General features: G+C 32.7%; 5 protein-coding genes across 5 annotated transcripts; 4 read left to right on the top strand and 1 right to left on the bottom strand.

Moving 5' to 3' along the window:
- Window positions 1-19,179: 19,179 nt before the first annotated feature.
- LOC134248670 (G-protein coupled receptor dmsr-1-like) lies at window positions 19,180-20,332 on the top strand. Its single transcript, XM_062731068.1, has one exon. It carries the CDS (start codon window positions 19,183-19,185, stop codon window positions 20,266-20,268), a length of 1,086 nt encoding a protein of 361 aa, XP_062587052.1. The 5' UTR covers window positions 19,180-19,182; the 3' UTR covers window positions 20,269-20,332.
- A 24,173-nt stretch (window positions 20,333-44,505) lies between these two features.
- LOC134248658 (uncharacterized) lies at window positions 44,506-49,648 on the bottom strand. The gene is made up of 4 exons (XM_062731061.1): window positions 49,469-49,648; window positions 48,499-48,759; window positions 47,410-47,565; window positions 44,506-45,393 (listed from the first exon to the last, which is right to left on the bottom strand). The coding sequence occupies exons 1-4, from the start codon at window positions 49,524-49,526 to the stop codon at window positions 45,302-45,304; spliced, it is 567 nt and encodes a 188-aa protein (XP_062587045.1). The 5' UTR covers window positions 49,527-49,648; the 3' UTR covers window positions 44,506-45,301.
- A 4,126-nt stretch (window positions 49,649-53,774) lies between these two features.
- On the top strand, window positions 53,775-56,447 carry LOC134248715 (prostaglandin E2 receptor EP4 subtype-like). The gene is made up of 2 exons (XM_062731120.1): window positions 53,775-54,606; window positions 54,701-56,447. Exons 1-2 carry the CDS (start codon window positions 53,848-53,850, stop codon window positions 54,920-54,922), a joined length of 981 nt encoding a protein of 326 aa, XP_062587104.1. The 5' UTR covers window positions 53,775-53,847; the 3' UTR covers window positions 54,923-56,447.
- A 2,483-nt stretch (window positions 56,448-58,930) lies between these two features.
- On the top strand, window positions 58,931-60,252 carry LOC134248646 (thromboxane A2 receptor-like). The gene is made up of 2 exons (XM_062731053.1): window positions 58,931-59,768; window positions 59,861-60,252. Exons 1-2 carry the CDS (start codon window positions 59,475-59,477, stop codon window positions 60,062-60,064), a joined length of 498 nt encoding a protein of 165 aa, XP_062587037.1. The 5' UTR covers window positions 58,931-59,474; the 3' UTR covers window positions 60,065-60,252.
- Window positions 60,253-65,168: 4,916 nt separating this feature from the next.
- LOC134248637 (prostaglandin E2 receptor EP3 subtype-like) lies at window positions 65,169-69,207 on the top strand. Its single transcript, XM_062731046.1, has 2 exons — window positions 65,169-65,911; window positions 68,528-69,207. The coding sequence occupies exons 1-2, from the start codon at window positions 65,264-65,266 to the stop codon at window positions 68,732-68,734; spliced, it is 855 nt and encodes a 284-aa protein (XP_062587030.1). The 5' UTR covers window positions 65,169-65,263; the 3' UTR covers window positions 68,735-69,207.
- Window positions 69,208-72,089: the final 2,882 nt, after the last annotated feature.

Here is a 72,089-nt window from a genome sequence, read left to right as displayed (position 1 = left end):
AATTGTTTTATGATAATAATTCCGCTTTTCAAATATTTCAAAATTTCATTTAACAAAATATTCTAACATGCCGGTTACTGAAAAATGAATTTGCTTCTGAAAATTGTCTTTGTCTTAGAAAAAAAATTTCCAGCAAAATGATCAAAAAGCCTTCAAATGTATTCAACATTGAGTTAATTATCTGGTCTGAAAATACCAAAATAAATATACTGCTTTTATATAGACAAAAATAAATTACAACCTGATGTATTGGTGAATTGGATTTCTTTACACAGCTTCAGTCTCTATCTTGAGTGCCCCATTCTAACGAGGTCATACATGCAGTGAACAGTGGTGTATCTTACTGAGGTTATGATGCTATGCAAATTAAGATAATAATACGGTATAATCTGCCTGCAGTTGACGCTAACGAAACTCCGTCTTAGACATTCAATCGACAAAAACGGTTTCTCTTGTATGACTTCACACTCTCAAGAGAAAACATTGTTAAGACCCAATCTTGATGCGAGCTCAGCTATTCCCATTGGACCTTTTATTGGAAAAAATCATCCAAGAAAACAAATAAATATTAGACAAGCATTATCCAAACTATTTTATGGAATTAAAGCAATGTTTTAAAACATTTTTTCATGAGCTTTTGACAATTTTCAATTTTTCTTACCTTGCAAGTTTCACAACTATTCGGGAGATCAAAATATGTTCACAGATATATACACATGATGAAAAAAAAATAGTTGAGTGGACGATAAAATAATGTGTTTCTTTAAATATAAGTTGCACATATTCTAATAGAATAGGCATATCGAATTTTTTGAAAATATAAAAACCAGTTGCAACTTGCTGTCGCCTTCAACTCGACCTTCAGATATATGGATGACGTATTGTCAATTAACAATGGTAATTTCCATTCTTACGTCGATACGATATATCCAGGAGAGCTTGAGATAAAAGATATCACAGAGTCTGATACATCTGTTTCATACTTGGATATTTTACTTGAAAAAGACGTTTATGGTAACCTAACAACCAAGTTATATGATAAACGTGACGACTTTAACTTTTCTATTGTCAGCTTCCCTTTCTTATGCAGCAATATACCCTCATCACCTGCATACGGAGTGTATATATTTCAGTTGATTCGATACGCAAGAGCATGCTCTACGTATGAACAATTTCTAAAACGAGGTAAATTATTAGCAAGCAAGTTGATGAAACAAGAATATCAGGAGTCTAGTTTCAAGTCATCATTTCGTAAGTTCTATGGTCGATACAATGACCTTATCAGCAAATACGATTTATGATTAAGACAAATGCTGACTGACGTTTTTCATACCAATTGGTAGTCCATTATTTATACATTGAATTGACGACGGATTTTCACGTTATTTCACGATCATGACAATGAGCACACGGCGGGTGCGACCGGTCAGCAGGGGATGCTCACTCCTCCATGGCACCTTATCCCACCTCTGATGTTTCGGAGGTCCGTGTTTGCTCTGCTGCTATTTTGTATTGTTTTCTGGACTTTGATATTGAATACTGTTTGTTATCTCCATATCCTTCATTTAAAACACTGATCACCTTACAGAAGTTGCACAATTAATTATAGAAACACACTAAATAAAGACTTACATAACACCAAATCCTATAACTTCTTAATTTTGCAGCTAGCACTAAACACTATTTCTATATTTTTTCTTCTATATTTTTTAAAAACTTTTCCCACTTTTTCCACGTTTTTTCCCCTTATTCTTGGTAATAATCATGCATATATGCATCATTCTCAATTCAACATTAAACGGACATATCTTTATTTATTTATATTTTCCTCGTTATAAAAGTTGATTATTAATCCCGTCTTTACCATTATTGGACACTAACTCACTCCGATAATCCATGCAGATTCATTCCGTAATTTAAACCAGTCGCGGAAAATGAAGTACTTTCTGTAATTTCCGTTCAATCGTTGATGCTTGTCCTAATGACAAAATCACAAAGCAGTTGACAAGCCTTGACATTATCTAGAATCTGAAAACGTGTCTAAAACGAGGTCAGCTTTTAATAAATAACTTTATTAACGATCCTAAACTTCCAACATGGAATCAGGTGCCATGAAGGAGTGAGCATCCCTTGCTTACCGGTACAACCGTCGAGTGCTTTGTCGTATTTGCAAAAAGTTCATAATAACTACCTAAGAATTTAAGAAATGCTGATGTTAAATGATGTTGTTGAAATCCCTGTTGGAATTTAAAGCTTGATTACGTTCAATATCCCCTTATTTTAAAAATAAAAAAGATTGCGGGGTTCTGCAAGAACAAGATTTCTTTTTTTTCATTTCTTTTTAGATGAATGTTCCCTCCTTTAAAAAAAAAAATTAATTATTTGCATTCTTGGATGATTATACTTTTAACATATTTTTATCATTCTATTCTAAATAACGTACTGTCTTATTGAAGATCATCGTAAAAGTGTGTACGGGGATGCAGAAATATCTTGTCAGGGTCACATTCTCACATTCGGATTGATTCCTACTGTAAAAATATAGCTTAAAATCCAAAGAGATGGATATAAATAAACTGATTATTTTTTTTTATGTGATTGTTTTATTCACAATGATAAACAACGTATTGGTTTGTCCTTTATTCCTGAACATATTTGATATAACACGGAATATATATTTTCTGGAGATTTTCCTAATTAATCCAATATTTGGTCTTCTTTCTTCTTTCACGGAACAAAAATCACAAATCAAAGTTAAGGCTATCCTCTATCAAAGCCAGTAGATGTTGATTTCTATGGTCGTCAGCAATGTACAGGTTGACAACCATAAGGATCAAGGACAGACATTGGGCATTGTATCCTGATATCTGGTTCATTAACGAGTGCTGAGAATGTGAACAGATGATATTTCCTGCCTGTCTATCAAGAAAACTCCATTTATAATCTTGTGGGCATTTTAGAATCCTCATCATAATATATAATATGAGAGAGAGAGAGAGAGAGAGAGAGAGATGTTGCTTTTTGAGTAACATCCCATGTCCCTTTTGGAATTTTTCACTAAAATTGAGATGCCAACACCTGATTTTAGAGCCCTGTAATTTAGATCTGTACTCTCTACTACTTATTTTTGAACATAGACGGATCTTTTTGTGGCAGTATTTACTGTGACGATACAAAATCTCAAATAATTCAGTTTCATCAATTCTGCAGATTCGAGCTCCCGACGCTAGGATGAACTCCTTTTTTTTAGACTCTTGAACAAACGCTCCAACCGATAATACCGGTATATATTTGTGTATTTTCGTTTAATATGTGAGAGAGATAGTGAGGGTAACTGAAAATGAGTTAAGCTTTCACAAAAATTACAAATGTCAGATAGAACTTGGAACAATGATAATTTGGATCCGTCCTCATTGTTTCTGAGTGAAATCTCCCGATGCAGCCTCAGATGCAGCCCCGGAATGATTATTGAATTTCTTCCCATAAGATTCTCTATAAACCACCAGGAATTTATCACCGTCAACAGAAATATAGAGCAAAGGACTCAAATTGTTTCGAAGATTAGATTATCCAGGATATTTTTTCCATCAAATTTCCGTCCGGGAGAACCTAGAATCAAGTTTATAAGTTCCGTATTTACTGCAATTCCACAATAGAAGTTAATAAAAAATATTGCAGGTCAGCATATGGACCTTACTAATTGAATTTGCTGGAGAAGAAAGGATTTTATGAACAGTTGTTCATGTGTATATATGAAAAAGGTGATAGATCTCGGAAAATCTTAAACAATGTATTTTTTAACAGAACATAAAACACGGTTCCCCGGAATTTCAAGAGGTGAGGTTGGAATAAGCATTCCCTTGTCGAATGGTGACACTTGCATTGCAGTGAGTCCTATATGTACCGATCAGGAACACGAAACATCAAATTAATCATGTTAATCAAATCATCAAATTTAGTATAAAAAAACAAATGATTTGCAGTTTGATGAAGGTCATGATAAATGGCATGGATTCTACAAATGTAGTTGCAACGTCGTAAAAAAAATAATGGTCTCTCGCTTAGCGTAATGATAAGAGTGTTTGCTCTTGAATTGCAGAGAAAGGTGTTGATCCTTATGTCGCAGGTTTGAATTCCACTGCGGGACGTAGAAACCGGTCCTTTCGGTAAGACTGTACAAACTAATGTTTCGAGTTGCAGTACACTGCTACGAAAAAGATTCCCCACTGCATGCTGAAAACCTTAAGTACCGAGTACAGATCTTAATATGCAGCCCTGCACTGGATATGTGGCATCTTAATACGAGTGAAAAATTCAGAAAGGGGCATAAAAATGTTGACTTTAAACGATTTTTGAAACATTGCAAGCAAGCAGCTAAAGAAAATATTGTGCCGTTTTGAATGACCAAGATATATTAAAATAATATATAATATATAACAAAAACATCATTTTACTTTGCATTCATCATTTTTTGTTGACGACCAATGTTCAATGATTTTGTGTGTCACCCTTACTCCACGAATACACATCCCTACGCACAATATTTTGTGAATAACTTTATTCTTTGGACTTTATGAATATACGAGTTACCCACAAAATTACGTTCCCATGAACCGATTAAATTTTGCTTTTTACTCACGTACATTGACTCCTTCGAAATGATTCTGCAGTAATTGTTAGGAAATACAAAATACATAAAGATTAAGATACTTTAACAATTATTTACCATCTAGGCAGATCAACAGTAATACGATTTTTAAAAAACCTGCAGCAAAATGAACTTTAAATTTACAGAAAAAATAAAATATATAAATATATTTAGATAACTTAAACTGCAAAAATATAATATCACTTTAAGTTTGCAATAAAATAAAATTCATACTGTAAATGAATAAAATAGTAATATAAAACACGATACATCTGGTTTTACGCTAGATATCTTCTCATGAAAAGCTAGTTTGTACATGCTATAAAAATTTTACATATCTTTAATTGACTTTATGTTATTCTCAATTATAAATAATATCTGCATTAGCTTAAACTACAGGATGAAACATATGGAGATAACGAACAAATCAAAAGTCAATATAACAAATAAAAAAAGGAGCAGAGCAAACACGGACCTCCAAAACACCAGAGGTGGGATCAGGTGCAATGGAGGAGTGAGCATCCCCTGCCGACGGTCACACCCGCCGTGTGCTCCTTTTTATGATCGGGAAATCCGTCGTCAATTCAGTGTATATAATGGACTAACAATAAGTATGAAAAACGTCAGTCAGCATTTGACTCAATGATAAATTGTATTTGCTGTAAAGGTCATTGTATCGACCATAGAACTTACGAAATGATTACTTTAAATGAGATTGTTGATATTCTTGTTTCATCTACTTGTTTGTCAATAATTTACCTCTTTTTAGAAATCGTTCATAGAGCATGCTCTTGCGTATCGACTTAACTGAGATATATAAATTCCGTATGCAGGTGATGAACGTGTATTGCTGCATAAGTATAAGGGAAGCTGACGATTGTAAAGTTAAAGTCATTGCGTGGACCCTGAGGTCCACGCAATAAATATATAAGCGAGGTTAAACCGGATGCCATGGGAAAATGTCAGGCTACGCATGCGCGAGAATACTAGAGATTTCGCATTCGGCAAACCTCGGCTGATTCCGTCGCCCACATCCATTCGAATTAGAATAGTTCATTCATTCGTATATCTCGCTTTTAAATCTGCTTATCGTATTCATATATTCACTGACGGATCCTAATTTCTCTCTTCTACAAATACTTTTACATACAAATTAGACATTGATTTTATGGCAGAAATGTTTTTAAAAGAAGAAAGACTTTGCAGTATATTACTAGTAGATAAATTAACAACTTGAATTAAAAACTTTATTCAACGACTAGTTTAAGCTTTTATAAATAGAAAGAGCAAGTCTTCACCGGCATTAGTTATGAGCACCAAGGCTTGCAAATTAATTTGATATATATACAGCAATTATCCAAATACAGCTTGATATAGGCCTGTAGCACCGATTTTCCATAAGGGGGGGGGTCCGAAAAAATCTGAGTACTACAGAGCTGTGCTACACGTGTACCATCAGATCTATTTTCCAATGATAGATTTCCTCCCCTAAATCCAGAACAGATGTCAAGTGCTAGCCGTTATGGGTTACATGTATCAAAATAGCCCGATTTTTTTAAGTGACAAAACTAAAGGCTAATCGGAGATAAAATTTTACAATTTTGCTATGAAAATACTATCAGTCAAAGAAGGCAGATCATTGTAGAAAATGCGAACAAACCTACATGGATATTTAAACACCTTAAATTTTCTTCAGTTGAATTTCGGTTAGAAACACATGCTTATGTTCCACGTATTGTAGTCCTTTTTTTAAAGGACAACAACTTGTTACGTTTATCATTGAGCTTGGTTGTTAGATTACAATTAACGTCTTTTTCAAGTAAAATGTCTACATATGAAACAGATGTGTCAGACTCTGTGATATCTTTTATCTCAAGCTCACCAGGATATAACGTATCGACATATTAAAGAAATAACTAAAGTTAATTGCCAAGACGTTGTTTATATATCTAAATGTCGACTTGAAGGCCACAGCAAGTGTTTTCTTCTTTTTAAGCATATTTTATACATTACGCTCTGTTGCTGCTGACTATGTAGTACTTTTGTCTAACGAATATTCTATGGTTGTAAATCTATAATTTCAACATACAGGGGGGTATTTGTGAGGGAAAAACTTAAGAATGTGAAACAAAAAAATAAAGACCGTTTTTGGTAAAAGAGGAAGTGTGAAAATCCTGCCCCGTGTGAACATCATTTATGATATGTGTGAAATACGTCCCCTGTGCATTGATGCCTTAAAGACGGTCGTAAAATGTGATGGTGGTTATATGCAAACTTCCAGAAATTTTGCCTGAATCACGAACATACAAGATATCAGACATATTTATGCAGATTACATCGAAGACAGATTTATGTTGAAGAAATATAAAAGGTCTCGTTAATGACGAGATATCCGTATTGACATAGGCAGAAATATCCTTAAAAAGTTTTCATGATTTATCACATAGAAAAAATTTCATCAGTATTTCAAAGACGTTGATTACTTTTCTCTCCAGTTCAGCGATGTTAATTGCTCTGAATTAGTGCATAAAGGGTTAAACTACTAATCATACTATGAAAAATAATTAACCATAACACTAATAAACGATGCCATCAAAGTTTATTATAACGTTTATAACTCCCAGCAGGTAACTGTTACGAATTATGCCTGCCCCTTAAACAAACAACAAAAATATTATTTTCTGGCTTTCCACTAATGAATGTGATAAAAACAGTGATCAAACTAAAAATTCCAACACTTTAAAATTGCTCACATACCAGCCGCTATAAAAAGAATGATTTGTTTCTTGTATGAAATATATAGGAAAATTACTTTACGGTGACATAAATGATTTAAATTACATTTTTAAAAGATAGACAAAACAAAACAGCTGGATATTTCATGATGTTCATAAAATGAGTCTTTTAGTTTTACAAAGGCTTTTAGTAACAGTGGATTTGATTTTAAATTCACAATGTAATCGAATGTGTAAACATTTCCTTTTTAATTTTTGAAAAACAGTTTTTACATTTATTCTGCGTATACTTTTCATGCTCGCTCATTGTAGAAAGTTTTGTGTTGATTAAAAGCATGCTGTAACTTAAGATAAGGTATAAAATCTCACGAAAGAATTTTGATTGCAATAATTATATCGATATAATACATGAAACTAGAGATAGCGCATGCACCACGTGCTTTGAATCAGTGCAAGCAATCTTCACTACGCAGCGTTTTTCATCTTTCTAGTAAAGTATTGAGATATAGAATTCCAGCAAAATTATTTAATCAAACATCAAGTATTTCTATAATTGTGGGCAGCACGAAGAATTTTTAAAAATGTGTTGTTTGAGAAATCTAGATCCGTAAAACTTTTAAAAAGGGTAACAAATAGATTTTGCAACTAGAGCAAAGCTCGTTGCAAAGCAACGAGTAGGTCTTCCGTCCTGTTTGACCGGAAGTAACGTAACCAGAAGTGACTTTCATTAAAAAAATTACTAAATACATCCAAAAATTGTTTAAATCGTCCAAATCTATGTTAATTAATGCAATAATAAGCCATTTTGCGCTACTTCCGGTTTACCCGGAAGTGACGACGACGGACGGAAAATTATTTTGACGACGCATGTAGATTCACCTTGACATTTTGAACAACTTTGCTTCTTAGACGTATTACAAATTCTCAATACTTTTTGAGATATAAAGGAAAAACTTTCGGCCCCTCTAGGCCCTTAAATTTAGGGGCCAGCCCTTTTTTCGAGATATCATTTGAAAGATCTTTGAATTCTACACTTCTTTTGTTCTATATGTTTTGGCAAAATATTTCCAGGTAAAAAGATAACACAATTTTTGAAATTTGCGAGGTGACATTCGTCGGACCGTAACGAGTTCGCCGACGTACTGCACTTTTTTTAAAAAGAAATACGTTACGCGTATCTACAGACTTTCGTCTATCATACCTGAAAGTTTCATCTTTCTATCTAGAGCCATTACTAAGAAAGTCTGGAGACAATCAGACCCTTCAAAAATCATTAAAACGGCAATATTTACGAACCGGAAGTGACGTCATCAAATCGGAAAAAAATGCATAAGGTTCAAGTAATGTTACATAAGTCCTGAAAGTTTCGTTGAAATCCATCAAGCCGTTTTCGAGAAATCGCGTGCACAAAATCGGTAAGAAAAAAAAGAATAATAATAATAACTAGATACGATCTCGTTGCGATATATCTAATTCTTGATGAGATGAGGCCAAGATTTTGATTGCGATTTTTATTCTAAAATAATGATTTACCACAATATGTAAAAAACATTGAACATTAAAGACTTAAAAAATCGGCCTTTTGCCCCTAACGGCCCCTAATTTTAGGAATCGGCCCTTTTTATTCATATCATCTTAAAGCCCTTAAGATTTTGAACATTTTTTGTTCAACAACTATTCAGAAATTCTTTTTCGTTTTTGAGATATTAGCAAAAGAAATAATTAGGGGCCAACCCTTCAACTCCTTAATGGGGACATTTAACAAAAAATGAAAGGTTGCATATTGTTCAGAACATTATTTTGAACAACTTTTGTTCAATATTGCTTATCAAAATATTTCTCCCTTTCGAATATAAAAAAGATTTAGCATTCTGTGGCCCCTTTTGTACCATGCGACATGAAAATCATAATATATAGTTGTAGATGTGAAAACATCTTTGCTTCAGTAATGTATTACAAAATATTAACTGATAAAGAGTTATGTGTGAAATACGGCCCCTCTTGGCCCCTAATTCGAGTGCCCAGCCACTTGATGCCTTAAAGATCTAAAGATTTTGAACATTTTGTGTTCAACAATTGTGATGGAATTCTTTTTCGTTATATGAGCTATTAGCAAAAGAAATATTTAGGGGCCAACCCTTCAACTCCTTAATGGGGACGTTAACAAAAAATGAAAGGTTGCATACTGTTCAGAACATTATTTTGAACAACTTTTGTTCTAATTGCTTATCAAAATATTATCCCTTTCGAAGAAATATAGCATCAAAGATTTAGCCTTCGTTTGTGGCCCCTAATTATATACCATACGACATAAAAACCATAATATATAGTTGTAAAAGTTTTCATCTTTGCTATCAGTAATGTATTACAAAATATTAACTGATAAAGAGTTATCAAAAGATTTATTACCCCTCTTCTCTCCTATTTCGTTCAGTGATGTTAAAGATTGATTTTGAACATTTTTTGTTCAACAACTATTAAAATTCTTTTTCGTTTTTGAGATATTAGCAAAAGAAAATTAACCATAACACCTTAATGGGGACGATGCCAAAAATGAAAGGTTGCATATTGTTTAGAACATTATTTTGAACATCTTTTGTTAACTGTTATCAAAATATTTCTCCCTTTCGAATATAAAGCATAAAGATATTATTTTCTGGCTTTCCACTAATGAATGTAAAAACCATAATATATAGTTGTAGATAAAAACATCTTTGTGAATGTATTACAAAATATTAACTGATAAAATTATCAACACTTTAAAATTGCTCACATTTTTCAGATGCTCATCTTAAATGATTTGATTTTGAACATTTTTTGTTCAACAAAATCACTTTTTCGTTTTTGAGATATTAGCAAAAGATATTTAATTATATCCTTAATGGGGACAAAACAAAAAAATGAAAGGTTACATATTGTTTAGAAAAATTTGAACATCTTTTGTTCAATTTTTATCAAAATATTTTACTCTCGAGATATAAAGCATCAAAGATTTGATTTTAAATTCACAATGAAAATCATAATATATAGTTGTAGATGGTTGAGATAAACATCTTTGCCTAATGTATAACAAAATATTGACTTTTTGAAAAAAACTGTTTTTACAATTTGATGAGTGCACATTTTTCTTTATCATATTAAAGATCTTGATATTTTGCACAAATGTTGTTCAGTATGTTTAACAAAATATTTATATTTTAAAAGATATGATACAAAATGTCTCAAAAAATCACTCATAAAACGAATTTTGATTGCTTCCATAATTATTTCGAAAAACACCATGTTGCAATATGGCAACATGTCATCTATCATCCTTTGAAAAAATCAGCTTTCTAGCTTTAGCCGTTTTTGAGTTCCATCACAGACATGGAGGTTTCAAAATTTCTATAAAGGGCGATAACTCACGACCGGAAGTGAATTTCAAAAAAATGAAAAAAACGTATAAGGTTTAGATAAAATTATTTCTCCGAAATTTTCAAGAAAATCAATCTCCGTAAATCTTCTGCACAAAAATTGTAAGAAAAAAAAAGAATAATAATAATAATAAAAGTGAAAAAGAAACAATAGAATAATAGTTTCCGTTTGAGAAAACTTTAATAATAAAAGTGAAAAAGAAACCTAAGAATAACAAGAAGGTCTTCCGCTGAAGACGGAAGACCTTAATAAAAGCTGCATGGGGTTCTCGTACGATGTATTATTTAAACGTACACACTTTCAAAAGCTTAATTTTGAATATTTTAAAAAAAAAGTAAATACCAACCACTGATTCATCTACAGAAACTACGATTCAAGAAATTGATAATTAAAGTATCAGAGGGAGAAGAGAAAAATTTTAATAGAAGAACTAAAGAAATAATAAAAATAAGTAAAATGACGGGTAAATGTCTGCTTTAATCAACATATACATATCAAGTTTGATCCTTTTATAATTCACACTATAAATTTTCAATCATTTTAGTTTCATTATGTATACCCTTGCGCTTATTCAATTCTCATAAAACTCGCTCTTCCGCAAATGCAAATATCTTGTCTTATAATCTGGGGCACCATTACACTTTCTTGTCCTACACTTATTCAATAAGTGAGAGTGAAATTTCGTATAGCACCCTTTATTGCATTAATAAGGGAAATTTTGTCACGGGAGTAAATTGAGTCAATCTTTAGTTGGCAATTCGTACTCCTGAGAGAGTAAGAAGAGAAACTGAAAATTCACCACTTCCAACTGTGACTAGCTTTTGAATAAGTTGCCCCTATGACAAAGTGATAACAACGTTTATTATAGTGGTGCAGCGTAAGGTGTTAATACTTACGACTTTTATCCCAATACTGGAAGTGGAAACAGGTCCTTCGGATGAGACTGTATAAACCTGTGTGGAATTAGGTATTAGTACGAGAGAAGATCCTTTATTCTTCAAAGACCCATAGTGCACGATACTGGCTCTCTCACGGCAAATATTGGTATCGTTATAAATATGTATGAGTAAAAATTTCTGATAGGAACATTAAACAATCAATCAATTGTATTTTTCAATAGTTTATTTATTTCAAATCTATAATCCATAAGCCATAATTAATAATATACACAAATATCTTGGCCATCGCGTTTTCATACAATAGGCGTATTGTCTGTCGTAAAAGGGCGCGTAAGAAACTTTAAATGCCGCCCTAGTACATCGAATTCTACTGCGAGGCGTTCTGTTGATGAATCTATATACGCCGAGGTCCTTGTCGCTTTAGGTGCAAGGTTTCAAAAAGATATTTATTTTTCAAAAGTGACGATTAGAGGGTGATTGATTGTATATTGTTTAACGTCCCTCTCGAGAATTTTTCACTCATATGGAGACGCCATCACTTGCCGGTGGAGAGCTGCAAATTTTGTCCTATACTCGGCACTCAGAGCCATTGAGCAGAGTGGGATCTTTTTCGTGCCAGCACCTACTGCGACAGGGGGTCTCGGTTTATACGGTCTCATTCGAAGGACCGGTCTCCAGATCCCACAGTGGGATACGAACCCGCAACTCTAGAGCAGATGCTCTAACCACTGCGCCACACGGGCGACTTCGATTAGAGGGTGAAGAATAAAGATCGATAAAGAAAACATATCTATAAATACCACAAATCGGTAAAGAAGGTATATAGAATACGGACCCTGGAAAGTGCAGAAGTAGGATCTGGTGTCTTTGAGGGGTGTTGCTAAAACGCGGAACGGAAAACGGAACGGAAAGCGAAACGGAACGGAAAACGGAAAATTTATGTCAAACAAAAAAAAACAAGATTCGATATAAATCAGATTTTAAAAGAATTTTGATATAAAAGGATATCTAATAAATATTTATCGTAAACCATGATATATTCTTGAATCATATACACCCTCAGAACTAGCACGTGTTGTATGCGATGGTCTATAAAACATATGTGCATACTAACTAGACTCAAATCCAAGTATGTACGTGAATTTTTATACCCCACTAGAAAAGCGGTAGGGTATATAGTAATCGGGATGTCCGTCCGTCTGTTACGCTTGGGTACCCATTTATCCTCAACTCCTCTCATACCGCTGAGTGAAATTTGATGAGACTTTCACAGACTCTTTATTATGTCGCCTCGAACGAACGACATATTGCGATTGTAGGCATGTTTTTGCTCCAGGGGCTGTTTTTCGGAGATAGCTGGGACAATTTTTTTTTAAATAACTTTTTCTTGTTTGTCAACAAATTTATGGGTTGAATTTTTTTCCACTGAAGTGGACCCCTCCCCCTGGAAAAAATTCCTGGTTCCGCGCCTGGAGCTCATTGCTAGGAGTACCTTTAGTTTTTAAAACAAAGCTCATTCATGTCATAAAGAAAAGATATTGTCTTGAAATATAGGCAGAAGGGGAAAAGACTACTAGTACATGTATGTACGTACATACATATAAACTAGTACATGTATCTGTAAACTTTAAGACAAAAATAACTAGTTTTGACATTCAGATTATGTAAGCAGGAAATCTTGAAAGGGGCAGGTTAGGGTCGGGGACGGGTCACACAACACCACTTAAACATTGATTTATTGAATCTTATGTTACTCCAGCGTGCTAGAGATTTACAGCGAGATACTTTAGACTTGGCACCGAGGTATCTAAGGAGCGTAGGGAGTTAACCGAGGCTCTTACTTGTAGGAGTAAGTCTTAGGTATATTTTGGGAACAAGAGGGGGGCCTTTTACAACTTCTCAGACCTTTCCGATGATCAGGAAAAAAATCAAATGCTTTGCTTTTATATTAGATGTGTTAACTGAGCTTGTCGGAAAGGTGTGCTCTAATCTTAAGAATCTTTAAATTTTATATCGGGGTACATTGTATTTCTCTTGCCATGAATCATCTAGATATCAAATACCCCCCCCCCGTCTTCCAGACATAAGGTTTTTATTATAGATATATTCATTTAAACCCTCACACTCTTTGTTAATATAATAAATGTATTAAGTAAAGTTAGTGAAAAAAGTATTAAAAGATGTTGGAGTTGGAACTTACCCCCCCCCCCCTCTCTCGAATCAAACAATTCTCTTCTTTTTTTGCTTGTCAAATTCTGTTCAGGTAAGAAATCCCTCCTACACATTTTCAATTCTACGTCTTCTTGCACATTGCTTTAATTATGTATGTACATGTAAGCGATTTTCTTGAAAAAGAGACTGAACATGATTAAATCACCTTGTATTTAATAACTGGGGATTGGATATGTATAAGATATATTGATTATGATAAAATTTGTGTATTTTTAGTCAGCCCCCGGGCTGACTAGTTACGTTAGGATGAAACTGCAAGTGCGCTTGCGTTAATCGGAATTCTGGGAAAAAGATTTGCACAATTCGTGTGTGCGTGTAGAAGTCTTTGAGGGATAGACATTCCTTGTTGAAAGGTCACACCTGTCATGATTCCCAGTAGATGTAGCATTCCGTACTCAAATTAAGTACAAAACCAAAGACCAGTGATAAGCTTTATTTGCTAACAGGGTCATAATAATTACCAAAGAATTTACGACATCCGACTTTAAACAAGTTTCTTAAACCTCTGTAACATCAGTGTAACGTGAAGCGGTCACCCATTAAACAGGCTGCTATAACAGGGCATCACCAGAAAAGCTAGCTCATGGCGAGGCATTTCCCTATATACCTTCGATTAGCATGATGGGCCTCTTCAGCTACGGCAACCAATCCGTTCCCGGACTCCGTTTGGACACAAAGTCCTAAGAAGTAGGTTTTCAGATACGGCAACCACTGCCGTCCACAGACACGAAGTCTGTATATGGACACTAAGTCCTAGCTCTAAGACTTCCTAAAGCAGGACACCAGACACCCAGTCACTACGCTGCCACCGATTTTGTAACGTGAAGCGGTCACCCATCCAAAAATTTGCTTAACTTGTCTGAAATAGAGGGAGACTCTACCGCATCACCAGAAAAGCTAGTTCACTGGCGAGGCAGTATAAGTTCCCTATATACTGTCCGCTACATCAGCTTATCTGAAAGTACCTTCCATCTGTTTAAAAATTAAATGTACTTGGAATACATTCTTGAGTTTGGAAATTTAAACATCATTTGCAAGTGACTAGGTGTATTTGGCACGAAATTATCTCTCACTGATCAATGGCCCCGAGTGCCGAGAAAAGGTATAAATTTGTAGCACTGCATGGGCAAGTGTTGGCGTTTCCAAATGAGTGAAAAATTGTCAATAGGAATGTTCAGCAACAAACACAAAAACATATCTTAAAGTTGTGGTCTATTAAGTGCATCGAACTTCTACTTTTCTGCTCAAGTATTACCTCTACTCATATAGAAGGGAAAAGTTTCACTAAAACAACCTCTAGTTGGATAGAAAACGAATATTAAATAGATAAAATTATTTTAGATTAATTATATATACATATATACATATAGATACAGTGAAGGTGGAGATAATAAGTAGTAATCAAGTCCACTGAAACCGAACAGATTGAGAGCAGGGCAAACATGCACCTCTAAAACATGAGAGGGGGGATCAGGTGTCACGGAGTAGTTGGCATCTCCCGCGCCCCAGTTACGTCGTCTGCTTCTTTATATAATCAGAAAAAAAATCTGTGTGTAAAAAATGGCATACGAAAGAGTATGGTAAACGAGAGAGTTCGTCAACATTCGACATAACATCTTTGTTATCCAAGGGTTTCTGATCCTTCATTCTTCTCATAAAAGCTCATAAATATAACAGGAGTATTTCTTTTAAATAGCAATGCATCCGGTTTTTATTTCAGATTTATGAGTTAGTGCGTAATTCTCTCCATAGTTCCCATTTGCCTCTGCTTTTTTTTTTGTTTAATGAAAATAAAGCTGCACATTAATAAAGAGAAATCTAACGTAAACCTTTTAAGAGTAGAAAAGGTTTTACATGTTTCCTTAGAAACAACTAAGTTAATGGATGCATTCTTTACTAAAAAGCACATTTCTTTTTTATTTGTCATGCATTTGGTGTACATTAACACACATAAAAAAGAACAATTAGACTTTGTTTGAAAAAGGTACAAAAATGCATTTAATGGATGAAGGGGATCGATGGCTAGCATTTCAATACAGATAGACTCAGTGATTATCTCTCGTACAGTCTATGTCTTCTACTTATGATAGAGGTAATATTCATTTGCTCAGATCCCAACCAATATTCTTGCTGTCGTATTCGAATATAAAAAATAGAGAAAAAACAAATAATTGATCTCAAAAATCAATACAAATATGTCAATACAAATCATTCAATACAAATCTGTAACAAGGACATTAAACCGAACCCTTACATATTTCAGAGATTGAATCAAATACCTGGCTGAAAGGCATTCCTTGTCAACAAGACACATACACATACACTTTCATACCTATGATAAAAGAGAATATTCCGTGATCAAATTCAATATACCGTACAAACAGGCTTAACAATTGATATCAAACATGTCAAGCAAAGCATGCAGCTTACAATAACCATAGGATTAACAAAATACTGATTCTAAATGAGTTTATAGTATGACTGAATATGTAATAAATGTTTTTAGTAGTTTTCATTTTAAAAATTGATCGAAGTCAGGGCATGTCTTCAAATATATGAATTTAACCAACAAACATCTCCAAATGGAACAGTGTGGTAAACTGTGTGATGTCTGTTTTGTAGAGTTCGTTTGGAACTAAGCCTCAATATATGCTAAAAAAAAATTGAAATCATTTGAAAAATATCAAGCTCAGCTTAATTTGTTAACATCGTTTCAGATATGTACACTCTTAAAAAAGTTTTACATGTTTTTTACAAATCAATAAATGCTAAAAAAAATTTTAAATCAATTACTGAAATATATGTCAATTACTAAATTCAAATGTTTTACTTGATTTTTGTATTTTAACAATTGTTTTACACACACTAAAAAGTGTTGCTTAATAATTTATATTTACTTCAATTTGTGTATATAAGTAATAACATTACTTGATCTTTACTTAATTTTACCCTATTTAATATAACTTATATGTGCCTCGTAAAGCGTCCGTCGTGATTAGTAAAACTTTAATTTTACTTTTGATTAAGATATGACTGATATTTCACATGTCTATTCCTTTTGACAAGACCTTTCTTTGAGTATCACCAAATTTGACCTTTTGACCTTGACCTTGTGAAAGTTACTTTTCAAATTCCAAACATTAATTTACTAGCCATATCTTTTTAACAGTAAATAAATATACCATATATATTCTTTGTTGAAAGACCTTTTCATTGGATACCAACAACCATGATTTGTACTTTGGAGATTAAATTTACTAGTTTTAACCTTGGCCATTACTTTTGAACTAGTTTTCACTTTATATTTTCCTGTACCAGTCATTGGATACCAAGAACTTTGACCCTTTGACATTGACCTTGGACTGTTTTAAAAAGCAAACCTTGACTTTAACTTTAAAAGGATTAGGGTTAGTGCATTATTTAAAATTCTACAAGACCTAAAATCAGTGGCCCTTTGTGAATTGTCCTTGACCTTAGTTTGACAATAAAATTATAACCTTGACCATATATTTAAACTTCAGTTTAATTTCAGATGTATTTTTTTGTTATGTCTCATTAGATACCAATAACATTGACCATTTGACCTTGACCTTTGTGCTACCAATATATTGAATTTTATAAGAAAAGTTTAACCTTTTTATCTTGCCATAAGGATAGTTTTTCACAAACACATCTTGTTAAAATTGTATTTTGATTTCCTTAAAACAATCCTTTATTTTTTTCAAATAATTACTTAAAAATGGAAAACCTATGTGTATGTATATATAATTTTTATCTTAATTGTTTGTGAATCTTTTCTCCATACTAATTAAAATGTTGTATTAAGTACAAACTTTAAACCATTTTTAAAATGCCTGACAAATGTTCAATTTCTAAGGCTTTCAACACTGGAATTAAACGTTTTATTGTTAAATAAAAAAACAATTACAAAGAAACTGGCAAAACAATTAGAAAGTATTGTTACCATTCCATGTAGATCTCATCTAATTGATTATTCAAAAAGCTCAATTGGGAATCTGTGATCAAGAAAACTGTGATTAGTCTTACATTTTATACTTTCACAGTTACGTGTATCTCTTTCATCAGAGGCCTGAGAGGTTGACACCTTGCAGTTTTTCTAGCAAATAATGTCGATTTTAGTAAATATGATAAGTATTTCATTTACTACTCTTAAGTAATAATATTCATAATTTAATTAATTTCAGAATTACATTTACATATAATTCAGGTCTAGTAAATAGAAAGCATATTATCTTAAATTAAGTAATAATAATTTACTAAAAATGAGTAGTTCATTTACTAAGTAATATAATTCCTATTTTATATGGAAATCATTTTATAACACTGTTACTAATCATGTTTACAATTACTAACCATGATAGTCATTTACTTGCTATTCTGACTAAATGGATTACTAATAATTACTAGTTTTTCTTAATCTAATATCTTATTTTAAAAACAACAAGTAAAACTTTTTTTAGAGTGTAGAACTTAATAGTTCGATGGTATTTTGTGTCGGATCTTCAAGATCCGCTGAACTGTAGGAGAAATCTCTTGTGGATTGAGACTGTATTTAAACTATGAAATCAGTGGCGTGTAGTCATGTTATACCATAGAAAATCTCATATATTTAAAATTGAGTTTAAGTTGTGTATTTTGGTTATGTTCATGTTAAGAATTCTGCGGTTTTACTCAGTAGATCTTTGCTATCTTTTTACTCCTTATTTATTTTACGGATAGTGTTTGAAACACTGCTAAAATTGCTATATCCAAATCCTTCATTTCAGCCCCGTGGGGATCCTTTGACCTTTTGCTTGTCGTAAAAGGCAATAAATGGGGCGGTTCTTTGAGACCATAAACCGGAGTTCACAGCAGGTGTGGCATGCCCTAAATTTCATTGCAAAAGCCCTTCACCGGCAATGGCGTCTCCAAATCAGTGAAATATTCTGGAGAGGGACGTTAAACAGTATACAATCAATCAATCATTTCTTTCAATACTACCAATACTGTGGAAAATCCATGTGCATATTATTTTTATCATTAATCCTTTCTCCCTTTTGTTTTCTAAGACAATGCCTTATTCTGCCTGCCAAATGTTTATTTTCTGCAACAACTGAGCTCTGAAATAAAAAGAAACCGAAGATAACGCAAAGATAAGCGTCAACTGACCATGTGTATTGGTCTTGCAAGTCTTTCTCGTTGTACGTGTATTGTACTTTTTAAAAACTTGTTTTTACTTTTTACAGACAAAAAAATGGAAAGGAACTTAACAAACCAGACCAATAGTGGAGGACAATGCGACGATCCAGTGGGACTTTATGCTTATGCTTGTTTTTACTACGGGGTTCATGATTATCTTAGCGTGATTTTATGTTGTTTTGGAATACCTGCAAATTTTGTCAACATTTTCATTCTGACCCGAAAGACGATGAGAACACCTATCAACATAATATTGACCGGTATAGCGGTCTCTGACATGCTGACAATGTTATCCTACCTTCTGTGGGCTATTCACTTCCGGGTCATGTATGGACTTGATGATAACAGACCTGGTAAAAACACCTACGGTTGGACTTTGTTCTTAGCTTTCCATATCTGCCTCACAATAACAACATACACCATTTCTATTTGGCTCGGGGTGTGCATGTCAATTGTTAGGTATATTTACATCTCATCACTGGGGACTCGGCAACCTGGAGCAGATGAACGAAGATCGTGTATTCTTGTCACCATTGTGTTCACACTTTCAATTATTGCGTACATTCCAAAATATGTAACTACAAAGATTGAAAATATTAACTCAACGGAAGTTTATAGGTATCAAGGTTTTGAGATTCAGTCACCAAATCTTTCTCCACTGCAAACCGCTTTCGTTTGGATATTCCTCGTCATTGGAAAATGGATTCCTTGTTTCTTGATCATTGTATTCGGTATTTTATTAGTTTGTACCTTGCATAAAAGTAAGAAAAGGACAGAAAAGCTTAAAGGTGCTCAGACCAAAGCGAGGCTAAAGCAGCACACAAGAACGACCGCCATGTTGTTGGTTATAATTCTTATGTATATTGTATCTGAACTTCCCCAAACGATTGTTTTGGTCATAAGTTATGTCAGTAAAAACTTTTTGGACTACATTTTGTTGGGAGACACCATAGATATAATTTGTTTGATAAATAATTCAGTGAATATAGTACTTTACTGTGCGATGAGCAAACAGTTTCGAGATATGCTATGGTCCAGTTTGTGTAATGTTTTCAGGCTCTCAGACCCAAAGAGATATATGACAGTTCAGACAACCGTTACACATACATGTCCGACAAAGAATGTCTGCTACGAGCCCTAGTTTGTTGTTAAACATTAAAAGGTTATTATTTAATGGCTTTAATGTAAAATGGCGCCAGGACTCTCTCTCTCTCTCTCTCTCTCTTTCTTATTAATACACAACTGAAAGAATTTTTTGTTATTTTAAGATTTGTTCATCTTATTCTTTAAAAAATGTAGATCAAAAGAGATTTCATTACTTAGGATTTTGATTTTCTTACATAAATGAAGCATATGGAGATAACGAACAGTATTCAAGATTCAAAGTCCATAAACAATACAAAATAGGAGCAGAGCGCGCAACCCACGGACCTTCAAAACATCAGACGTGGGATCAGGTGCCATGGAGGATTGACCATGTTTTGGCTTTTGAAAACGCTCTCGATTGATCAGGTCAAAAGAAAACTCAGGGTGTGGCTGTTTGTTAAATATTGTATATTCCTTTTATTGAATTACAGTTTCAAATCATGCAAAATATTTATTAGAAAGTAGATTTCAAAAACTTTTCTCCTTCACTCATGGATTCCAACCAAACAATTTAAAAAAAAGAATATTTGGAATGGGAGAATAATAATTTATGTCATTGAATAAATATGAAAAGAAATCCTATGTTGTGCATTTATAGATCCAGTATTTCTGAAATTGTTAATTAAAATTGAATAGGGTTTTTGTGATATTGATTTTTCATTTTACTCCTTCTTGGTTATACTCTGTTATTTTCCACCAGCAATGTGAAAAGATATACATTTTTCATTGTCTCTATTTTAAAATAGAAAAAATAATTGACATTCCGAAAAATTTATTTGCGTTTTTCCCATGCATTGTATGTTTTCCTGTATTTTGAGATTTAAAACTTGTAAATCTCAATCATCATTCGTGTTTGTGACATGTATAGTGTATATGTAATAAAATTGTTTTCTCTTGTACATGATTTTGCATCTTAAATGAATATCATTATACTCTAGTCTTTTAAAAGATCTCTATATAATTTATACTGCATAAGCTGTTCTTTACACTACAAACATATATCTTTGAATTAATTAAACGGCAGACGAGACGTTCCTCAGTAACATATAATTTTTTCCAAGATTTTGTCAATAAAGAATCCATACTTTAACATGTTTATTCACAAAAAATTGAGGTACCTTATCAGGCATTTGCTCGAGATATCAGAGGATGGCATTCCTTATATAATCCTTTGGGACAAAAAACTAAGTTTGCCAAAATCACATTTTTGGTGTTTCTAATTTTTAAAAAACAATTAGAAACCGGTTTAGAAATCAGAAAGTAATTAAAATTTTGTATATTTTTCATACATTATGAAGATATAAAAACAGATATATGGGGAACGTATCGTCTGACCATAAAGGTCGTTTTCACTTACGTCTCTATATGAGTGAAATATTTTTAATTGAATGTTTAACAACATACGTATACAATGAATCCATCACTGGAGGGTCATTGCGCGTGCAGCAGACGACAACTCAACAAAGTTGGTAACAAAATTTTCATTGAAAGTTTTGTTGAGGATTAAAACTTGTTGACAAGTAATACTCACATAATTCAAGAAAATTACTCCATTATAAAAAAAAACCCAGTGATTACACAGAATTATGTTTTACACTTAGAAACCGGGACTTCTTTCCAATAATTTGGTCTCTCTCTTCTATGATAATTGTGTAAAAGGGAGACACACGCATCGAACTGAAAATTTTGTTTATTCAATGTAATTAAATATACTGTGCATTTGAAGACCCTGAATTATTTTATTATCAAATACATGTTAGACTTAATCATGCCCACTTTACGTGAAACCCATGAAATTTATGAACGGAAGGGAAAATAAACGCCAATAATAATCCATTACATGGGCTCTAATCATTTAATGGAAAATTGAACATCAAAGGCTGAATGTCGCACTATTTCCCAAAGTAAACCTAACAATAGCGATTCCTGAAAGTTGTCAACGATATTTCAGTAGACGGACGCCGTTATAACGCGACTGCACCAAGGGGCATATTCAATCGAATGCTGGCTCATTCCAAACTCGCTCTCAATTCTCTATGCCAAACAATCAAACAGCGCGCCACTTAACACGTTTAGGAGCATAATAAGTAAATGATTACAAAACTATCAATTTCAAGAGGTTCATTTTTAAATAAGAAAATACGAAAAAATAATTTTTTTTTTTAAAAAACAAATTACTGAGAATTTATAAAAACAATCCTTCTACTTCAAATATTGAACACCCTACAACTGAAAGTGGATTATAAACAAAATCAATGCCAGCATATCAGTATGCTGAATTGTAAATCACGTCTTACTTGATTGTTGCGTCAATGTTTTGAAACCAGTTGTTGTTGCAGCCAGACTTGAATATATTTACACATGTCTGTCAGCAGTACTGTGCATTGAAAGAAATAAGATGTGCATTTAAATAGCATAAATCAAGAGCGAATCACAACACAAACCTCCAAAAACATCAAGGTGAGATCAGGTTACACGGAGGACTACAATGTTAAAGAATTTTTTCACGAGAACACGTATCTAAACAATGTCAAGACAAAAACGATAAGTTTCATCAATATTCATAAAAAGTGCTCTTTGTATAGTTACGGTGGCCAAATGTACGCAGTCAATTTCATTTCTGAAGTAAAAATTTAAATCTGAAGTAAAAATTTAAACATGATGCAAGGGACAATCTTTTATAAGCATAAACTGACAAAATGCAGCATAAATTTCTCTGTTTACATGCAATAGTTAGCTCTTGGAATTTTACTTGAGGTATTGTGAGCCCTAAGCTCACTAAATGATACCCCTGCCTTCCATATGATTATAATCGCAAAGTCCATGTTTTACTCCGGGAGATCCGAAATAAGTGTCAAATCAAAAGGTAAAATAAGAGATGTACAATGGCATTATGTAAAGAAGAAACTGTGAAAGTATCATTGAATTTCATTCACTGGTATAGGAGGAGTTGCGGATAAGAGATGGTACTCTTCAATATTATAGAAAGAATGGTTGTGTATGTGTTTTATTGTGGGAAACCCAATGTATCCGATCAAAAAGTAAAATAAGAGATGCATTGTTGCTACCACTACTGAAATAACGACCACTATTGAAATAATTATATCAATAGTGGTTGAGAGTGCATTTCAATAGTAAACATAGTTAGTAACCACTATTGAAATACAACCACTATTAAAACTAGAGTAAAGCTCGTTGCAAAGCAACGAGTAGGTCTTCCGTCCTGTTTTGACCGGAAGTGACGTCAACAAAAGAAAGCAATGAGCTTAGTCGTCTCCAGTCACTTTATAATTTCAATTTTGCATCAAAACTTCAAAAAATAAACTATTTTTGGCTACTTCCGGTTTGACCGGAAGTGATGTCGATGGACGGAAAATTAAGTTTTATGCTTCCAGTGACATATGTTACCCAAAAACTTGTCAAGAACGGCAGAAATATGCATTTTCTGACTACTTCCGGTTTGACCGGAAGTGACGTCGCTGGACGCATTTTGACGACTTCAGTAGATTAAGCTTGACATTTTGAACAACTTTGTTTCTTGGATGTATTACAAATTCTCAATACTTTTTGAAATATCTGGAAAAAACTTTTGGCCCCTCTAGATCCCTTAATTTAGGGGTCAGCCCTTTTTTCGAGATATCACTTGAAAGATCTTGTAATTCTGCACAAATTTTGTTCTATATGTTTTAACAAAATATTTTTAGTTTAGAAGATAAAAAGCAAAATATGTGTAAATTTTCGCTCTTTTAGGCGTTCTAATTTTTGACCCCTATATAGCACCATTTTGAATAGAGAAATCGAAAAACAAAAACCGCCATGCACAACTTTAATCCTTGTATTATCTAAAATCAGTAAAATTTCTGCTCCAGCTTTAGCCGTCTCCGAGCCTTTGTCTGGAAACGAAAGCCTATTAATTTTTGTTGAAAGGGAAATAACTCAAAACCGGAAGTGACTTTTTTGAAATTTTAGATAGCATTCTGATAGAGTTTAGTAACGTTTATAAACTCTGAAAAATTGAGCAAAATCCATTGAGAAATGAGTGAAATATGAGGCCTCAAATTTGGCGTCTAGGAAAAGGGAAAAAAAAAGAATAATAAGAATAATCTTAATCATTAGAATCAGTAGAAGGTCTTCCGTTGGAAACGGAAGACCTTAATAATTATATCAATAGTGGTTGAGAATTCATTTCAATAACAAACGTAGGTAATAACCACTATTGAAATACGACCAATATTGAAATAATTATTTCATTAGTGGTTGAGAGTGCACTTTAATAAAAAACATAGGTAATATCCACTATTGAAATACGGCCACTATCGAAATAATTATTTCAATAGTGGGTGAGATTCATTTCAATAACAAACATAGGTTGCAACCACTGTAGAAATAATGTTCACTTTTGTAATATAGATTTCAATATGGATAAAATCATTGATTTCAATGATGCTTTGAAAAATGAATCCAATATATATAATTATTTCAAAAGTTGCTGACGCGGTGAAACTTTTCTCTGAATACTGGCAGTATTTCAATAGTGGTTGAAACCTATGGTTACCATCTTGAAATGCACTCTCACCCACTATTAAATAATTATATTATATAAGAGGATTATTTTCGTAGTTTTCATTGGATGAAAGGACGTCACGTGACATTCCTCATTTTTGCGATAGCGAAGCGAAAGCGCGTCCGCGGAAAATGATATCGCACGACACGCCGTTCGGTTGCACTGAAGTTACGTAGAACGTGACGTCATAATAAAAGAAACGTGAATTTAACTATTGTGACGTAATGACAGCCAAGTCCGTTGAATTAGGACTGTGTCGGTGCATTCACTTTGAGTGATTATATAATATAACTATTATAGACTTCAGTGAACGGTCAATATGTGGTTATATATGGCAATTGATATACCTCAGACACAGAAAATGACAGCTACCTCACAGGCTCGGTCACTATCACTTTCTGTGTCTTCGGTCAATATCAATTGCCATGAGTCCTCATAACCACATATCGACCTACACTGAAGTCCATAATTGTATGATATCAGTAGTGCTCGTATTTCAATAGTGGTTGAACCCTATGGTTATTATGTAGAAATGCACTCTCAGCCACTATTGAAATAATTATTTCAATAGTGATTACTATTTATGTCTGTATTGAAATGCACTCTCACCCACTATTGAAATACTGTTTTCAATAGTGGTCGTATTTCAATAGTGGTTACAAACTGTGTCTGTTATTCAAATACACTCTCAACCACTATTGATATAAATGTTTCAATAGTGGTCGTATTTCAATAGTCGTTACATACTATGTTTGCTATTGAAATGCACTCTTAACGACTAGTGATATAATTATTTCAAATGTGGTAGTATTTCAATAGTGGTTACTAACTATGTTTGCTATTGAAATGCACTCTCTCGACACTATTGATATAATTATTTCAATAGTGGTCGTATTTCAATAGTGGTTACTAACTATGTTTGCTATAGAAATGCACTCTCAACCACTATTGATATAAATATTTCAATAGTGGTCGTTATTTCAATAGTGGTTGCAACAATGCATAATGACACGATGTAACTAACATTCTGTGAAATTCTTTAAAAGAGGAGTTGCGGATAACGAAGACTTTTTCAACTCATTATACAGACATCCGCCACGATAAATGATAGTATAGAAATTGGGCATCATTGTCATTTTGATAAAATTTAGGATTTCAAATTTTCTAAAATCTTTCATCTATCACATCTGATTTACACCACTTTTATGCTCAATTCGAATACATGTATATTGTTGTATAGTTCTCATAATGTGTCCCTTACACTGCTGTTAATATTTTTTGTGAGGAGTAAAGAGAGGTATGGTAGAAAATTGACTGGAAACCGCTATGTACCTTTGTAAGGATTTTTATGAAGTTTAGGAATCCAGCAATGGCATGGTAGTTCACATTCAATTTAGTTGATGGGAATATCTAAATTAACCATATAATTTTGAAATTTTCTCCCTTACAAAGAGGGGTATGTGTTTACGTTGGATTACCATTTGCAGAATTTAATCCCTGTTCCTATAAAATACATTGTATATATCATTTATATCATGAGTCTTTATACAAAAACATGGATGTTACATGCATTGTCAGCATGGACCAGTGTATACTGATTGTTTAATCTATCTTAATCTATCGTATGGTTTCTTCACTTTTGAATTATTGAGCACAGAAGGATATTTTTTTTTTCAAATTACCATTTCATCTTATGTTTTATATCCCCAATCGCTTGATAGAGTTTTAGAATCTTTACGAAATTTTTTGTTCATTCTGACAAATATTTATTGTATTCTTTTGGTGTTTGGTCAATCGTTAAAGTAAAATGGCCTGAAAATCGGCTTGTTTTTTCTTTTGTTAATTTATTATTAATTAGCTATTTTTATTTTTTTATTTTAAACATTTATACTCATTTTTTTTTTCCTGTTAGATTTTTTTAAATGAAATTAAACAGAAGGATATAGACCTTGAATAGGAATATAATAAAATGAAATTCCATTCGTATTTTCATAATTTACCCAAAGATTATGTAAAACTTAATTTCAACAAAAATATTATTATTCTGGTAAAGTACATTTGCCGTTTCAACCCAGTCTATCGACAGAACAGATGTATATCTCCCTCTTTTGAAAACTCTAATGGAAAAATATGTAATGTGATGACTTCAATTTCCTGAATTTGTCTGTTTTGGGAACAATCTATTACCTTGATATCATGTTTTTGTAACATTACTGAATAATAAATTTAAACATCACAATCATTTATTTATATAAAACTAATAAAGAGGCCATTGTGGAGTGCACCTCTAATTACACTGAACATAAACACAATATCAGCTATCATCACTCTATTAACCCAGAAAACAGGTTAAACAACTCTCCGTTAAAAGCAGCATTTAGTATTCATTGCAGAAACAAAACTTCCACACAAAAGGCACACCATAATTCAATTGACAATGGGGCCAGATGCAATCAAAAATTAAAATTCTCCACTTACTTCAATATTTTATAGCAGTGAGGCATTTGCTGAAGTTCATGTATTTTTTTTTAAAATAATTTAAATGTTGCGTAGGGTATGGCAAACAAAAGTGAGAACCTTATTTGTTTTTCTGACTATCATTCTTTTGTTTCAGACAAGTCACACTTTCACATGAAACAAAAAGCCCATGGGCCCAAGGGGAACATTAATTACTATGGCCAGGCTCTTTATCTGCATGTCTCCTACATATTCATATATGATATCTAAAAAATGGCACTTTGTCATCAACGGGAAGGAGGGATGTCTTGTTTATGATCAGAGTCATAATATGACTTTGAATGAGCGTGTAGAATCCCTGTAACATCACCTTGTTTGTTTTAAAATATCTTATCTATTTTTATTTTTAAAGATTTTTTTTTTAGAGCATCATTTGCTTCTGGAGAGATAAATAGCATTTGAGTTCAAAAGTGAAGAAAATATATCAAGGTGGTGGCTTTAACTGCAGTCCTAATCTTTGACAAACAGTATTCAAGGTCAAAAGTCCATAAAACAATACAATATCGGTGCAGAGCAAACACGGACCTCCAAAACATCAAGGTGGGGTAAGGTGTCATGGAGGAGTGGGTATCCCCTGCCAAGCGGTCACACCCGCCGTGAGCTCCTTGTCATGATTGGAAATTAACGGAAAAATCCGTCGTCAATTCAGTATATAGATAATGGACTAACAATTAGCATGAAAAACGTCAATCAGCATTTGACTCAATGATAAATTGTATTTGCTGACAAGGTCATTATATCGACCATAGAACTTACGAAATGATGACTTTAAACGAGACTGTTGAAATTCTTGTTTCATCAACTTGTTTGTCAATAATTTACATCGTTTTAGAAATTCAAATAGTGCGCGAGGTCAAAATATCGACTAGCAACACAGATCTGTATCTAAAAATAGAGATCCTCGGATATTCCAAAGGTCAAGTGCCTAGCAAGAGTAAGCGTCTCATATTTTTATTGATCACGTAAACAGAACATGTGGTGGTCAAATTTAGTTCAAAATCAAAGGCCTTACAATTGTTCTGAAGCAGTTCTGTAAATTGCGACCAAGTGATATATAGGTAATATTTGTTAGTAAGATCATTATAAAGACCATAGAATTTACAAATTACTGCTGTTAAACAAGGTTATTGACATCTCCGTAACCTCAACCTATGCATAAGTAGCCGGTGTTGGTCTAAAAGTAAGTTGTATTCAGAGGATGCTCTTGTAAAGCAAATTAGTTGGGAGACCAATAAAAACGAAACAGTATGTAGAAGAAGCCGGTGTTGGTCTAAAAGTAAGTCGTATTCAGAGGATGCTCTTGTAAAGCAAATTAGCTGGGAGACCAATAAAAACGAAATAGTAAAATTCATTGAAACACAAACAATTAAACCAAATAAAAATTAAAGATTCCCTTTTATCATACCAAATATGATTTGGAACTGCATGATCATTATATAAGAATGTGGAATGGCCATAATGGTATTTGTTCAATGAATGATTTATTGGATGGAAGAATAAATAAATAATTATATTTGAAAACAAAAATATATTTCCGTCAAAAAAAGGAACATCAAAGACATTTCTATATAAAACGATCCTTGGTTCAAGATAATAATGGCCTAACTTATGCATTTTTAATGAATTTGCGTTATCGTTATTTTAATGGGGTTTTTTAATTAGTTAAAGAATTTTTAATTTTGATGTAGATTTAAATAAGATATTTGAAAACTATGAAACAAATCAACTGTACGAGCCGCTTAATTATTAATTGACCTTTCTCTATGTGCCATGGAGTGTCACAAGCAATAAGGCATCAATTAAAGCCTAAGTGTCAAACAAACACTACCTGAATCTATTAAGATCAGTAAATAAAATGATTCTATATAACGGTTATCTATACATTATTTTGAATACCAATACGAAATAACAAGGTAAAAGTACTTTATTAATTTGCTTTCGAAGTCCTATATAATTATTCAACTCCCAATGCTTCAGGGAGAAATATAGATTATTAGGGCAGTCCTATATGTTCGCCACTATATAATCACTTACTGTGGAATCATCATTGTTCGTGCAGGATCATGTTTATGATTTTCAAAGGTCACTCTTTTCCATGAATACACATCGCCACGAGCAATTATTTTGTCGATGATAATTAATAGAATTTACCCTATAAACTTAAGAAAAAAAGATTTCCAAGAACTAACGTTCCCAGGAGTAGCCATTGTGGCGCACTTGTACTCTAGAGACGCGAAGGAAGTAGTTGATCTACGTATCGTAGGTACGAATCTATTGTGTGATGTGGAGACCGCTCATTTGTAATAGACGGTATAAACCAGAGAGAGAGAGAGAGAGAGAGAGAGAGAGAGAGAGAGAGCATGAAAAGTAAATAGTCTAACAATCGGTATCATAAATATCGGCAAATAAAGGTGGGATCAAATACTTTGGAGGAAATAGCCTCCCCCTGACAACCGACCGCACCCGTATTGAGTCCTATGTATGGATCAGGTGGACGGAACGTTCAGTAGTCCAATTAACAATTATTATAAAAGAAAGGACTAACAATTGATATGAAACAGTTTAGACAAAACACGACCCAATGAAGCAATGATATGTTATATTATGCTAACAAGGTCATAAGAAGAAGCATTATTAGAATTTACAAAATCTACCTCTGATAAATTAAATTTTAAGATGTAATACCATATGCAGGCGAAAGCGGAAATAGGAAAGTTGACAGCGGAAAAACTAAATATATACAATCATTTTTTTTTTTATAAAGTGGGCCCTTATATTTTATAGCAACCGGTGTTATACGAGGGACGTTCAGTAAATAATGTCATCGAAGCTCGGAAAGAAACAAAATGATGATTTAGTCTCAATAATATAACTAAAATATTCACATTTAATTAAAAAGCATGTCCGTAACAAGTCTATTCAATTTCTAATTGTTTTTTTTTTAAACATATTTTTGCGCAATACCTTTCGTATACTGGAATATGGCAGATCCTACGATTAGCTGTACTTGGGTTTTTTTTTCTTTCTGATGGATGTTTTTCTAAGTTTGGGAAATAAAACAAGTCAAAGGTTGAAAGATCTAGCAAATTTTGTTGGTGTGACAAAACATTAACTTTCTGTTTATCCCAAAACTCCTTTACTCTTCATGGCCTGTGGATTTGGACGCTGTCATGAAGAAATTTAATGTAACGGATTACTCATTCTGTTTCCTTCCTCTGATAAACCTTTAATTTTTTTTGCAAAAAATTGTTTTCTAGGCTCCTCCAGAAATTAAACCTTCTCCTGAATATGAATTTGAACAACAAGACCGCTAATATTTAAGAAAATAGTATATAAAACTGTTGCTGTGCTCTTGCAAGTCTTTGTTTTTTAGGCCTTGAAAAAGTTTGCAATGTTGTCAATTTTTAGATATTCCTACACACTGCTGTTTTCACTCATCTTTCAAAATATAGGGTGACCTTTGAGAATTAAACTTTTTTTTTACTATCAAATGTTTCTTTAAAACAGTGTGAACTACCCCCAAAATGATTTCTATCAATTTTGCTATGTGTTTTAAAGTTAATAAAACATAATAAGTGATAATTTGTTGAATTTTCGCAAATATACATTGGTTGATGTATGTCCTTGTTGCCAAGGACGGTACCCATTTTTTGATGCCCATTATATAATTTTTGTTTATTGAAATTCTACCAGTTCATGCGTGTATAAAACATATATTGGTTGCTGTAAATTTCACATATTTCAGTTAATGTATTTTTGGGATATTAACAAGTTTTACAGCAGCTTGAATGAAGCGTTTAATTTTACTCTAGTTTACTGATTCTTGACCATTCATTTTTAAGGTCATACGCAACGTAGTTTGAACTTTATTGGGTTCTTCCCTGGAGCTGAAGAGTTCCACTAAATGAAGGATCTGTGTGCAATACTTTTAATGTCTATATATGGATTTTACACCTCTTCTAAAACAAATTTTGATAGAAAAAAAATCTGGAATTTATGTTTTGTAATTTTTGTACACTTTTCTTTGAAAAATGCATAAATTTTTTATACTTTGATATTTTTTCAAAACTCCTGGTAACACATGCTGATTTTTTGTCTTAGAACATGTAATGGTATTATAAGTTTAAATGTAGAATATCTTGAAAAATTATCAGTAGGTAAGATACCTTGCGTATGTTCTCAATGCAGTGTCTCGAATAGCCCTTGTTTTCCAGCTTCCCACAATGAAACTATATAATAAAAAGTGGTCACATGAACTGTTATCAATTCATTAAAGATTCAATGAATGAATGATATATTGAACAATATATGAAACATTTGTGGCCGTTGAATTTTTTTCTATTATTTCAAATTCACTGGGATACATCAAATCAATATATGAATTGAAATAACATATTATTGTCAACATGTTATTCTAATAAATAAAATTGTTTTCTGTGTGTATGTTTAATTAAATAAATTTAATTTGATAACAATTTATACATTTGATTTTTGCTGCTGAATTGAGAACTTGTTTCTCGGATATTCCTCAGGGATATTAATCATATGTAAGATGTACAGTCTTCAGATTCCCAGTTTTGTTTCAATCCAATAGCTCATACAAAAAAAATGAAAAGAATGTAATGTTTCTATTACAGATATATTTGAAGGTTCCTTTTCCGATCAAATCTCTTCTGCTTCAAAGTGTTCTGTGAAAAACTGTAAAACCTGTGACATCTTGATAACAAACACTTCTTTCACAAGTAACCTCACTGGACAGAGCTTCTATACTAAAACTTGGGAAAATCTGAACTGCAAATCTTTTAATGTTGTCCACGGAATAGACTGTATTCTGTGTGGACTTGTTTATGTTGGTGAAACCAAGGGGTCACTTAATAAAAGAATATCATTTCATCGATTTCAAATAAATCATGGGATCAGCAGCTTTTATACAAATATTTTAAATTACCTGATCATTCTATTTTGTCAATGAAAGTTAGAATTCTCGAAAAGATTCACAAACAGTCCATCACTGAGTACACCTTACCGTAGATGATAGAAGAATTTTGCATTAGAAAACTAGGAGCATCCTTTTCCTGTGGAAACAATGACAATGTCGATAGTGCTAGAAGTCTTTCCAGTCCAGAGTGTAATAATGTAAATGTGATGGGACTTTTTAACCATACACAGAGACGTACGTGTAGTCATGGGCATCGGTCTAATAATAAACCTGCAATATACGATGTCTCTTTTGATTCATTACTACATTATAAAAATCAAATGTTAGGTCTACATCATATTCGCATCAAACATTACTCTGTCCCTTTGAAACTTTTAAATAGTCTTCTGGAAAAGGTCAAGGAAAGCCCATTTTTGATTTCTCGACACCAGAATATAGGCTCGGATCTGTAATTATGGATATTGCAAAACACAGGCTTTGTAAATCAATCCCCACGTTTCACTGAAGAAAACGCAGCTAACACGATCAGTCTTTTCTTTAATCTTGAACATGCCAATAAAAGGATTGAAGCGGTTAATATAAGTAATATTCTTAATCACAAAATGGTCCTGTCTTGTATTCCGCCATATTTCAAGTTAAAGACTACACCCTGTATACAACGACTATTGCTTCCAAACTCGTCAAATTACAAGAAAACTATTTATGGCTTGGATATTGAGTATCTGAAACATAATCCTCCATCGTGATCATGTTCTTCTTCACCCTATAACTATAGTCCGTCATTATAGGTGACGTATATATAGCTAATAAAAAGGACCTTAGATCACTTATTTTCAAAGGTCCTACATAAAGAGAACCCCGATCCTTCAACTGGCGTCGGAATATCATAAATATTATGGATTTTGTTGAAGATTACGCCAGACGATGAACCAGATATGAAAAAGAAGCCATTGACACTTCATCAGAATGGATTAAATGTATCAGATCCATGATAAAACCAGTTATTAAAAGATTGAGATGCAATATGAAAATCATCTGTCCTTCTGCATTCAATATATATTCCAGGACTGAAAAAAAATTAGATAAATTACATGATCAGTACGGACTGATCCCGCTGAAAAAGCAAGTAACAACATTGTCTTCTTTTGTAAGACTCATTATATAAAATGTATTTTAGAAGAATTTTGGATTTAATTGTGCAAGTAGTAATCCAACTTATACTCATAGTTCCCTTTCTAAGAAGGAAATTCTTCAAAATAATACGTCAGTTTTGAATATTTTTAATATCTCAAAGACCCAAAATGAATTTCAACTACCATATGAAACATATGGAGATAACGAACAGTATTCAAGATCAAAAGTTCATAAAACAATACAAAACAGGAGCAGAGCAAACACGGACCTATATATTTATATATTGGATTCCAAACCGTCATAAGAATCCTTACAAACAAAGATACACAGCGGATTCCAGTAAATGTTAAACCAAGCCCCTTTCTTTACTCCTCACTAAGATATTAACAGAAGTGGGGGAGAAACTTCAAGAGTACTGTGCAACAATATATCCCAGAAGCGATGTAAATCAGATACGTGTACTAAAAAATTTAAGGGAAATTTTGGACAATTTGAAATCACAAGATTTCATCAAAATCAACAGCTTAAAACTAAACTTACGACTTTTCAACTTAATACACAACCATTCCCCACGATAAAATAAAGTCCAGGCTTTTTGCCACCATTGACAGCTGCCCTTTTCAATAAAATGGAGCTCATTAATTTACTTACCTTGTCATTTGCAAATTTTTTTTGTTAAAACACATTCTGATTGTACACACAAATACTTTGAAGGTGACTCCAAAAAGTTACTTGAGTTTCTGACAAAAAATATTTATGTGGTTTTTGGTGACAAGGTCTTCCAACAATCTATTGGAATTCCCATGCGAACCAATTCCGCCCCGTTATTATCAGACCTAATTTTTGCATTCATATGAAGCATAATGTATTCAAAATCTTATGAGTGAAAAGAAGAAAACACTTGCTGTGGCCTTCAACTCGACATTTAGATATATATCGACGGCGTATTGTCAATTACCAATGGTAAATTCCATTCCTACGTCGAAACGATATCTCCTGGTGAGCTTGAAATAAAAGATAGCACAAAGTCTGACGCATCTGTTTTATGTTTGAATATTTTACTTGAAAAATAAAAAGACTTTAATGGTAATCTAACAACAAAGCTCAATGATGAACGTGATGACTTTCACTTTTCTATCGTCAACTTCCTTTACTTATGCAGCAATATACATGTACCTTCATCACCTGCATACGGAGTTTATATTTCTCGGTTGATTCGATACGGAATAGCATGCTCTACGTATGAACAATTTCTAAAACGAGGTAAATTATTGACAAACAAGTTGATGAAACACGAATTTCAGCTGTCTCGTTTAAAGTCATCATTTCGAAAGTACTATGGTCGATACAATGACCTTGTCAGCAAATACATCTTATCATTGAGTCAAATGCTGACTGACTTTTTTTACATATACAAATTGTTTGTTTATCATTCATACACTGAATTGACGATGGATTTTTACCGTTATTTCCCGATCATGACAAAGAGCACACGGCGGGTGTGACCAGTCAGCAGGTGATACTTACTCCTCCATGGCACCTGATCCCACCTCCGATATTAGGAGGTCCGTCTTTTCTCTGCTCCTATTAAGTATTATTTAATGGACTTTTGATGTTGAATACTGTTCGTTCTCCATATGTTTCATCAGATATTCCACAACTTTGGTCTCAATATTCAACTTGAAAAGTTACCCACAGGCCATTTTCCTCACAAGTCAAAAGTGAACATTACATTGCTTACACGAGCCGTGGAGTATAAGGTGAATTGACCAATCTGTAGTCAAAACTATTTTTTCATCAGATGCTCAATAATAATGTATCAAACAAGACATAATATCTTGTTATCGGACAAACGAGACCATTCATTATTAAATTCAGAAAATTGGTGAAATGCTGACTTTATACATTTATTGACTGAGTTCGAGGGCAACATGCGTTTTGTCGGACCCAAGAACCAAACTGTCTGCCCGAGGCTGTAAGGTCGAAAGCAGACAGTTTGGTTCGAGGGTCGACAAAACGCATTTTGCCCGAGAACATAGTCAATAAAAGTTTTGTGATACCTTTCATTTTCATTTTTTTTTTACTTTGTACTGTTACAGTGATGTAACCTCAGGTTCGTCACTACTGAACATCAAAGAATGAAAATGAGATTAAGCTCCGCCCATTCTGTGACGTAAGTGATCCAACATCTCATCGACCGGTCCAATATCTCACGGAGCGGTCAAACATCGATTTTTTATGCCTTCTCAGCAAAACATTAGTAATGTTAGATTTTTTTTCGTATAGATTAGTATAGGAACACATTTTTAAAGGTAAAACAATAAAGTATGTTCATGAAAACTTTACAATATCAACTTTTTTCAGTAGTTGCCCGATTTAATTAGACTTTTTATTGCAGATTTTTAATAGTTTGTATGATTTCAAAAATGTCATCATAACAACATGTAATTGTCAGCAGGTAAAAAAATTCTCCACTCTGAAAAATCTGATGCATCATAAAATATCTGTTGTTTTGTTTGTATATTATTTAACTCCCTCTCGAGAATTTTTATCTTGTATGGAGATGTCGGTAGAGAGCTGTAAATTTTGTCCTATACTCTGTCTTAAGGACCATTGAGCAGTGAGGGACCTTTTTCGTGCTTGCACCTACTGCAACAAGGGACTTCGGCTTATACGGTCTCACATAAGAGACAGGTACCCATGTCTCATAATGGGACTGCAACCCGCGACGAAAGGAACAAGTCCTTACTTCGCGACTATAGAGTAGACGCTCTAACCACTGCGCCACGCGAGCGACGAAGACCCATTCTAAATAAAATCTGCGTGCAGTTGATGTTTTGGTTTCCTTTGGAAGAAATTCATTGGCAATTTAATTCTTAAGTTTTCTATTATGCAAACATCTTCCTACACAGGAAGATCAGTACACAAATTTATAGGCATTCTTGTTCAAATATAAGGTTTCTCATTTATTTACTTCTCATTTAAAAATTTAAGGGAAAAAAACCCTGCTGAAATTAAACATATTTTCCATTTTATCTAAGGGTTTTGTTAAAATTATGATTTTTAAAAACCGAACCGGTATGGATATGATTTAACTATAACTAAACAAAGAAACTTTCTGTACCAAGATTGCTATAAAATAGTAAAACAATACCCCAAGTTAACAGTAAAAAGGGGCAAAGTAGTGATTTTATCGAGATACAGGAGAAATATTGTGATGACATATCATAAATAATTGTCACAGTAATAGAGTACTTGTAAATATCAATGCAATTTACACAAACCAGACTCTCATATCAGACATCTGTTAAGTGTGATTGCGTTGTAGTAATAAATCATACAGATTTTTTTTTTTACATTTTCCTCTCTGGAAAATTTGAAAAGTGATTATAAAAATTTTTCCAATTTCAAATGACACAACGTTTCAGAATTTTATTAAAATTTTGAATATTTTTCTAAGTATACAAAACAGATTTTGAAGACCATTCATATTTTATTTGCTACCCTATATACAACAAACAAAATGAGAATTTTCCCCTCATAGAGACGTCACCATATACCAGTGATGGCAACCACATTTAAACCTTTACACGGCATTCAAGGTGGTTCATTATCGTGTCAATGTCTTTCGTAAAACGGAGCCTCGGTTTTTAAGGTCTCGTCTGGAGAACCCGCAACTTCCAAGTGCCGAGTATTTGTCGGGGGAGCAGTTACTAGAATTTATTTATTACCTTTTTTGTCACCTCCCTATCACCTGAGCTAATTTGGATGCAATTTTACTTATTTAGTCTTTATTCCTTCAATCTTCTTTATAAACAACATAACATAAGGATCTAAAATCATATTTTAAGTATGTACTCTGGTATGTGTTCTGTTATGAACTTAATGTATTCAATCCCTAATAGGAACAAATTCAATGAAAATGAATACATAAATGATATGTAGGCATTGAATTCTCAATATATTTAGACACAATTCCCATTTATTACTATTAGCATGTATAGTGGGATGTGTCCTAAAATATTGGAAAAATTAGTGCTGTCCTCTTGTATTTTTCATTAATAGAATATAATCTTTCAGAGTTTAAAAAATGTTTTCAATTATCATGCTATTTTTAATGTTTCAACTGATACAAATCCTCTGCAGTATTTCTTGATAACAAATTATTCAAAAAATAAAAGAGGTATTGGGTACAATGGAGGAATTTAAAATAAAAACAAATTCTGAAATTTTTGTTTCAAAAAATTACCATTGTATAATTACATGATCAAAATGCCTTTTGAAAGCAATGTTTTTGTCAGTAAAGCCACCTCCAACCTGGCTCTAGATCAACCAACAATATTTTTTTTAAAACAATCAGTTTTCACATTCTAGACTTTTCTCCCAACAACATTCAGAATATCTAATACATTTTTCATTATTTGAATTACTCCTTTTTTGGAAAATATATAATAATTATTTTTGTTTCTTCATTTTAGGTCCCTTTTCTATCTTAGTGCTTAATATTGGTGTATGGGCTAAACAACGGTTTGACTTCAGTGATTTTTATGGATGTATTATATACTTGACGGTCATTGAAGGAGAACAAACCAAGATTACTTGAACTAGCATTTACTACTGTTGCTTGTATAAGTACCGTATATGTATAAAGGTAAAAAAAAAAGTAAGAGTTCGAAAAATTATAATATGCGCTTCAAATTTCTATCACACATTATTCTGAACAATTAATGCCAGCCATATTTACTGTGTGTTGCTTGTATAATCTTAAAGTACCATATACGTATAAAGGTAAAAAAAAAAGTAAGAGTTTGAAAAATAATAATATGCGCTTCAAATTTCTATCACATATTATTCTGAACAATTAATGCCAGCCATATTTGCTGTCTGTCGGGCGTGTGTCATAAGCCGTGTTAGAATGCATTATTCAAAAGTGAGATCCAAAGCCTAATAAAAACGGATTATTCAATAGACAAAATTATAAATTTGGCGTCAGTGACCTACTATATTATTTACAACTAGTTAAAAATAGGTCACAATTGAACAATATTTCAATTTTAGATCTAGAGTTAATAGAAGTCTTAATAATGAACCTTAAAACCTCATTGTTGCATCTATTATTCTAGTATAACTCCTGATATAGAATAGAAATAAAAATGTTGGTATGTTTGTAGTTTCCAGAAACTGATGAGACATAAAAGTAAAGGAAGATCGTGCACAATATTGAATGAAGAAAAACATCAGGTTTAACTTAATTATCACCTCCATAGGCGTCCTCTCCTCCATATTTCAATTGACATTGATAAATTCCCCACAGCGTTAAGAAAATGCATGGGGAGAAATTCAATAAAGATGCTACAATTGCATAAGATATTCTGGAGTAAATGATGCACATTTTCTTTGGAAGTTATACATTTTTTATCATTCCATTCGACAAATACAGAATATACACAATTTTTTTTTATTCTGTAGTCAAATCTGCAAATAGCGACCTATGAAGAAATACTCCTAAAAATCACTTATATTGAATATTGTTCGTTATTTCCATTTTTATCATTGTAAAATAAATCTGTATTTTTTCTTAATTGTGCTTTTATTCCAAATAACAAAAAATGAATTTGAACTACCATATCCATATTGGATAAAAATCCTTACAAACAAAGATGCATAGCGGGTACCAGTAAGTGTTTAGCCAGGGTTAGGGTTTTTAACTTAACACAACTTTTTAACTTTAAACATAACCATTTTCCACAATAAATTAAAGTTCATTCTTTTTGATTTCATTGACAGCTTCTTTTGCAATAAAAATGGAACCCTTAATTTTTCCTATTTTTGTCAGTAGTCATTTGCAAAATTATTTTGTTAAAAGCATTCTGATCGTACACACAAGTAATCTGAAGTTGACATCAAAAAGTTGCTTGGGTTTTCAGATTGACAATATCTTTTTGGTTTTTGGAGACCAGGTCTTCCAAAATCTATTGGAATTCCCATGGAAACCAATTTCTCCCCCTTATTAGCAGAACCTTTTTTGTAGTCATATGAAGCAGTATTTGTCCAAAATTTTATGCGCGAAAAGAAAACACTTGCCTTTTACTCGACATTTAGATATATCGACGACGTATCGTCAATTAACAATGGTAATTTCCATTCTTATGTCGGAATGATATATCCTTATTAGCTGTTATAAAAGATACCACAGAGTCTGACACATCTGTTTCATACTTGGATATTTTACTTGAAAAAAACGTTAATGGTAATCTAACAAGCAAGCTATATGATAAACATGATGACTAACTTTTCTATTCTCAACTTCCCTTATGCAGCAATATATAATCATCACCTGCATACGGAGTATATATATCTCAGTTGATTCGATATGCAAGAGCATGCTCTACGTATAAACAATTTCTAAAACGAGGTAAATTATTGACAAGCAAGTTGTTGAAACAAGAATATCAGCAGTCTTGTTTCAAGTCATCATTTCATAAGTTCTATGGTCGATACAATGACCTTGTCAGCAAATACAATTTATCGTTGAGTCAAATGCTGGCTGAGGTTTTACATTCTCTTGTTAGTCCATTGTTTGTACACTGAATTGACGTTATTTCCTGATCATGACAAGGAGCGCATGGCGGGTGTGACCGGTCAGCAGGGGGTGCTAACTCCTCCATGGCACCTGATCTCACCTCTGATGTTTTGAAGGTCTCTGTTTGCTCTGCTCCTATTGTGTATTAGTTTATGATTTTAGATCTTGAATACTGTTCGTTATCTCCAAATGTTTTATTGTAAATTTATTTGTTGATTTTTTAAAAATTAAATCCTTTTTCTAGATTAGCTTTTATAAAATGATATAAGTAAAGGATAACACAATACTGTAATAGTACAAGAATTATTTTTTCTGAAAGACATTGTCTCACAACTGCAACTGTGTGTGCAAACAAATTTTGATTACGTGATAACGCTAACGCGCGTTACTCAATTCGGTTGCATACACCGTCACGAGACTGTATTTTTCAAAAAAATGATTCATTGCATAAATATTTTGAAGATATGTAGATATTTAATTTTGTGTGTATTCTAGCCTCTGATTGGTTAGTATCCAAAAAGGAACGCAAATTATACTGCGTGTGGCATGACGCTTCGTGATCCGAAAACCAGGGACAATTAAATCCCTTTTCACCGCGCTGCGTCAAAAATGTAAACATGGGCAGTGACTGTTCTTTTGGCAAGCGCTCGAGACTGAAAGTTTCAAGTGAGACCCTAAAAAGCAAAGCCCCTAGTAAAGGTAGGCGTTGGTTCAATAAATACACCTTAATGCTCAATGGCCCTGAGTGAAGATTATTGCTCTGAATTTGAAGACCTTGTCATCTCTATAACATGAGTGAAAAAATCTCGAATTGGAATTAACAACGTAAAATCAATCAATAATGTAATTAAATTATACTTGAAGAGATTGAGTTTCAGTTGTAACATAAGTACATGTACGATACTTGATTGAACATTCTGAGCTCAGTATATCAGGGTTTTGTTCTTAGGTAGTGGAATGCACCAGCAATAGTATTATTCAAATGATCAGGTCAAACTGCAGTGATGGGTCAATTCAAGTGACTTGTTTGGAAACAAGAGAAGAATTACCTAGAAGTAAACTATAACATTCTTTATACATTTAAAATAGTATAAAAATCTGAAATGAAAATTATTTATTTTCCCTATGAACGAGAGTGAGAACTCAAAAAATGAATGAAAAATTGTTGATTACACAATCGTTGACAGACTCGCCTTCGCAGGTCTCTACAAGTCATTTATTCTACGTGGTGTGTTTCCTTTAATCCTATCGGGAAATTAAAAGTGTTTTAAGCTCCTTTTTCGAAAACATAAAATCCATTTCAATTACCCAGGAAATAAGATTATATATCTTATCATCACGCTTGATCTGAAAAAAAAAATACAAAGATTAAAAAAATATTCGAGATAATAGTAACTTCCTTACGCTCTCAGTGAGAAAATAGATTATTTATCAAATATATAATTTTTATCCATATTTTTGTTGATGTCAAAGAGGTATACAGACTTCTAACCTCTGAAAAGGCACAAGTAACTAATACGTATTTGCAGATTTGAATTTGAGAGATATGTATTATATTATATGTATTCATGTATTGGTGCACATTTCATAGATACCGCAAAGGACTGCAAAATAAGCGGTGAAATGTGTATCTGTGATAAAATCATGAACAAACTCAGAAGCCATTAAACTCTTGAAGGAAATAAAAACACAGAAACATACCGCCTATATTAACTGCGTTCTCCAAAGATCTCTATGGTATAATAAAATATTCTTTCACAGACAATAATATCAGTCTTCCATTAAAGAAGAGAATTATATTTGCATATCTTTATATTGTCCCTATTATTCATAAACGTCTATACGCCATTTCAATTACTCACGGGGTTGCTCTTTCTCAGAAACATTTGTCTCATCATTGAGGTATAGGATTTATTCTTCTTGAAAAAGTGATAATATATTACAAGAAGTATAAGTGATATGACAAATAAATGTTTACCAATAACTGTATGTGTTTTACTATACCCTAGAGAGAAAAACAGATTTTTCTGTAAAGAGACTTACGACTTACGAAGCAACAAACAAACATGTTGCAGAAATAAAGCAATAAATAATATATAAAGGCATGGCCATGGACATTAGCTGTTTCTAAAACAGACAGAAATCGTGCAGGGATACTCATGTATGACGTTTATACATGTGATGATGTCCAGATGTGGATCTCTTTTATTTAACAATTACAAAATAATGATTTATATCCTTATCAACTATATGACAAAAAATAAATTTTTGGTTTTGTCCAGTTTTTAAATTAATAAAAATACCTTATTATGATTCACAAGTTTATACATGTATTTCAAATAAAAGTAATAAATACATTTGAACTAATACTAATAATATTTTTATGTTTTTTTTGGAAGCTTCAAAATGTATGAAAAAGAAGGGGGTTGTGCATTATATTAAAAATATTATATATTGAAAATTTGCAACTTCAAAAAGAAAAAAAATAGGTATCATGAAATTTTTATCCGAAAAAAGGATATATATCATTAAACCCCTATCTTATGCACATGGGCTTCACATGTATATATATGTATCTCCATTTATTCGATACGCAAAAGCATGCTCTACGCACTAGCGAGGCAAGCTATTGACAATCAGGTTTATAAAACAAGGATATCAAGGGTCTTGTTTGAAATCATCATTACTGGAGTTTAAAGGTCGATACAATGACTCTTTCAGCAAAGTCAAATATTGACTGACGTTTTCCAATCAATTTTTAGGCTATTATTTATACACAATATTGTCTACAAATTTTTTTTTCGTTTTCTGATCCTTACAAGGAGCAAACGTGAACGGTTGTTGTGACAGGTCGGCAGGGGATGTACACTCCATGGCACCTGATCCCACCTCTAAAGCTTTTAAGAGGACCGTGTTTGAACTGTTCCCGAATTGTATTATTTGAATGGAATTTAAGTTGCATTTTTTAATAGTTCATATGCATATGCAACAAATTCTTATGCGCTTTTGTACGCTATAAATGGAAGGGTTTCCAAGTTAATATCGTAATTTTTCTTTCCTACTTTTTTTTTTTTAATTATAGTTAACGAATATTTGCGTCCATTATAGTTTATTTGTTCTAGTTTTCGTATTGTTGATCTTTTTATAAAAGAAAAGAAAACACTTCATGAAGAATGTGATAAGTTTAAACAATAGCATCACTGCAAACTCCTAAATAAGCCTGTATTTTAGAGCTTGGTTTTTAGTTAGTTTATAAGTTTGGAAATCTAACTCATTTTCATATATCAACATTTAAGGAATTAAATCATCATTAAGTGACGGACTAAGGGACATTTAAGTGTTCTGTCTCGAGGTCTGAACATGTCAGGGAGGGTTTTTTTGTGGTGGGCCACACTTCTGTGAAATAAATGATGATGATGCATTTTCTAGTTTTTGAGACCCACACCTCAAGCTTTTATGAGAAAGAGAGAGAGTTTTGATGACTATCGTGACTACTTTAGATTCAGCAAGTGGCAACATACCATTATCACCTACAAATGGTTTTGTTTCCAAGTTTATTCAATATGCTTTAGCACATACTACAGTCAATAATATATGATACTTGAACCTTGCTTTCTTTATTTGCCAAATATGTATATCTATGATTCTTTATTAGAAATAAATTGTTTTATATCTCCTTGTATTGTACTGTACTTGTATGTCAAATTCAAGGATGTAAATATTGATATTTCAAATGAATATTGAATCATTGATATTGCTTGACATGATATGAGAATAAATAATAAATTATCAATATGTGTAGCTTTCAATAAATTCTCTTTTACCCTCAAAATAGCTATTGTCAACTTTTATATGAAATACAGTTGTATTTTAGTCATAAATGTATATTTGATGAAAGCAGGGAAAAGACAAAATGAATTCAATCTATTCATACTTGTGAAGAAAGGGATTTGATATATCCGACAGAATATTGACGCGCTTACTCATGTCAAATGGCATAACAGATATTGTCTGAGAATCTGAAATTTATTGGAACAACTTGTGGAGTTTTAAATCCAATTCTTTCTTCAATTTCTCTAGCATTACTTTAATCCGATGGGGAAAATAACTGCTCTCCTCTTGTATTTTTCATTAATAGAATATAATTTTGGAGAAAAAATGCGTCAATAAATCTTACTCACAAAATAATTGGATATACAAGAACTTTTCTTCGAGCAGAATCATAAATTGTGTCATTGTCCCTAATAAGGTCGTTCATTCATGTTGGTGATGCATATTTTGATGCACTCATGGATATATCTCAACCAAATCACATTACCATTTGATTTTTCTAGCTTTTTTTATGTTGGCCAATATTCAACAATGGTTGAATGAAGAAGGGAAAAAAGAACCGTATATATGGATAGCTATGAAATTTTGCAATTAAAATATGGCTTAACGAGCTTTAAGCACGTATGCATCTTCGAGTTTCAAAAATCACAATTAAATTACAATCTGAGCTTTAATGATTTATTTCTTATGTATAAAAGACTTCTCAAAAAATAAACAGCACATCATGTTAAGTTAAAGACGTATGTATACATGTACAGGATCGTCAAGACAGTTGGTGGTTGTATCGGTTGAACAAAATTTCATTTCTGCAAATGTGTAGACCTGCATAATTTTAACTCGACATTTTCTGCCTTGATTATGCATCCATTTTTGAAAGAAGTAAAAAAAATCCAGGTGTTTTTAAGCTTCATTTTTAGTTTTAAATACAACCTTTCACAACGTGAAATTGCAAAATGTTTGCAAGACGATAGATAATTTTAACGATCACTGAAATAAAAGAAACAAGAATGTAATCAGATGGGGAAAAGTTATACAGTAGGTTTTTATAAAAAAATTTTGTCAAGTCTGAATCAATTAAGAGATTTGGGTTGTTGAGTAATAACATAATTTTGATTGGAACTAGCATATATAAAAGTTTTTACAGATACAAATAAGCATACTCTCGCACATTCACATGCACACTTGTCCAAGCTCTCAAATACATGTACACATAAAAAATAAAATTGAGCATAGTTTCTGGTCCTTCATATCCTGATTTCTTTTGTTTCCAACATCAGCAGTGAACATAAAACTTTCTACGTTTGCACATATATAAAAAAAAAATCATAACACAATATTACAGGTCACAATAACTATTTTTTTAAAACTCATTTTACAAACATTCTCATAAAAAAAAATTCACTATCACACGTGTACAAACACGTAATAAATAAAATAGCTAAAAACATGACAAAGATCGACTAAAGGAGATCAAGAGTCACAAGCAAAATAAAAGTAAAGAAAGATAACGCGGATCTTCCGCTAGACGGAAACGCTGATTGTGACGATTGAGCTGAAATAGAAAGAGGCAAAATTAATAAATCATTATTTATTCAGCATGAATTTCCTTAAAATGAAGAATGATAGGCAAAATATTATTAAAGAGTTAAAATTATTTTTGTCTCAGCAAAAAAAAAAAAAAAAAAAAAAAAAGTTACTTTTGAGCTTAGTACGTTAATTTTACAAACATATCTACAAAATTAAATTATCAGTAACAAAATTAACAAAATGCTCTGTTTGGTTTTCCACAAATGTATTTAATTCTACCTTTGCATTGACTATTTAAAAAGTAGTGTGATAATAAAGTCCATCTACAAATTGTATATCGAACCTTTTCCTACTATTTTAATAGTACATGTATCTTATAATATGAAGAGAAAAAGACACTTAAAAGTATGACATGATGATGGTATTTTTGGAAACTTTTTACCGGAAAGCAGTCATTAAACAAGGAAAGCATTTCTGATTTTAACTCATCGTTTTAGCAAAAGATTGAACATTCCATGCCATTTACCCTGTTTCTTAAATAGGAAAGAACTGTAAATGAAATAAAATGAAAACAGAGTGCTAAATATATAATTTGTGAATAATAAAGATATAGAAAAGTTAACTTTGATGAAATCGAATATCTAATTACCGCAAACAAAACACTTTTTATCTATCAAAGGCCAATGATATTTCATCCATGTTTTATATATACATATGTATATATATATTTATCTGTTCTCAAGTATTCACTAAACAATTATTCAGCAGACTAACAAAGTTACTTCCCCATCCCATGTAAACAAAATATGAACGTGAATTTTATGTTCATTATAACATGAAATACTATTATTAAGTAATCATCCAAATCGACATCGAAATATCCATCACTTAACACATCGACGTACATACAAAACCTTATCTAGGTGAAGCAAATGGTGATAGCGAACAGTATTCAAGATCAAACGTCCTTTAAACAATACAAAAAAGGAGCAGAGCAAACACTGACCTCCAAACATCAGAGGTGCGATCAGGTGCATGGAGGAGTGAGTGTCCCCTGCTGACCGATCACACCCACCGTTTGCTCATTGTCATTATCGGGAAAAAACGGAAAAAAATCGTCGTCACTCCAGTGTATAAATAATGGACAATCAATTAGTACGAAAAACATCTGTCAGCCTGTGACTTAATTATAAATTCTTTTTTCTGACAAGTTCATTGTGTCGAAATAGAACTTACGAAATGATTACTTCAAGTTTCATCAACTTGTTTGTCAATAATTTACCTAGTTTTTGAAAATTTTCATACACAGAGCATGCTCTTGCGTATCGAATCAAATGAGATATATAAACTCCGTATGCAGATAGTGAAGGAATATTGCTGCATAAGTAAGGGAAGTTGAAAATTGTAAAGTTAAAGTCATGACGTTTATCGTAGAGCTTAGTTATTAGATTACCATTAACCTCTTTTTCACGTAAAATATCCAAATATGAAACAGATGAGTCAGACTCTGTGCTATATTTTATTTCAAGCGCACAAGGATACATCGTATCGACAAAAGAATAGAAATAACTTTTTTAAATTAAATTTACAATACGTTGTTGATTTATCTAAATGTCGAATTGAAGGCCACAGTAAGTGGGTTTTTTTCTTTTCAACCTTAAGATTTTGCACAAATTCTACTTCATATTCATACAAAAATAGGTCTGCTAAGATAGGGGCGCAATTGGTACCGATGGGAATTTTAATAAATTATTCGAAGACCTGGTTTCCAAAAACCACATATATATTGTCAATCAGAAAATCAAGCATCTTTTTGATGTCAGCTTCAGAGAACTTTTTTTTTCAACCAGAATGTTTTTTTAAATAATAATTTTGCAATATTTTTCAGATATGTTCCTTACCATTTTGATTTATATATCCATTCTTGACCATACATCCAGATTTGTCACTTACCATATTGACATACATAACCATGTATTCATATATCTGTCACTTACGTTATTGACATATATAACAATATATTCAGATAACAAACACTTACCATATTGACATATATAACCATACATCCAAAATGATCTTGAACAATCAGCTGATATTAGCTCGGGGTTCCCAGAGGCTATTGAAAGAAGGATGCACGGTCCTTGTGGGAACTCAGCTGTTGATTGAACAATGTTTGAAGACAATAGGACTTCTTGACCTTCGAAAAAGAGAAAAAGGCACATTTTTTTTATCCTTGTTTACAACCATTTCTTGTCATCAACAATTATTCATGCAATATGAATATGTTTTTTAAATCTTAACCAAATATAACACGTATTATATTTTTTAATGGAATTCAATATGAAACAATTTTAAAAGCAATTATTGTAAGTTGATTAAACGCGCGTGATATAAGGTCCTCAAAGTAAGAAGTAAAGTACTTAGATAGGGTCACTGAACCACACAGCGGTCAATAGAACGCTAACCCAATGAAAAGATATACTAAATGATATTCTGACATTTAATGATTTAAATGTATGCAATACATGGAGATAACGAACAGTATTCAAGATCAAACGTCTATTAAACAATAGAAAAAGAAGCGGAGCAAACATGGATCTCCAAAACATCAAGTGCCATGGAGGAGTAAGCATCCCCTACCGACCGGTCAAACCCGCCGTGTGCTCCTTGTCATGAGCGGGGAATAACTGAAAAATCCGTCGTCAATTCCGTATGTAAATAATGGCCTAACAATTAGTATGAAAAACGTCAGTCAGCATTAATTTTTTGACTTAGTTATAAATTTTAAATGCTGAGAAGGTCATTGTATCGACCATAGAACTTACGAAATGATGACTTAAATGAGATCGCTGATATTCTTGTTTAATCAACTTGTTTTTCAGTATTTTACCTCGTTTAATAAATTGTACATGTATATACGTAGAGCATGCTCTTGCATATCGAATCAATTGAGAGATATAGACTCCGTATGCCGTTGATGAAGGGATATTGCTGCATAAATAAGGGAAGTTGACGTGTTAAACTTAACAAAAAGGACGTATCATAACCTGCTTACAACCAAAGCAATGCAAAATAATTGTTAGTAAAAAGAACATTATTCAGATCTAATGAATGACTTTACATTATGTACCATTTTCACTTTGAATACGCCCCCTGGTGATATTCATTCCTACCCAGAATACAGTGCTGCTCAGTATTCCGGATTCACTCTGTTGTTTGATGCGATTCCCTATGGCTGTTAGGGTCGAGTTTTGTCTGAGCACCCCAAGGTGTCCCCCTCCTGTGACACACCTCTCAGAGGCAGCCTGACGCGGGAGGCTCTGGGCGACAACTTGATAACAGGAGTTGTCCGACGGTACAAGCTCGCCCGTGGAGATACCAACAGCACATCCTGAAATAGAGAAAGAATAAAATAAGATAAAAACCGATAAAATCAGGTTAGTGTTATCAATATCAGCTAGACAAAAATTGAATCAATATCTACGTATATAAAATATAGGAATATAATATCAGAAGTTAAAGAGGATTCCGTCCAGTTTGTGTAACGGAAACCGATACATGTAAACTTACAATTTAATTAAAATTAGCTTAAATCAATAAATGAATGATTGTACTTAAAGTTGTATTCCAATTACTAACAATCTTTTGACAAACTACTTTGATAGAGGGACTCTTAAGTCCTATCTAGTGATTTGAAGTTTAATTGTAGATTTATTGTTATGACTAACTCATTCTTTAAAGAGAAACTTCAGTATTGTCAAAAGTATAAATCTTCACGAGTTTGATATAACAAATAATCGAGGTACATTTTAGTTTGATTTCTGTTTTAGAAGACAAATTTAGCAATTCATATCAATGATTTTTTTTTACTTCCCTTATAGCTGTACTTTGAATTTATCTGAGAGTAACCTATCATTATGAAGAATTAATGTAGCCATATAGACTGTTGATCATAAACAAATCATCTTCCTTTTCATTGTGACTTGACCTATACATTAATATTTCTATTTTTTAACTTCTGTTTTGATAAGAATCTTCATTGAAAAATTAACAAAGAAAAAAAAACACAGAAAAAAATGTTTTAAAACAAATCTCTTTACCTAAGCTTGTTATAACACAGTCCAATACACACAAACACAAAAATGCTGCCCACTTCATCGTGTTGATGCTTCAAGCTGATTAGTTTTCGCGGGTGCGTGTCTTTTTCCGGATGATTTCGTGATCTAAGTGGATCCTAAAGAGTATGTGTCACTAGCGGGACAGACTCATCACCTTCCTTTTATGGTTATGGATATGTGAAAAAAAATGACGAACCAAACTTACAATTTTTAATATTTTGTCATCAGCAGCTGTTTAAAACTAAAAATAAATCTTATATTTTAGAAAAGTAAAGTTAGGACATGAAACACAGAAATGATATCCTTAAAGTTCAATTGTATTTCCTCCCTTACATTGAAAGAATGGCGTGCAGGGTTTTATCTCCAATATTTCCGACAGTGTTACGAAATGATACGCGATATAAGTATTTTAAACTCTTGTTCGCTTGTTTACATTTGAAGGAGTTTTATTCAAGATTTCAATGTTCGAGGGGAAAGAATTGGCTTTAAAAAAGACATGAGCAGATTTTCGTTGGAAAGGGACTAGTTTGAAATTAATATACTGACGTACAGGATACCATACGAGTAATATGCTATACTGAAAAAGAGATTTACAGGTCACATCACTTTACAATCAATTTAAATTATGTTTCAGACATTTTATTCATAAAACTTCTTATAAACAAAGATATATTGCAGGTTCTAGTAAATGTTCAACCAGGCCTCTTTTTTACTCCTCACTAAAATGTTAACAGTAGTGAACTCTGAAAGTTCAAGAGTACTGTGCAACATTATATTCAAGAAGTGATGTAAATCAGATGTGGATACTTAGAAATTCCAGGGAACTTTTGGACAATTTGAAATCACGAGATTTTACCTTAATTAACAGCTTAAAAACTTAGGACTTTTCAACTTTATACACAAAAATACCCCATGATAAATTAAAGTTCAGGCTTTTTGATATAAATGACAGCTGCTTTTTCAATAAAAATTGAACTCGTAAATTTTCTTACCCTGTCATTGGTCATTTGCAAAATGATTTTTTTAAAAAACATTTTGATTATCCAGTCAAGTACTTTGAAGTTGAAATCAAACAGATGCTTTAATTTCTCAATGACAATATCAATGTTGATTTTTGGAGACCAACAATCTATTGGAATTCCCAAGAGTACCAGTTGCGCCCTGTTATTAGCAGATCTAGACCTATTTTCATTCAATTCATACGGAGCAGAATTCGTTCGAAATCTTATATGACTACCGAGAAAAGAAGAAAACACTTGCTGTGGCCTTCAACTTGACATTCTGATATATCGACGACGTATTGACAATTAACAATTGTAATTTATATTCTTATGTCGATACGATATATCCTGGTGAGCTTGAGCTAAAAGATACGACAGAGTCTGACACATCTGTTTCATACTTGGATATTTTACTTGAAAAAGACGTTAATGGTAATCTGACAACCAAGCTATATTGTAAACGTGGTGACTTTAACTTTTCTATCGTCAACTTCCCTTACTTATGCAGCAATATATACCTTCATCACCTGCATATGGAGTACATTTATCTCAGTTGATTCACACGCAAAAGCATGCTCTACTTGTGAACAATTTCTAAGACGGGGTCAATTATTGACAAGCAAGATGATGAAACAAGAATATCAGCAGTCTTGTTTTGAAGTCATCATTTCATAAGTTCTATGGTCGATACAATGACCTTGTCAGCAAATACAATTTATCATTGAGTCAAATGCTGACTGACGTTTTTCATTCTAATTGTTAGTCCATTATTTTTACACTGAATAGACGACGGATTTTTCCGTTATTTCCTGATCATGACAAGTAGCACACGGCGGGTGTGACCGGTCAGCAGGGGATGTTCACTTCTCCATGGCACCTGATCCCACCTCTGATGTTTCGGAGGTCCCTGTTTGCTCTGCTCCTATTTTGTATTGTTTTATGGACTTTGAGATTGAATACTGTTCGTTATCACCATATCCATCTCGAAAAGAACTTTAATGGAAATGTTACTAAAAAGCTCTGTGATAAACGGCATGACTTTTACTTTTCAATTGTCAGCTTCCCTTACTTAAGCAGCAATATATCTTCATCACTGCTTACGGAGTTTATATATCTCAGTTGATTCGACATGCAAGAGCATGTTTTACATCGGAACGATTTCTAAAACGAGGTAATTATGGCTTAATAAGTTGATGAAACAAGAATATCAGCAGTCTCGATTAAAGTCATCATTCTTAATTTTTATGGTCAATACAATGACATTGACAGCGAAAAAAAAATCATCATTGAATCAAATGCTGAATGACGTTTTACATACTAATTGTTAGTCCATTATTTAAACACTGAATTGACGACAGATTTTTCAGTTATTTCCCGAATATGACAAGGAGCACTACGGCGGGGGATGCTTACTCCTTCATGGTACCTTATCCCCACCTCTGATGTATTGGAGGTCCGTGTTTGCTCTACTCCTATTTCATATTGTTTTATGGACAATTGATATTGAATACTGTTCGTTATCTCCATATGTTTCATGTACTGAAACTTTCATCAGAATAAAGTTGTTTGAAGGTGATAATAAATGGGTTGTACAGACAAAATGAGTTTTTATTTAAACGAAAATAAAGGCAAACTCATCAGCATTAATTAAGATATACCTACAACATGCAATATGAATACTACATAAATGTCAATATTGCTTTGACTATTATTTCATTCTTGTTTTACTTATAAACATGTACTCCTCATTCGGTTAAAAAAATTACTTGTAAATTGTAAATCCAGGGACGTTGCTAGGTCTTTTAAGAAAAAAATGCGTAAACATTCATTCATAAATTTGTATTCAAGATATCAACCTATAGCTACAAAAAATAAATTAAAAGTTTATATTGATTAGTGATTACACTAATTGACCAAAGTCGTACAAAGGTCAATTTCATTGTAATTAACTGCCTTTCATATTCTCATCTAGATTCTCTGTCAATTTCATATTATACACTGAAAGCGATGTGGAGGCCTCCAAAAGTCAAACAATGAATAGAAAGGGTATAAATATTACAGACTCCATACTGACCCAACCAAAGTAAGTGTCTATCTGATTAATATTAATCATGGTTGATCACATTTGATTCCTTTTGAGGCACTCTACAACTGTAACCGTTTGCGCAAATACGAAACAACGGCATTTTTTTTCTATTACTTCACTGACTTTTGTGTAATCCCTAGTAACATTTTAAGAACAAAAGATACCAAAGATACCATAATTTAAGATTTAAAACTGATGTAGAAATGAAATTTATATAGATAAGTAACAACATTCAAGCTCAAAGTTATTTATTTCTTAAATTTCTAATTCAGGTGCTTTTTTTTTTTTTACACCTTTTACTCATCAAATATTGTAAGCTAATATTTTTTTGTATTTTTTAACAAAAATAATTATTACATGTACCTTGATCGTATAAAACTAGTTGTCTATTGCAAACTTCATATTTAATTAGCGTGGGTAAAAACTTTAAAAGTTACTTTGTATTTCCTTTCAGATTTTATTGTTAATATCAATGGGTTTGATTTGGCTAATTTGATCAATTTCAGTGAAGCAATTTACAAAATAAAAGTTCATTGTATTAATATTAAAATCTGACTTGTTTTATTTAGATAATTATAGTTAATGAAATTAAAATTTATTTCCAATAGCTTAGTAATGGGAGGAGGGAGTATCATTTAGTGAGCTCATTGCTAACAGTACCACTAGTGTAGTTATTGGTTTTGATACATCATTACTATCCACCCTGGTTTAATAATTCTTTATCTGATTTTACTGACACCTATGTTTGTTATGAATAATTTTTATGATTATGAATATTTTCCAAGATTAATTTTCCAATGAAATGTCCATTCTTAACGTTATAGGTTTACAGCCTTCAGATGATTTATATTTAATAAATAATATGCATATAAATATATATAGAGACACACGGCGCTTCGTAGCCGCTCGCTCGTAGCCGCTGCATGTTATGTCTCTCTTGACCCAGTGAATAAGCTAACGCTCTTATATATTATATATGTCCTAGTATGTTATGTCTCTCTTGACCCATGGTTAATACAGCTTTTTCTAAAATTCAGATCTCTACTTTCAATAAGCTAACGCTCTTATATATTATATATGTCGTTTTTCATTTAAAGTAATATTTATTATCCATACTTCTACTTTTAAACAATACATCACACAGGAAAGACATTGTTATTCTGAATTGCACAAATAAAGAAAAAAATAGTCTAAACATTTTATGAAATTGAGTTAACAATAGCCTTTTATTTCCTGGTTTCAATGTGTACTGCGTATTAGTAAAGCATAGCACGATGAACCAGTCGACACCACATTATGACTTTTCTATATGTTATAGAAATGACACCGCCACATCCTGGGTTCCAGCTGGAATGGAATACTTCTTTGGAGTATCTGGCAATGTCATAGCCTTTATTCTTCTCTGGGTCAACCGTAGGGAACACCGATGGTTTTCGTTCTTCAAACTGTTCACAGGTCTGGTCATTACCGACTTTTTGGGAGTATTTCTTGCTTACCCTTTTATTATGGCAAGATATGCCTCTGGATTCAAGTGGTGTTACCCGGAACGTCTTTGTGAATTCTGTTCTTTCGTGTTTGTGGATGCTCATTTATCGGCAGCTCTACTGATTTGTGCAATGTCAGTCGATCGGTTTATGCATTTAAGGAACACTGAGGGCTACCTGAATTCACGCATAAACTATACTTTCGTTCTGATAGGAATTTGGTGTGGAGCCAGTATCATCTCTCTTCTGCACTTAGTTGGAGTTGGACAAAGTAACTTATATTTTCCTGGCTCGTGGTGTTATTTTGATTTTGTGGGCGATTCAACTGGAAACCGCGTCATGTCATACCTTTATTCTGTAATTGGTTTCATTGTCATACTCGTTACTGTTGCAATTAATGTCGTTACAATGTACAGGATATGCAGAGACCCAGTACAAAGAGGGAACCTTCTGGATACAAGTGTTGTTTCCGGATTTTATGATTCTCATGTAATGATTTTCATAAGTGCAGTAACTGTTGTGTTTGTCATTCTGTGGACGCCTCTAGTTGTGAGTAAATCTATTTTCTCTTTTGATACCTCTTGCTAAGTCTTAAACTTGTATCAAAAGCACAATCAATGCATTTTTGATCTTTTATCTGTAGGTGGACATCTTTCTGCATGCCACCAATATTAGAACAAGAAATGACAACAACGGTATTGAGCTATGGCTTTTACGAATGGCTGTCTTAAATGCTATTGTTGACCCTTGGTTGTATATAGTGCTCAGGAAGGAGTCGTTGCGCCAAATCGTCATTTGTTTCCGCTATTGTAGAAAAAGTTCAGAGGCAAAGGAATTCAAAGAAACAGATGAATTGCTTCCCTGATTTAATATACTGTGCATAAAAATGAATTTGCCATTAAGAAGGCAGAAGTCATGTCAATATAAATTGATTTGTTCTGTTTTACAGCACGAAATTGAGTTGTTTTATCCTCCCCCCGTAATTACATATTCGGGGATATATCGGTTTCGTCCGGTCCGTCTGACTGTCTGTACGCAAAATTTTAACCTTACCAGTAGCGTTTCATTTCTTTGAGCTATGTCTTTTATATTTCACATAGGTATTCCTTGTCCCAAGGTATTTCTTTGAGTACAAACATTATTTTAAGTCTTGAGCCTGAACTTGAGTTTGAGGCAAAACCTCGGATAAAACTTTTGAACAGTTTGAGCTAAGGTTTCCATACCTCACACATGTGCATTCACAATGACAAGTCCTTTCCATGGAGATAAAATTTCTGACACATTGACCTTCGAGTTTAACCAAGATATTATCCGTGGCCATAAGGTCTGAAAAGTTGGTACAAGGGCTTAAATATTTAACATGTTTTGTTGTCATACGGGGCAATTAGTATTTCATAAATACATATTGTTGCAAGTGTTATCATATATAATATTTTGTTAATTACGTTTTTTTAAGTTTGTGAGAGTACTGTTAATAAAATATGTACATGTATATAGTCTAACATGGGTTCCTGTAAAGACTCGAGCTATTAACAGTGGAACAGAGAAAGAAAAATTGGAATGTTTACAGAAACTCCTGAAAGAAAGTTTCTGTAGTAGAACCTTTATTTCTTGACTGGAATTGAAACCTAACACACATATCTGTAAATGGAAACACATATAAACAGGTTTTATAGTCATTCATAAATAGAACAACAGCTATGAAGTATTGTAAACAAATGAATTAAAAATAATTGTTTTTTAATAGATTATACGTCATAACGTTACAAAAAATGCACTAATTTGGAAGATAAGTCTAATTGTTACATTCAATGTCTTTATGTGGTCCAATGTTGTTTGAAAGCGCGACTTTCTATCTAGTTATGACTGTGAATTTTCCACCTGTAAGATGAGGCAACAGGGATAAGTTGATGGATATAATTTTAAAATTTACAGTTTTAAAAATATTATCATTCAACATGTTTGCAAAAAAAAAGCTTTTTAATCCTCAATTTATTTTTAAGTTCATTGCTTTAGGAACCAGGCATAAATAATATATTCTTTGTTGTCTAGTTTTTCGGAACTTTGTAATGGAGATTGAATAATTAATGTTACATTGTACAAGTATTAAATTACTAGCCTAGTGAAACAAGTACTTACAAGTCAGTCAACTAATTATCAAAATGTAACTTCCTGTCTGATTCAACGTCACAATTTCATACAGTGTTATATTTTTTCCTGTTCTATCATATAAGAATTTCATCAGTATTAATTATGATTTCTTCTAAATTCCTGTATCCTTGTTGTTTTTTCTGCGGAATTTTGGTGTTTTCCGAGATAAAGGATATACATGTGTGTTGTATAAATCAACATTTGTTTAAGTATTGAAATGTCAAGATAGTATGAAAATCATACATTATTTCACTTTGATTGTTATGCTATGTAAAATGTTTTTGTTTTTTTTTTGTTCTGAAGATTAAGGATTCAAAAGAAGCTATCCGATCAATGTGTTATTTTTACACAATAAAACATTGAATGAAAGTAAAGTTAACGTTTATTTCTTATAATACGAACACAAGGTATTGAGTAATTTTAAATATATGTAGGATCTCCCATGGTTTGTGGTTTGATATGATTTTTATCCAACGAGTTGTGTGTTTTCTATCCCCGAGCCTTGGCGAGGGGATAGAAAACACACAACGAGTTGGATAAAAATCATATCAAACCACAAACCATGGGACATTCTTTTTATCACATATTTTTGTTCACTATAAATGTGTATTTTGTCGTTATTTCTAATTCAAAGTTCCTTTTCGGTTACCTCGGACCACATAACGTAGTTCGTACAAATATAAAAGAAAGAAAATATTTCAGCGCTTATTTTTTTAATTCATGAATGAAATCTTGTTAAAATACATCAAATAAAGTGAAATTTGACAAATTAAGTCATTCTCTCCATCATACACATGTATTTGTTTATTTACATTACGTCACGCGGCGTAGGAATACATAGTGTTGATACGAAAACGATATCACATGAGCTATATCAACGGGATAAAGGGGAAAATATGTGATAAATCGCATATATCAAATATAAGTATCTGCTAAGAGGAGGGATGGCATATTATTATACCTCATTATAAATATTCTAAACAACGCGTTATCTGATTGGTTCTAGGTTATCACATGATCGGGGCGTAAAACTTCATATTTCCCGGCAGTCGGCACGCTTTTCATCATATTCCACCTCTTCGGAACACCTAGTGTATTTTCCCGCAATATAGTTCTCGTTCGTTGAACGAAAACTCTTGAGAGAAGTAGACGTCACAATAGACTGGTTTACGTCACAAAAATGATGACAATGTGTTGAACAAAGGGTTTTATAGTAACTTTACGTTAAAAATGAAAGTGAATTTGAGAGCGATGCCGAATTTGAAAGTTTATGTTTATTTCAAAGGTTTTGCTTGTTTCGGTATAATAAACAATTCATTGCATGAATGTTCGGGAAACATGAAGACTTATTCAGCCAAGAAATATCATATATGATTTTTCTTGGCTGAATAAGTCTTCATATTTCCCTCACTATCATGCAATAAATGTATAATATTACACTTTCGTGTAAATTAGTTGAATCTGATAGGTCGAGAAGCATTTGTTAAAAAACACTATTACCCGCTGAATAATGAAGCCACGCCCTCCAGCCTAGTTACAATCAACAGTGCTTGACGACGGGTGATATTCCAAAAAATGTGCAGACGCGCACGGTTCACTGTTATATGTATTTGTATAAAACATTCAGTATAATATAATAATTATTCCAGGTAGTTGAGTGTAACATTGAAAATTTTCACCCCTCGAAAACCATTGTCAACCTCGGATGCGCCTCGGTTGACAATGGTTTGTCATGATCGGGAAATAATGGGAAAATTCGTCGTCAGTTCAATGTATAAATAATGGACTAACAATAAGTATGATAAACGACAGTCAGCATTTGACCCAGTGATAAATTGTATTTGCTGACAAGGTCATTGTACTGACCACAGAACTTACGAAATGATGACTTTAAACGAGACTGCTGATATTCTTGTTTCATCAACTTGTTTGTCAATAATTTAATTCGTTTTAGAGAAATTGTTCATAGTTAGAGCATGCTATTGCCTATCGAATCAACTGACTCAGAGGTACATAAACTCGATCTGTATGCAGGTGATGACGACGAAGAAACAATGAAACCATGTACATGCACTTGAGAACTGTTATAATCTATCAGTCAAGAGCTTATCAAAGTCCTTCCAATTACAATGTGCGAAATATGTCTTCTTGTAAGTAAAATAAAATTAAAATAAATTAAACACTCACTTTTAAATATCTTATGTTGCCCCTTTTTACAATTTAGCATTGTTACAATGTGACATTAATTTGTGCGAAAAACTATGAATGTTTTAAGAAGTGCGCGGAGCTGTAAATGAATAATTAAGGAGTAAATTGATTGGACGAGTTTAGAATCAAACTTATCACATATGCCTTTGATTCAGTGTATATTCCTAGCTACTTACTTTCTACAGTTTTACTTTCTGCTTCTCACAAGTTTGAAATGTATGTGGCATTTTATCTAAGTAAAGGAAAACAACTCTCTATGACGTAGTTTACAATCTTGCCAGATCTTGAATTTGATCGGAAAACATAATTAATGTTGACATGTTTTTATGTTGATCAATCGAAAATGATCAAAATAATTATTACCTCAATTATTTAAAATATTTTGCTTCTATGAAATACATCAGCATCAAAGATGAATGATTTTTCATTATTATTATTATATTTAAAAAATAATATTTAAAAATCACTTTTAAAATCGACTCAGGAGTAGAGGGCCTCATAAATGATAGGTAGATAAAGAGATGATTTATCTGTAACCTGGTCGGCCAATCTTACAGTATATACGTATTCATCATAGTGTATGGTAGACACAATTTTAAACATCATGGTATCTATAGATCAGAGTTATGAAGTTTGCTCTCGGAATGACACCTCCACATCCTGGGTTCCAGCTGGAATGGAATACTTCTTTGGAGTATCTGGTAATACCATTGCCCTCATTCTTCTGTGGATCAATCGAAAGGAACACCGGTGGCAATCATTCTACAAACTTTTTACCGGTCTCATCCTCACCGATTTCCTCGGAATATTTCTAGTTTATCCCTTTGTCATGAAGAGATACTCCTCGGATTTCACGTGGTGCTACCCGACGTCTCTTTGTCAATTCACTTCCTTTGTTTTTGTCAATGCCCACTTATCAGAGGCGTTCATTATCTGTGCCATGTCTGTTGACCGATTCATAAGCCTTACACCCACAGAAAACCAATCCAGAAGATACACCCTCGCCCTGATAGGAATATGGATCGCAGCAAGTTTTATAGCCTGGCTTGTTACATCTTATGGGAGTCGGACAAGAAAATCTTTATTTTCCCGGCTCATGGTGCTACTTTGACTTTGTTGGTAATACCACAGGAAACCGTGTCATGTCATACATCTATGCTTTGATAGGAATATCTATCCTTTCTGTTACCAGTACTATTAACGCTATCACAATCTATCGAATCTGGAGAGACCCGGACCGATTAAGATATCTTGAAGACACGAGACGTATTTCTGGATCCCTTGATTCTCACGTAATGATTTTCATAAGTGCAGTCACTGTGGTATTTGTTATTTTATGGACTCCCCTAATTGTAAGTAAAGTCATTTCTGTTATCCAATTCTACAAATAAAAATTAGTTTAAGAAAACCTTTAAATTATGGTTTTACTTTTAACATATTACAGGTTGTTGTTTTCCTGCATGCTGCAAATATACGAAACGAAAACAATGAGGTGGAATTGTGGTTCCTGAGAATGACCGTCTGCAATGCCATAGTCGACCCATGGCTTTATATTGTACTTAGGAAGGAATCCCTGGAAAAGATCATTTATATCTTACGCCAGTGCACAGGAAACCCATCCCAGGAAAACGAGGCTTTAATTTCATAATACACACTACATGTACCTTTATCATTACTGATTTATTAAGACAGAGGCTTAAGAGGACATAATATATTGTATCAATGTCACCCATATTTTGAATTTTAGTACAGATGTATTCGATAATATCTAGCAAATAATAATGAAGAAATTATAAACAATCAATGATAAAAATACAAAATAATATTCTGAAGGAAATGAAGAATGTTATGTGGTAATAAGATTTAATAAAATTAACATAAGATAAGTCGTTTTATGAAATCGTTCTTAGCAAACAATTTGTTGTCTGCAAGAAAGGTCAGTTGTGATTTTTTTTTAGATCAGAAACGGTTGAACTCGTATTTAAATAGGTAAATTATTGACAAACATGTTGATGAAACAAGAATACCAGCAGTCTCGTTTAAAGTAATCATTTTGTAAGTTCCATGGTGTATACAATGACCTTGTCAGCAAATACAATTTATCATTAAGTCAAATGCTGACTGACGTTTTTCATACTTATTGTTAGTCCATTATTTATACACTGAAATGACGGATTTTTTCGTTATTTCCCGATCATGACAAGGAGCACACGGCAGGTGTGAGCGGTGGGCAGGGGATGCTCATTCCTCCATGGCACCTGATCCCACTTCTGATGTTTTGGAGGTCCGTGTTTGCTATGCTACTATTCTGTATTGTTTCATGGACTTTTGATCTTGAATTCTGTTCTTTATCTCCATATGTTTCATACACTTGTTTGATTAGTTGTATGCTGTTTTACGTACCATTAATTTTTTTTTCACTCATTTAAAGACTGAGACTCCAACATATATTAGTGACTGGCTTCAAATTAATACCTTTTCTTGGCATTTAGGGCCATTGAGCAATGAGGGTTATTTATCGTGCAAATACCTACCGTGACATAAGACCTCGATTTTAAATGTCTCAGTATGGAAGGAACCCCAAGTTTCACTTAACTGAATGTGCCGAACGCCCGACGAAGGAACAGTTGCTACCTATTTCGTCTTAAGCCAGTTGCGGAATACACGATTCGAACACACAACATCCGATCACGGAGCGAATACTCTACCGAAAGAGATACCGTGACGTCGAGATACACTTGTAATTAGAATAACATTTCTAATTAAGATTTGATAGTTATTACTTGACTAAATAAAGCACTTTTTATAGTCGTTATTGTAGGTGGGAATCCGTATTCTGTGATCAGAAACCCGTTGTTTCAAACATTGACCGCGATTTAACTAATTTTTGGGAAAGGGTAGTAACTGATCCTTCGACAAGCGCTTGCCAAGCGAAAGTTGTGTGTCTGTTGGGATAGAACATAAAAAATGAGGCCTCGTATCGTTTGGGAAAGATCCCTTTCTGCTCGATGACCCTGAATGCCAAGTATAGATTTAAATTTAGACCTTCAACGTTATATGGTGAATAATTCACGAATGGGCTGTTAACCTAGAACACACAAACTTTAATTCCATATTCACATTATAAAGAGAAAAATAAATGTATTATGGAACAATTGAATAAAATTAATGCCAGTATCAGTGGAGTAAATGACTGTCCATATGTCCTATTTTAAATTGAAACAAATATAAAATCAAACCCTTTGATTAACCTAATTTACCAAGAATCGAGGTCTCCATAGTGACTGTAGAGATTTGTGCGAAAGACCTTGTAAGTCTCCACAGTAAATAAAATTAAATATGATTTTTATTGATTCTCCCTTGAATTCCTCTCTCTCTCTCTCTCTCTCTCTCTCTCTCTCTCTCTCTCTCTCTCTCTCTCTCTCTCTCTCTCTCTCTCACATATTTCCTAAATCTCGACAATTAGAAAAAGTTCGATTTATTTTGGTATTCAAAGCACTATCATTGTAAATTCTTGCATTTGAAAACTTAGACATTGCAAATGTTTTAGGTCCTTTATTACACAGATAATAAATCGTTTATCAACGAGGGATATGATTGCATATTCTGCAACCAATCATATGGCTTTTTGTGGATTTTTTGCCCTGAACATATTAATCTTATCTTGGATTGATAAAGAAACCTGCAATGATTTGATAGAGATAGTGATTAAACATATCATTCATCTGTTGATATTTTTTCCAACCTAATTAATGATATCATATTTAGGTCTTTGAATGCTGTACAATCTTTTTAGTAAATTAAACCATTATTTCTTCATTTTTCTTTCTTCGGAGGGGATTTTTTTTAACTGAGTATGTATGCTTGTTTGCATAGTATGTTTTATTGTTTTGATCGTTCTTTCTCCACAAGCTGTTAATCAACTTTTATTCGCCTGCGATTAACATTAACGACTTAATTTAATTCGCGAATATTTATCGCCATGAACCATTTAATTTGGTATATTGGTAGCGAATGATTCCTCGGTCGCAAAAATTAATTGTCGTTGATTCACCGACAATATATATGCATGATTTGTTTCACCCATATTTTTGTTGTTATTTTTAAAAGGAATGTATTTTCATTCAAAATTATCACAAATTGAAAACAACTATTATCATTTTTTCAATTAAAGAGACATTGTTTTCTCAAGAATTCAAAACAACTGAAAATCTTTAATATAATGTAATGTTAGAGAGAATATCACGAGGTCAATAAAATAATAGTTAAAACAGCATTTTGAACAAACTGATAAATGTTCAAGGATCAAATTTTCGTGGTATCGGCAACATATATTAGTATGGCACGCCAAATTCACAAAAATGAGCTAAACATAGTTTCACAGTCGATAAACTAGGTTTATCGGTTGTAAACTATAGTTTACGGACTGTAAACTATAGTTAACAACGTTAATCTATATTTTACATCCGTAAACCATAGTTAACGCGATAATCTATGTTTCACAACCGTAAACTATACTTAACACTGAAAACAATCATTTGCGATTGCAAAACATAGATTATCTGATAAATACAGTTTCACGATTTGTAAACTATAGTTTACAAACCGTTAACTATAGTTAACGATCTGATAAATATAGTTTCACAATTTGTGAAACTATGATTAACAACTCTTAACTATAGTTTACAAACGTGAATCTATGTTTATCAACAAAATCTATTGTTCACGCTTTTTACAGACACATAAACTTAGATTATCATTCGTAAACTATAGTTAACAACCGTTAAATATAGTTTTACAGATGAAAACTATACTTAACGAATCGTTAACTATAGTTTACGGTTTGTAAACTATAGTTTACAGTCGATAAACCTAGTTTATCAAATGTAAAACTAGGTTTATCTCATTTTTGTGAATTTGGCGTGCCATATATTAGTTTGGGGATTTAATTAAGAGAAATGAAATAATATATAAGAATTTGAAATGGAGGACATTAATTCGTTCATTAATTAATTCTTTTCATGAAAACAACGAAAATTAACCCCTCACAAAAATGAGTGAAATCACTATATGTTGCATTCTCAAGTAAAATTTGAAGCTAATGAACATTATCTAAGCTAAAAATATCAACATTGTTATTTCAAAAGAATTCAAGAAACAAGAGAGTTCGGGTAAAATACATTGCATGGACAAGTATTTTCTTCTTAGACATCACAGCCTTCGTGAGTTCTCTGTTTTTATTTGTTAATTCATAGATAAATCAGTTGGACAATATAGGCAAGACTGCAGTATACTTTCGTCCTAATACTGTATTATTTACCCAAACAACGTCATTCTAAGGACCATAATAATTCACAATTATTTGACATTAAAGACAAATAATTTAACCAGTCTTTTTTTTCTTTCAAAATTCTTACATGATTGCTTTCAATTGTTTTTCCAATATGCGAAAACTCTTAGCAAGAAAGTAATAACTGTTAATTTAATCAATGTTATGTTTGACCAAGTAGAAAAACTAATAGCAAATGGGAAATTATAACAGTGCAATGGAAATTTAGAAACTCTAGAATTTTTTCTTAATTAATTAATTCTTGGAAAATTTACAACAGTTAACTGAAGAGTACGAAAACCCTTCCGTGTTTGAGATATTTTATAGTCTCGGTTTTCTAAAATTGATCTCATAATATTGTTATTAAGATGTCATTGCATAGCAAAATATGCTTATACTTTAAATTTATATCTAATTTAACTTTGTCTTTTGGGAACAGAACATCATTCTCATTGAATATCTTGGTTAATTAATTTGTATATTTATTGATCCAGCCGTTTTATTCACCAAAGTCAACTTTCCCATTAGACTGAATTTTGAAACATGACACTACAATTGCTAGGCCCCTTGCAGAAAGGGTTTTACAGTCAACTGAAAATTAAAATGTTCCTTGTTTATTATGTCATCAACAGTCTAGCTTAAATTCATCACTTTGCAAGTTCTATGGTCGATACAAAGACCAAATACACCATATACAAGCTATCATTTAGCCAAATGCTTGATGGGTTTTGTTCATACTGATTATTATGCTATTTTTTACACACTGATTTGTCTACAAATTTGTCCAAATCGTGAATAGGTGCACGCGGGTGGTGTTATCGTTTGCTAGGGGATGCTTACTCCTCCATGAGACCTGATCACACCTCTGAAGTTTCAGAGGTCATTTTGCTCTGGTCCTGATTTGGATCGTTTGAATGTACCTTTGAGCTTAAATATTTTACGTTATCAACATATTCTATCCTTTTATTTATGAAGAAAAACAGTTGTCGTCGACTCATCATAGTTAATTACTGTTCATTACATTGTTTTCTGATTTGAATTTACTTTTAAAGTATATTTGTTTATCCGAATAACAATAACTATAGTGAATAATTCATACTGTACATACATTTTCATTAAACTATTTAAACATTGTCGATTTTAAGCTCACTTGCACTGAGTTTAGGAGGGAGTTGATTTATTGCCTCCAAACAATGATATCGCCAATGAAAGGTTTACTTTGAAACTGTGCCTATCAATATGATATGAAAATGAGAGTGCTGGATGAGAACAGAATTAGATACTAATTATCAAATAGGAAGTATATATAATAATTTCTGATATAGTTATAAACTATCCAAATATACACTTAGATGTCAAATAGATGTCAACTATTTCAATTTATATTAGAATGATGAGGACTTAGAGATGGCGAACCGGACTAATTATCCGTATGATATATGTAACGGAACTGTGGATTCTTCGTGGATACCCACTGCTCTGCAGTTCTTTTTCGGTATTATAGGGAATGCAATAGCAATGATATTAGTGTGGATAAATCGAAGGGATCACAGATGGTCTTCTTTCTACAAAATGTTTGCTGCCCTCGCGTTAACGGATTTCTTAGGAGTTTTATTAACTTATCCTTTTGCAATCATGAGATACATTTCTGATTTTACATACTGCTTTCCAATAAAAATTTGTGAATCTATTTCTTTTGTAATGGTGGACGCCCATTTAGCTGCTGCCTTATTAATATGTGCCCTGTCATTTGACAGACTTCTTGTTCTCATAAATCCTTACCATTACAGGAGCCGAGATTTGGGTAGACGATATGTTGTCGTGATTATAGCAATATGGCTGTTTTCATCGGTCTTCTCAATGCTACAGTTGGTTGGTGTAGGCAAAGCTGAACTTTATTTTCCGGGATCCTGGTGCTATTTTGATTTCGTGAAGCCTAGTATCGGGAGTCTTTTCTCTGCTTATTTTTATTCAGTCGTCAGCTTCTCAATAATTTTGATTACTGTAGTGGTAAATGTTTTCACTATGTGGAAAATTTGCCACGACCCAGCTGCTAAGGGGACTCTATTAGACTCCAGTCTCGTCTCCGGATATTACGACTCCCACGTCATAGTTTTTATCATTGCAGTTACAATCTCCTTTGTAGCTACCTGTACCCCTTTAATTGTGAGTATGAAGTTACGGTTTCATATGTTTAATTTGATAAAATTACTAACAACAGAAGAACATTTACTACAAACATAATTTTTAGCTCACCTCAACGAAGTTGGGGGGAGCTTATGTGATACCCTCGGCGTCGGCGTCGGCGTCCCAGGTTAAGGTTAAGTTTTTTGGAGCAGTTTTCTTTTTAATTACTTCCGTGTCCTATACTGATTAGACATGCATGGAATATGGTTTTAGTGTGTTTTATTGTACCAGACAAAGTTTCAGATGCTGCAATTTCAGCAAAGGAATTACCAGGTTAATGTTTTTGGAGCAGGTTAACATTTTTGGTGCAGTTTTTGGTGTGGGTTTCATTTCCAAGTAACTATAAGCCCTATGTTGACCAAACTTGCATGGATGATACATCTAAGGATGCATACTACCGGGCTTGCTTCGGATGCTGAATCTGACCTACATTTTCCGGTTGAGTGAACAGGTTAAAGTTTTTGGTGTATGTTTCATTTCCAAGTAACTATAAGCCCTATGTTGACCAAACTTGCATGGATGATACATCTAAGGATGCATACTACCGGACTTGCTTCGGATGCTGAATCTGACCTACATTTTCCGGTTGAGTGAACAGGTTAAAATTTTGGTGCAGGTTTCATTTCCAAGTAACTATAAGCCCTATGTTGACCAAACTTGCATGGATGATACATCTAAGGATGCATACTACCGGGCTTGCTTCGGATGCTGAATCTGACCTACATTTTCCAGTTGAGTAAACAGGTTAAAGTTTTTGGTGCAGGTTTCATTTCCATGTAATTATAAGCCCTATGTTGACCAAACTTGCATGGATGATACATCTAAGGATGCATACTACCGGGCTTGCTTCGGATGCTGACTGACCTACATTTTCCAGTTGAGTAAACAGGTTAAAGTTTTTGGTGCAGGTTTCATTTCCAAGTAACTATAAGCCCTATGTTGACCAAACTTGCATGGATGATACATCTAAGGATGCATACTACCGGGCTTGCTTCGGATGCTGAATCTGACCTACATTTCCCAGTTGAGCGAACAGGTTAATGTTGTTGGTGCAGGTTTCATTTGCAAGTAACTTTAAGCCCTATGTTGACCAAACTTGCATGGATGATACATCTAAGGATGCACACTACCAGGCTTGCTTCGGATGCTGAATCTGACCTACATTTGCCGGTTGAGTGATTAGTTAAAAGTTTTTGGTGCAGGTTTCATTTCCAAGGAACTATGAGTTCTTTAATGACCAATCTTGCATAGATGATACATCTAAGGATGCATACTTCCAGGCTTGCTTCGGATGCTGAATTGACCTACTTTTTGAGGATGAGTGAAAATGTTAGTTTTGATGCATGTTTCATTTCCAATAAACTATGAGCCCTATAATGAGCAAACGTGCATGGATGATACATCTAAGGATGCACACTAATGGACTTGCTTCGGATGCTGAATTGGACATACATTTTTCAGATAATAGACAAGGTAAAAGTTATGGTTGCAGGTCTATTACCAAAAACTATAAGGCTTATATAACATTGTATAAACCAAACTTGCACAAATGCTGCATCAAGAGATGAAAACTCTCAAATTTGCTTCAGATGCTGGATTTTCATTACATTTTCATGAAGAAGAAGTAGTTTAAATTTTTTATGTAGGTCTATTTCAAAGTATCGGATCAAAATTGCTTTTAAAAATATTTTCATTTTTGGAATGTATACTTTTTGTTGGTTAATTGTGTGACTTTGCCTTACTTAAAGACAACATTCGTTGAGGTGAGCTCTGTAATCTCTGATTACCTATGTTTCTCCTTCTGTCTGATCCTTCACTTGGAATGTCCTTTATACTTGCGCGTGTACATGGTGAGAAAATTGATGTTCTTGCAAACGGCAGCCCTAACAAAACACCATGTATCTGAGAATGGTCTATCTTTAGTCTCGTAAAAGACATTTTTTGTGTGTGATTTTTCCCTGCATCTGTCTGTCTGTCCGTCTGTCAAACCTTAAGTTTCTAGAACTGTAAGAGGTATTGATTTGTTATTTTGCACATGTATAATTTGGACTATGACTTTGTATTTTTACCATAATTACCGACCTAGCTATACTTGACTTTTGACTTAATTTTAAAAAGAATTGGTTGTGCCGATAAACAACTTCCTTTTGACATTTAAGATGTAAGAGTATGCTATTTAGCATGTGCACTGTTTGTCATAAAACATTTTGAAAAAGGCAAACATTACAGTCCACTTGACCTTTACATTTGACATACTTTGCCAAAATGTACTGCAGAAGGCAAAATTCAACTAATGTCATTTGAATTTAGAGAGACCGTGATTTGATAATTAGCATTATTTTTATACACATTTCTGAGCTTGTAATAATGTATCTTGATATTGTATGAAATACAGTAACTACAAAAAACTAAAAATTGAGTACTTTGAAAAAAGATCAAAATCGCTATTCCATTGTCGTAATTTCACGGTACCATATAGATAAGAATATGCATAATAAGGGAATCAGATGTTCCCCGTGTAGATATAAAATTCCTCATAAAGATGTTTTCTGTACATTAAACGGAGTGAAAATCTTTATTCCTTTGTACTTCTAGGTTGATATCTTTTTGCATGCATTAGAACTGAGAACAGAAAACAATGATTTGGAAATGTGGTTTGAACGCTTGACATTCCTGAATGCCATCATCGACCCTTGGTTGTACATAGTCCTGAGAAAAGAATCCATCAGAAGAATTATCCTTCTCTACCGAGCACTACGCAATCCAGTATCTCCAGAGGAAGAATGCTTGCTTGAACGATAAAATGACTTTGACCTAGTTTGATTGGTTTACAAGAGAGTAAAGATTAAAAGGTTATAATTTGACAGAATTTTTTTTACTGTTTGATCATATTTTGATAGATTTTTAAAGTAAATGCAAATGTGACAAAAATTCATTAGTTTGTAGTGAAACATGAAATTAAATTTAATGTACATGTACAAGATATAGGTTTTTTTAATATATATTTTGTTAATTATGTACATAATGCATATATAATACCGCATGAGTTCATCTCACATCGATAACTTAACTTATTTATGGCGTGCGTGTAGACAGTGTATTACACGTTCTAAACTTGTAGCTACACGTCGGATTTGACGTCATGATATCAAAGAACACAAAAATTGATGACGTCACCCGTACAAGTTGGTCGCAAAACATGTAACTAAAACTCTATATTGTTATACATTATTCTTGGAGTTTCTTCTTCACTTTTTGTTAATATTTTAGTGATGCGTAAAAAAGAGACTTAGTAAAAAAATTGACTGGAATGTGTTATGTATCTTTGTAAGGGTTTGAATCTAAGTTTAGAATCGCAGAGTAATTCAAATCACATTTGATTGTGTTGGAATATTTAAAAGTACAAAATCTGACAATAGACTTTTAGAAGGACTTTTTTCTTATTGTTAAATCTTAAATCATTGTACATAACACAAAAAATCCAGCTCAAAAATGATCTCTTCCACATATAAGAATTTGAGTTCATGCAGCTGTTTTCGTCTCCATATGAGTGAAAAATTCTCGAGTGGGACGTTAAACAATATACAATCAATCAATCGTTTCTTAAAATTATAAGGAATACCTGAAAAAAATTGAAGGAGGTTAATTTGTTTCTGTAAAATGTATTTTGGTGATTTATGGAATTTCTATCATGGAATTATAAGATATTTACCGTACAGAAAATCCTATAAATCTTTCTAGCCAGATTTTTTTCTTTTCGTGTGCTGTAAAATAAAATAACTAATATGTATGGAATATCCAAACAAAAATTTACTATAGTGTTAACTATAGTTTAACTATCGTTTGCTTTAGTTAATCGTTTGCTTTAGTAAATCCTTTGATTTGATATGAAACTCTAGTACTTTTTTGAAGATTTAGAACCTTAATATTTCTTGAACTTTGTGCCAATGTTGTAATTCTTTTCAAATATGTAAATAAAGTCGATCAGAAAATTAATTTATAAAAACTTGAAATATCCATATGAAATTCATAATACAAATTTAAATTCTTTTTTTTACTGTAGTTAACTATAGTTAACTCTAGTAAATTATAGTTAACTAATAAAACTGTTTTGTTTGATTATAGGGGATAAAAATTAAAAGCATTTTAGAACATTTATGACATGTTTTATCTTAGAAAAATAAGTAGTTTAGGAACTCAGACATTTTATTAAAGAATTGCTATTAAAAATAATAGCTAGTAGACCAGCACTTATAGAGAGGTAATGTTAATTCAGCTCCCGTTTACTTTAATTTGTTTCATTATAAATGTCAAGTATCCTCGAGGAACCTATTTCGGTGGTATTAGCAAACTACGCGATAAAATAATCTTGACGGGAAAGATTAAAATAAAACAAATGTAACTAACTTTCGAAGGACTCTTTATTTAATCAAATTATTTCCATATTAGTTAATAAAAAACTCTATAATTTGTTTTTCTTGCGATTTCTTTTTTCCTTGTTGTTTACGTAAGCAGAACTGTTGAGGTACCTAAATCGGTGGTATGGTACTTCTCAAAAGTTTTCACCCTAATAACACGAACCACGGGCATAAATTTATGAACAACGAATATTAAATCGTATACATGAACAAAGGGATAAATTACAATTTTATAAAAGTGTTATTTATCATTGTGACAGGGACATAAATAAATTCATCACCACATCTTATAACTTTCGTTGTGCAGCAAAACTGCAAGTGGATCCAGTGGTTACAATTTTCAAAGTTACACTGAGCCCACTTCACAAAAACAACTTATTCATTTATTTTTTATTCATTTTTTGTATTTATTTATTTTACCAACATGAAACTATATAAACTTTTAATAGCTTTCTTTTGATTTCTGAACTAATTTCTATGTATTTGTTTAGTAACAATTTACCAACAAGATTTATAAAAATAAACCCCTGGTATCAAAAACATATAACAGACACTAACTTTTGGACATCCTCTGTATTTCTATTTAATTATGCTAGCCACATGACAGTCACGTGACTTGAAAGCGCAGACGGTAAGCTGCGTCTACAGTATGTATTTCGATTAATTATTTCTTTTAAATCTATATTTAGAAGTCAATTACATTTAGATATTTTTAGCATTAATAAAATATGGTATTTTTTGTTGATATGACAATATCGGCCATTTACTTACACTTTTCTCTGGCATTTCGGGGTTTTTTTTCACAGAGTCGTAAGCTTCCGTGTTTACAAACACTACGCAAAAATCAATGACGTCAGATCTCGCACGGTAAGAAAACGCGCGTGCCCAATGGGAAATACCACCGATTTAGGAACCCCACCGTTTTAGGACCTTTGACGATACCATGTCCTTGTGTATATTTGGTTACAAAGTATTATAATACACACTGTTTTCATTGGTTGTAAAATACTTCCCTTTGAATGATATCGTTGCATTCAATATTTACTTTAGTTTAAAAGGTAAATAAACTATGGTGTATAATTTGTTTTATTACATATGTTTTTACAGCGAGATACCCCCAGTATCCACGACAGGATCCAAAAGCTCGTTATGACTGTTTCTTATTTAGAAAAAAGTCGCCCGCGTGGTGCAGTGGTTAGAGCGTCTGCTGTAGAGTCGAGAAGTAAGGAGTTGATCCTAAGTGCCGACTATAGAACAAAATTTGCAGCTCTCCACTGGCAAGTATTGGCGTTTCCATGTGAGTGAAAAATTCTCGAGAGGGACGTTTGACAATATACAGTGTACAATCAATCAATCATAAATTATTAAGAAAAAAATCATATGCAGCCTTAACTCATAATGATAACATAATGGTTATATTTGCTTTCATCTTAAACAGATATCTAAAAATACAAATTGTTTAGTATTATTTCATTTACACTGCTTATCGAAAGCATTAACAAGTGGCATTTATACATATTTTTTTTAAATAAATTTGTATTCGAAAATAAAATTCTACATAGTAACACCCCCTCCCCCTTCCCAAGAGAAAAATCATATTTGTGTCCAGTATATAAATTTCTTAGTATAAAATTTAAAAATGTTGTTGATTACAATGACCTTCATTTTAAAGAATAATGGGGATGAAATACTTCAGGGGGTTTTCCGATGTCATCTTAAATTAGTTCCTGCTGTCAATA

Source organism: Saccostrea cucullata, unplaced genomic scaffold (genome assembly GCF_032062105.1).
Source record: "Saccostrea cucullata isolate Sc308-1 unplaced genomic scaffold, CSIRO_AGI_Scuc_v1 ctg757, whole genome shotgun sequence".
NCBI classification, from domain to species: Eukaryota; Metazoa; Mollusca; class Bivalvia; order Ostreida; family Ostreidae; genus Saccostrea; species Saccostrea cuccullata.
The sequence above is the reverse complement of the archived record's forward strand: the minus strand, read 5'-3'. Positions and strand labels throughout refer to the sequence as shown.

Bases quoted from the DNA above. Each gene is read 5' to 3' on its own strand.
- LOC134248670 (XM_062731068.1), top strand. From the start codon at position 19,183: ATGGAAAGGAACTTAACAAACCAGACCAATAGTGGAGGACAATGCGAC.
- LOC134248637 (XM_062731046.1), top strand. From the start codon at position 65,264: ATGATATTAGTGTGGATAAATCGAAGGGATCACAGATGGTCTTCTTTC. The intron at 65,912-68,527 runs GTGAGTATGAAG...TTGTACTTCTAG, and splicing joins CTACCTGTACCCCTTTAATT to GTTGATATCTTTTTGCATGC.
- LOC134248715 (XM_062731120.1), top strand. From the start codon at position 53,848: ATGAACCAGTCGACACCACATTATGACTTTTCTATATGTTATAGAAAT. The intron at 54,607-54,700 runs GTGAGTAAATCT...TTTTATCTGTAG, and splicing joins TTCTGTGGACGCCTCTAGTT to GTGGACATCTTTCTGCATGC.
- LOC134248658 (XM_062731061.1), bottom strand. From the start codon at position 49,526: ATGAAGTGGGCAGCATTTTTGTGTTTGTGTGTATTGGACTGTGTTATA. The intron at 48,760-49,468 runs GTAAAGAGATTT...TCTCTATTTCAG, and splicing joins CTGTGTTATAACAAGCTTAG to GATGTGCTGTTGGTATCTCC. The intron at 47,566-48,498 runs GTACATAATGTA...TCTTTTTCGAAG, and splicing joins GCGTATTCAAAGTGAAAATG to GTCAAGAAGTCCTATTGTCT.
- LOC134248646 (XM_062731053.1), top strand. From the start codon at position 59,475: ATGGGAGTCGGACAAGAAAATCTTTATTTTCCCGGCTCATGGTGCTAC. The intron at 59,769-59,860 runs GTAAGTAAAGTC...AACATATTACAG, and splicing joins TTTTATGGACTCCCCTAATT to GTTGTTGTTTTCCTGCATGC.